The sequence below is a fragment of the Argiope bruennichi genome, chromosome 4 (genome assembly GCF_947563725.1).
Source record: "Argiope bruennichi chromosome 4, qqArgBrue1.1, whole genome shotgun sequence".
Lineage (NCBI taxonomy): Eukaryota > Metazoa > Arthropoda > Arachnida > Araneae > Araneidae > Argiope > Argiope bruennichi.
In genome coordinates, this window is record NC_079154.1 from 58,201,353 (window position 1) to 58,272,275 (window position 70,923).

A 70,923-nucleotide genomic window follows, 5' to 3' on the forward strand; every position below is an offset into this window, starting at 1 on the left:
ATTTTTCTAAGAGAGGACAACGCGGACTTCTATCTTTTTGTCTTCCCTTTCTTCTTCCTTAATCAAAATTATAATCGTATCCTTTTGGCCGTCAAACGATATCCCTTATTTCGATAACGAATGTTTTATCTCAGTTAACATTTAAAGCCTCAGGGGTGTTTTTTAATTCTCTCCTTTCTGATTTTGCTATAAACGACTACTTTAGAGGAATTATTTTCGGTTCTTATTTCTGGAACTTTTAAAGCTACATTTAGAATTAGCAATTGCGCTATTTAATGTAGAAATGATATTGCCAATATAGACTTCACTTGTCAATATAGACTTATCATAATATTTTCACTTTCACCTAGATCATAAATAGATAAAATTCGGTACAAAGATTTAACGTCCATAATGTCAAATTTTGAACCAAATTCAACTTCGGGTTGGCTGCCTAAATTTTCAGAAACATGTAAACACGATAATTCCAACAGTTTGAATTTTCCATGATACATCTAAGTTTTTAAAGAAATTTCGCCGATACTTCTACGTTTAAAAAAAAAAAAAAAAAAAAAAAAAAAAAAAAAAAAAAAAAACGTGGAATTTCCAATGTTTCTCCTATCCTCAAAATGATGTTGTTTTAATTTATTTTCCGCATTTATTGCACACTATGTTCATAACTGTATTTGAAAAAATTGTTTTCCTCTTTTTCACTTAGAATACCTCATAATTTAACAGAAAGATATCAAGGAAAAAAAATTAATTATAGCAAAATATTTAATTAAAATAAATTCTTTTAAAATTATATTAATGTGTCGATATTTTACATTCACATTAAAATAATTTAGAATATTAATGCTCAAAATTTATGCTTTCATAATCGTAGTGCGATCGATTTGAATTTCGAAAAAATAGATTCTTATTTCATATATATATACATAAAGAGAGAGACAGAGAATGGTTCTATTATATAATATCTTTTTAAATAAAAGCGACGCATTAAACTTCAAAATTATAACAATAACAGAAGCTGGGTCTTAGTTAGGGTGCTTTTTCCCATAGATAGCAAAGACAAAACCATTTTCACTAATTATGTCAATATGTTAATTTAGCCATTATTATTTAACCTAAACTGTTTTGGTTTAACGCCAAACCCAGATTCAATTGCGAATCTTTCTTGAGATGATAAGTGAAGGAATTACATGTCATCAAATTATTATTGCAATAGTAAAAATAATGCAGGAAAATTGAGTAAAGTACATTACTTTAGAAAGTAAAGTAAGGCAAAGAATAAACTGGTTAGTAGACACAGAAGAGCTAACACAATTTGAATCAACAATTTAGTTTAGATCACAAGAGTTGTTCTTCAGAACTGTAGGAAATTCTGAAAAAGCACTAACGTGGCTACATATCCGAAATGCCAATCCCTCGGAAGTAGAAATATTCCCCAACCTGGTGCATATGCAGAAATGTGGATAACCTCTGTTTCGACAATCAATGATTGATTTTCATCAAATGACAATGTTTCATTCTACTTAGGAAAAAATACTAGCGAATTGTCATTTTCGACAGCAATTAATGATTTATCAAAAAATTCCAGTTTTAAAATTAATTCCATCCCTCTCCTTCAAGTTACGGAATTCCTTGACGATTCCCGGATTTCCTGTTCAGCTGACAACCCTGTACATATATATATATATTAAATTTTATAACATCTACCGGAAGTATGTTATCTTTAAATATATTATCTGCAGTCCTAAACAATGACTACATCTGTATGTCTAAGGAAACAGTCATACCGACACCAGTAAAAGATTTAACAGTATGTACTAGTGGAGGGCAAATCCATAATTACAACCAATTATGTTTCACAGCACAGTTGTTACACCTTCTAAACGCATTTTAATGAAGGATTTTTAAAGTTATTTGGGTAGAAACCGATTGGATTTAATTGAGATTCTGTAGCATAAATAGACTTTATAATAGGCAACTTTTCAAAGTTTGGACATTTTGATATCAATTTTAACAAGAGATCTCTGTTACAACATGGAAGAGATGAAGTTAGTATTTTTCAAGAAATGATTTCTGAATCCACACAGACAAAAAGAAATTTTGTAAAGCATTTCAAAATAATATAATTTCATAAAAATAAGACATATTCTTGATTTCGCCTTTAAAAAAATGAATCTATTCACACCAAAAGGTAACAATTATAATACTTAAAAATTTATTTATGTCCGGAGTATTCGAATAAATTTCAAGATACACCAGAATAAAGTAATAATGTTATTGATGACATATATTATAATTTAAATCAACAAAAACTCTCTTTAAAACTTTTTTTTTAAATGTAAACATTCACAACCATGACTCGATGGAATGCGATATGCAGGCATACCATGGACACCTAATGTAATATAACTGCTGAAGGTGTTCTAAAGCTTCTCATGTAAGCTAAAACTAAGAGGAAACCAATTTAAATGGATAAAAGCAATTTATTAAAAAGAAACATACTAAATTACAGAAAAAATTAGTTTTATTTGAATACATTTAAAAGTTTGTAAAGTATAAATTACAGTTGAGAAAAAAACAAGTTCACTAAAATTCATCACATCGAATACATAAGAAAAGGGCACAATACATTTATATATATATATATTGCATACACATATATAAATTTTAGCAGAATAAATGCAGTTATGAAAATAAAATTATTCTTCCATACTAATACAATTACAGGTTTATAAAACTTCTTGATCCTGAGAAATATATATCATGCAATAAAAAAATTATTTTTTTATATTTAATGGGAAACAATATTGAATCAGAATACATAAAATCAAATTATTATTCATATACATTACATGATGTAAATTTTATAGATATAACATACAAAACAATCAATTGAGAATGATCAACATGAAATGATATATATGAACAAGAACACTTGTAGAGATTTAAATTAAATTTCAATTAAAATGGAAGACCTCAGAAACATCTTCATCATGGGTCTTAGAAGAAAGAAATCATAAGATCACATTCAAAGTAAGTCAATTAAAAAATTTAATTTTACTTTGTAAGTTTAGTGCAAAACTGCCTTTATAAAAGGATCATTATCAATAATTAGCAAGATATTTTCATGGTACACACTGATAACTTATTTTCATACAATTCTACAATTCCAGCATCTTATTTTATTTTAAAAATTAATCTATATGATTAAAATAATGCAATAAGCATTGTTTTGTATCACAGAAAAGGCTATTCTAGACATGGAAACTTTAAAATACTTCCATACGACTCATCTATAATGTAAACTATTTAAAATGATTATAAAAGTTATAAGAAATATGTCTAGGTTGAATTAAGAAAAACGAGTTAATACATAAAATGAACTGCCAAATGCTCTTCCAATTGTATTTTAAACAGTATAAAGCTGAATATTTTAGAAGACAGATTTTTGAAAAGTTATCATTTAAATGCTACTTAAAGCATAAACTATGAAAGCTATAGGAAATATGTCCAGGTTGAGTTAAAAAGTAAAGTCGACAAAATTAATGTTAATATTCAATCACGTTAAGAATAATGTTTTTATTTCATAAAATATGTTTAATATTTTTATTTTATAAAATATTCAAAAAGCAAATTAATAAAAAGGGGATTACTTTTTATTTCAGTGATAAAATTGGTCACAATCTAATAAGAACTAACTTATAAAATAGAATTCAAAAATCAAAGAATAGCCTTACATAAAACTGTATGCAGATTTGGATAATGTAATAAAACAAACCACAGCAGTGGACTTCCTATTTCCCGTAGAGTATATCAATGACATTACAGGAAGGAACAATATGAGGAAAGTAGGGAATCATTTTTAAACATTGTATTTCATTTAAAATTCATCAAACTATTTACATACTTTAGATTATTAGTGCTTTCTTACTGAAATCAATTGTAAATTTAACAATAAATTTAGTGTTAAATAAAAGAATCACAATTTTTTTATTATTAAACTAAATGTTAAAAATATCTTGCCAGAATAATTTGGGTTGCAAATTTAATAGCATATTATAAATTTTTGTTTAATTTGAATTTCAAATTAAAGAACATTTTATTTATAACAAATTTGTACACGCAAGTTGTGTACTACTTAAAAAAATAAAAAGTGACACCACAGGAACACTTGATGGTAGAAAATAAAAAATCATGTATAAAATGTAAAAAATTTAGTGCCAACTAATTTCCAGAACTAATAAAGGCATATTAAACAAAAAACTTTACAGCAATCACAATTATAAATGATTTTGTCATTTCACTCAGAAGTGGACTGTTCAGAGATCCTGTTTTCAGGTATAAACAGAAGATTCTGACATTTCACAGTAGTTCAACTTGCACTCCCAAAAATTACACCCACCATAGTGCTAACTGTAAGCCAAATGCTTGAATAGTCAATTTAGGAGATTCATTGACAAAAAATAAATCTCTTGTGTAATATACACACACAAATTTCTTATTTCATAACAAAATAAATGCTCAGTAGCTTGAAAGTGGTAGAAAATATCAACTGAAGCAAAAAACACTTCTCTGTACGGTTTACAGCAATCCAGTTTGCTCTTGAGGATTCCATCCTGAGAAAAATATCACGAGTAACCTCATGACAGTAGATGATGTAAGCATCCTTAGACTCGATTATCACAGTAGAATGAAGCTTTTATGTTATGTTGTAGACAATTCGTGTGTTGGTAGATGTCCAGTGTAGAACTGTATCCACAGAAATCTTTCTAAGTGCAGCAATGTGAGCTGCAACATGTATGGCCATACCAGGATGGGAAGAATTAGTACCTTTGGGAACCTACGCAAAAGAAATATTAATTAAAAAATAAATAGAGTATTAAAAATTGACTCATAGCAAATCAAAACATTTTGTAAAAGTTATAATAGTTAACCTTCTAGTTATAAATAAATTTGTACCTTAATCCAATAGTTCTTAGATCATTTTAAAGTTGAATAATTTCATGTTATTAAGAAATGAAAATGTTTTTTGAGCTACATTTTTGCTGGGATAAAACTTAAAATTTCTAATGCAAAAACTGCCTAAAAAAATATTAATATAAATTTGCTCATAGCAAATAAATTTAAGGTTTTTAGTTTTGGAGCAAAACATTTTGAAAGACACTGTACACTAAAATGAAATATTCAGCAGTCAGAAATACTGTTTAAAGTATATATTTTAAAGCTATATATTTAGATATATATATGACATTATGTGGAAGGGGAAAAAAAAAAAAAAAAAAACACTTACCACTGAAGGTACAAAATAAGGTGCATCTGTTTCTAGTAACAGACGTTCTAAAGGCAACTGCCGAACAACTTCATGAGTTGGAGTAGCAGAAGGGAATGTCACCAAGTTTGTGATTCCAATGAAAACATTAGGAAATTCTTGTATCCACTTTTGAGCCCTTTTCCAGCTACCAGTGAAGCAATGCAAGTGGAAAATCGTGTCTCTAGGTAGTATCTAAAAGAAAAAAAATATATGCATATAAAAATGTGATTCAATATGCCAATGATGCATGAACTACATATAGGAAATATTTTTATAATCATTTAATAAAGACTCACAGTCCTAAAAAAAATTAAATCCCAAATGCCATTCAGGCATTGAGACAAAAATGCCAAAATAAAGTTTCAATGTATCTTACAAGATCAAGATACCAATTAAAACATATTTGGTGAAATAATCATTATATTGATAATTAGTAAATAATGAGTTAAATAAAGGTTAAGATTACCTATACATGATGAGAGTTATTTATAACATTTTTACTTACTTCATGCATAATTTTAATAGTATCAGCATCAGCATCCCGACAATGGATTACCAGCCGCAGTTTCCTTTCTTGGGCAATTCTTAATTGCCTTCTAAATGCATGATGTTGTTCTAACTTTGAACACTGATTTCTAAAGAAGGAAAGACAAAAATTACTTATTAATCTTAAAATTCAATTAAACAAACTATAAACAAAACAGATTAACTCTCTCTCTTATTTTATAGGGAGATTTCAGATAAATAAAATTTAAAGGCCTGCTGAATCAAGCCGTAACCCTAGATCAGTCACAAAAATTTAGTAGTAAAATAAGACAAAATATCTACCAAACACAGATGCAGTTTCTTAACAAACTCTGCAACAAATTTTCTTTCGGTGGAAACGAATTAAAAAATTTCTGTAAGCATAATGACAAGAAAATCTAAAGATCTTATATTAGAAATGAAGACAGAGAGGATCTTTAATAGCATGAAGTAATTAAATGCAACTTTATTATCACCAAAATAAAAATCAGTAATGAAGTATGAATATTAATACAGAAAACAAAGGTCTCATATTATTAAATGGTATTCAGATACACTTTTATACGTCTGGCAGAACTAATGAACTTATTTCTTGAACCATTTGTATCATTAATTATAATCAATTTTTAATTATCCATAGAATAGCTATAATAGTCATCATAGCAGCAATTGGTTCTCTCTGCTATGAATGAACAGTGAAATTTTGATATGGAATGTGATGAATTTGTAAAAAAATAAAAAGTGATTTAAACCTCTAACTTACCCCTTTGAATAATCCAATCCAATTTCGCCTAAGGCTTTAACTTTTGGATGGTTCAGAGCATTTAACAAATCTTCTTCTGTTTTGCCATCATAAAATTTTGCTGATTTTGGGTGACAACCAAAAGCTCCCCAAACATTATCTTGCTCAAGATGTTTTTGCCACATTTGTTTCTGTAAAGAAGAAATGTATGTTTAATGTAACCTTTATATAAACACAGTTTTTATTTTAGTTTGAAAGGGAAGAAGGATCCATTAGTATTTTTTCAAACAAGAATATGGTTGTCTAAACAATCTGACATGAAAACAAGAAAAACATTTTTGAATTAAATCATAAATATCCTTTGTAAAAATCATACATGCATACTAATTAGCCTTAAATCTATTAAAATTTAAGAAAAGATTTGAAAATGGACAACGTACATCTCAGTCACCAATAAAAGAATTGTTTTTAAAGAAAAAATTTCCTTTTTCATTAAATCTGAATAGAACTGAAGTACAAACTTATCTAACAATTTTTGAAAAATGTTGAATACTAAAAAAAGCGTTCAAAAGATAACAATCTTTTCAACCTTGTTTCAGATTGTTTTTAAGACAATTTTTTAGATGTATATTAAGATATTTAAAAAGTTAAGCTGATAAAAAAATAAAAATAAACTTTCAATAAAATCCTTACCTTAGCAAATGTCAATGGCTTGCAGAAGACTGCTATACAACCCTTATAGCTTTGCGGATAACTATCTTTATGCTGAGCCATATAATCAGCATATGTACCTTGAAACTTCTCACGAGCCAACAATAAATCAATATGACAATGAGAATCAAAGAAGCCTGTTGTGGATTTCAGAACCATCAAAGAAGCAACATCATAGCTTGCCAACTTAGCTACATTATTTTTATTCTTGTCCATATGATTATTATGAAATGTCTCACAACAGTCTACATTACTACTTCCAGATTTTGAATTTTTTGGCCCTGTTTCTTTTTCTTGATATGACTTCTCATACAAATATTGCTTTGTATTTTTATCAATAACTCCAGTACTTTGATCAGTTTTGAATCCAGATTGTAATTTGCCACGGAATAAAGAATTCTCCCCAGAAGATTTTTCATTCTTTGAAAAATTTCTTCCAAGCATTAATTCTAATTTTATTCCATCTTGTTGATGCATGATAGACCTAGAGAAAAGAAAGAAAAAAAATTATAATTAGACAAATGTCAATGAATGGAAATAATGACTTCCGTACATCACTCGTAATATTTTAACACACAAAATAGAGGGAAAAGCTAATTGTAAAGCCTTTTATTTTTTTAAAAAAGTCAACTCAAATAATGTAAATAAAATAATAATAGAAATAATCATAATAATTTGAATTTATATAAATTACAAAGAAGAAAAATTATTACTGGTTTGATTGATTTCATATTAAAAATTTAAAAAAAACGTTAATATATGCATTTAATTCAACTGTCCCATTTTTATTTATGCAGTAGAGAAAACATGTTGCAACAATAATGTTAAAACAGAAATTTATGAATAGATATATACATTTCATTACGATTAAGATAATATTTAAACATGTAAATATTTACCTATCATGTTTTTCGAATTTACATTTTTCATTAGTAAGAGGAGCATCTTTCAAAGAACTATTTGCAGATGAAAGTGAATTTCTAGATGACAATGGTGAAATATTGAAAGCTCCAAGATCTGATGGATTATACATTGCAACTGGAGATATTTCCCCTGAAAAAGTAAAAACACTTTTAAATTCAAAATAAGCAGCAGACAACAAGTAGTAATTAAAATAAACCACAATAAATATTTTTTTTAAAAAAGAGCTATGTTCGCATAACCGCAAGAAAAATAATATGAAGGAAAGCTGGGAGCACACACAAATATTTTAATAATAAACATGACCATTACTGAAAAAAGAAATCTATAAATTCAGAAAATTTGAGATTAAAGTTTATATTAAAACCACACTATATCATTGACTGAAATAACCTTCAACTATCTAAATTTATATATGCAATAGATATCTTATAAATACAATTTTTCAACTATATGATTTCGAATACCTAAAGGCAAATCTTTCAGAATATGTAAAGATAACAAGTACTACAAATGTACCGAAAACTGCTCTGCATAGAAAAATATAAGGAATCTATATGATTTCACAATAAATTTCAGAAATAAGCATTTATGTACTGCCAAGAGAAAAAAAAAAGTCACTTATTATTAACTCTTAATGGTAAACACTGTATTTGAAAATAGATCCATAAAATCAGAAATTTCAATTTTGTTAACCAAACATCCTTGCATTGAACCAATTTTGTAGAAAAACATCAAAATTTAAAACTAAGAAAAACAAATATCTTACCAGATGAATCGGTCATGTTTGGAGGAGAAAGGCTAAGACTGGAGGAATATTGATCAGGAAAATCAGACTTTAGTTGCTGCAATGCCATTAGACGGTTCTTTATAATCCAAGCATCAGTGTCATCACTAGGAACCATATTTAAAGTTTCTTGAATTGAAGCCATGTGAGTATTCCTTACCCAGAAATGCAGATCAGATAAAGAGGTTTCAGTAACATGATTGGTTGGTAAATTATACTCATTGTTGTTCTTCATTAGGCAAGGATTTTGAAAATTTGTAGCCATTGCGTCTGCAGGATTGGGAATATGCATACTAGGTAGATGAGATAATGATGCAGCTTGATTTTGAACTGTGTTCAAACTTTCCCGATCAAATGCACTTTTTGTTAAAAATGGGATGGCTTCACTATCAGGACTGGGTGACGAACTACTCTCATTCATATCTATCAGGAGAGGATTTTCACAACTTGCAGCCATAACTTCAGTGGATTTCGGCTTGTGTGTATTAGGTCTATAAGCAGATGCAGTTTTATTCTCAGTTATCTTACATTTTCCCTTGCATGCTACAGGATCTGTAAATTAAAGACTTATTAATATACAAATTTGATCGATAGTATTACTTAAGTATTGTGAAAAAATTACTAAAATAATAACACTACAATAATTAAACATAAATTAATTTGACTTTTTCTACATACTGTACAATTTTATTTCAAGCCCTGACTTTCACAAATCATCTGTTGAAAGAAATTTATACGGATTTGAAAGAATTCGATTTAATCTAAATTTTCTAAATCTGTTAAGTGAACAAGTTCAAATTCTCATCCCATTTTTCTTACAATATATAAAATTTGCACAAAATGCAGAAATGTGTTTAATACTAATTAACACAAATGAAAAAACACATTCTAAGAACAATTCCATTAAATACTGCAAAAGAAAATATATAAAAAGGATTCCAGATTATTTTTCTTAACATACAGGGGAAAAAAAATCAAAAATACAATTTTAATATTTTTCTTGTTTATACATAGATACAAAATTTTTTTTCGCTTCATGACTACTTATAGAAGAAATCATGAAATTATAATTCATATTCATTATAAATTCATTCACTTTACAAATGACATCATTTAAATCGTGCAAATTTAGAAATTATGTGTCAATAAAATTTTTCTTTTCTATTCAATTTACATAACATTAAAAAAAAAAAAAAACACCTTTAAAAAAAAAAAAAATCTGAACTTCCTCTTGCATCTCAGTTTTTTCTTCATCACAAAAGTAGTGGGAATTCTTTCCATATGTCCATAGAATTAATGAACAATAAAATAAATCTTAATATGTTATAGATGTTTCAATGATAGTATTACATTTAGTTGAAAATTTATTAGCAAATGCTGCACTCGTTAAATGAAATAGTCTTGAATTTTGCTAGCCAAACAATTATCATATATGTTTAATCTTAATAATATCCATTGCACATATTAATTTTAATAATAACTCTTCTGGCTAAGTATTTTAACAATCCAATTGATCACAGATCGAAACAATAAATAGAAACAAATACAGCAGTAGATTGAAATGAATCATGCATTAAATTTAAAATAGCAAAAATTCTAAAAACTTTTAATCAATCACAGAACTAATAAAATTTGACAAAATTTATATAAGTTTCTCATTATCATCTTGATACAGATGCTTTTGTGAAATACGTTTGCTTTTTGTCCAATAGTCTATTTCATAGAAAGGTATGAGATAGATGCACCCTCCCCCCCCATTATTATTATTATTATTATCAGAGACGAATCATATCAATCAAGAGTATGCCAACTTAATTAGCTAGGAATCGATGGCTATGTTTCTTTGATTAAATCTACATATATATATATATACATTTTTTTAAGCATCATCTAAACATATCATGATTAGATTTTATTAAGGATGACAATTGGAATTTTTCAGAAATGATAACTGCCAGAATTATGAGGGATTTAAAGAGGGCAAAGTCCTAAATTTGATATGATATTTTCCCCTTTCACGGTTTTGAAAAGGATTGACTCATGTTTTTAAATCTATCCTATATCAAAAATTGTATCGTAGATATCATTTTACAACAAGTTTAAGAATACAAAACCTAACTCAATATAAAAAAAGAATAGTAAACAAATAATGAAGATTTACCAGAAAAAAAGAATGTTTTAAAATCTTACCATTTTGGGACAAAGACGAAGAGCGAAGTGCAGATTGGAGGGCTAGAAGACAAATATACAAGTCAAAATTAGTTTTAAAATTTAGATAAAGCACATTTAAATAAAATTTTAATACATAATATAACAAGACAACTCAAGCAGATAAAATCTTAACTGTATAATAGATTAGATTAAAAAAATTGTAATTGAAAATATGTCAAAAAATTTGATCATTTTAAGGACAAACAAATCACAACAATATTGCAGAATGCCTAAAGGTTTATGAAAAGAGTAAAATAATTCATCTTAATGGATTTTCATTTTTTTTTTTTTAATCTTTCAAAAATTGAGAACTTCAAAATAATTTTAAAGACAGTAGGTAAAAATTTGAAATAAATAAGATAAAAGAAAAATTAATCATCATAAAAATATTATACCCATGCCTCGACATAATATTTCACTTTGAAAAGTAAAAACTAACCTTTTTGAAACTAGCACAGTTAAACATAATAGAATAGAAAACTTCCCTGAATGATCAGCATCAAATAACATATGTTTTTTTATTTTACTAAAAATTCAATACACAATAATTCTAATCTACTAATAAATTTTAATCTAATAATAAAATAAATTTTATAAATCTGATAATAAATTTTAATGTTACAAGACATAAAAAAATAATAATCCAATATTTCATTTCCATTATCACATTAAAAAAACTTCAATTCTATTTATAAAGAGTTTATAAATTATTAAATTCCTACTTTGCAAAAAAAAAAAAAAAGCAATTGCTACACAGAAAGCAAGCAATTCAAGTCTTCCTTTTTTTAATTTGCGTTAATGTCGTAAGTACAACACTAAATTGGAATTTGATCAAAATACCAACACTTCATAAACAACAAAAAATGAAATAAATAAGATTATTTATTAATGCTTATTCATTAATCTACTATGGCAGTATTTTAATAAAATGATTTATTATTTACCTTTGTTGAAAATCCTCCGTTGTCCGACTGATTCAAGTGCCTGCTTCATTTTTATTGCAATCCAGACGAAAGCGATTTCAAAACAAGCGGGTGAGAAAATACTAACACAAGAATAAAACAACCAACACTATGTGAAAACAGCGTAAGAGTGTGCCAAGCGTCTTCCAAGCGTGGTAAGTCATTGCTTTTCTCTCGCCAAATTGGCTCAGGAATCAACCAATAAGCTTTGACAGAAGAATTTCCAGTCACCACTAATTGATGAATATTCAGAGAGGGTTGCAAAAGACAGCCGCCAGGTTACCATGTTAGGCTGTTTATTACATTAACGTTTCGTTAGAAATATATCAAATTAAAAAAAAAAAGCTAATATTTTGAATTTAAACAAAAATAATTTGCAAATTGACAGTAAATCCGCTATGATTTTAAATGTTTTATTATAAACTTGAAATTTAATACAAACAAAATGTGTTCATATTTTGAAGAAATTAAAACACAATTTGCTATTTTAATATACAGCAGGTTAAACTTCTTGTTTGTATATTATTAAATTCTTTACATAAATTTCAAATTATATCCTTCGAAGAATTCACATTCTTTGCTTCCCTATCAAACAAAATTCTAGAAAAATTGATGTTCAAAGATTTTCCATTGATTTTTTTGAAGTCCAAATATTTTCGAAAAATTTTCTTGTAACTATTAGGGTTATAGGAAGGGGGAAAGAACAGTGGCATGTTTTCTAACATATACATTCTAATAATTTAAATAAAAGTATTGAAAATTTCCACACAACTTATCTTAAAGTCATTTTAAACAGCTGCCAAGTTTCTAATTGGAAGTTTTAATTACCCAACATGTGCCAGTCCTAAAATCTTCATTTAATATTAAAAACTTAAATGTAAAAAGCGACTTAAAAATAAGACTGAATTTGTTTAAATTTGGGGTATATTGAATAACAAAGGTATAGAGAATTGTTTTTCTATAACCAAGTAACAACTCTAACAATGCATATCATCAAAGGAATCATTGTCATAAAAATAATCAGCATACTATGAAATTAACAATGATACATTCATTTATGATACAAGCATTAAAATTGTGTTGTCTAATAAATTAGTGTTGTTAGCCATAAAACTGTGCGTGTGTAAATTCGTTTAATCCACGTGTTCTTGGATTCGTGGCCACGTGTTCTAAGCAAAACCAATTATTTATATTTCTGTTTTAATTGAAAAAAATGTTTTATTCGTGTATTTATTTTTAGATTCTATTTCAAACAATTTCTCTAATTATGCATAATTCACTAAGTTTTCCGAAATGAATTTTTTTTGTTTTGTTTCTATATTTAAAAAAATCCATCCTTGCCTATTCTTTCCAATCTATGAAGAGCAATAAAAAACACTATTTAAAATTAACTTCATATTTTAGAATACTTTTATTCATGTTCAGTCAAGTGAATATCTTGTAATAAGTGTAGTTTTGAATAAGCATCATGTAAAAGAAATTAATTTCAGCTGAATTATGATAAAAATTGCACATACTTATATAGAAATTTACCAAAATGCCAAATAGGTAAATCAAATTCTTCTTGTTTACTTAGAAGTTTGTTATATCAAGTTTGGACACAATAAAGTTTCCCAAAATTTCGCTATTTAAATTTTTAAAAATTATATTAGCAGAGCATATAAATAATTGAAAGTTGTGTCTAATACAAGACCAGAAAATTGAGCCAAAACGTTTTATTTTTCTGGCTTAGTGCAAAAATATTTTTAAATGTTATAAAAAGAATTCTAATTACAGTTTTAATAATATAGTATTTTGAATAAGTGATTTCATTTGCATTTTCATAATTACTGAATTTCATCATTTTTCTCCCCGATATTACTTAATAGAGATTACGAATACGTATCTGATAATTTAATGAATGGACAACTAGTTCTGTTAAATTGATTACGTTTTAAAATTTCTTAAATTAATAGTTTGTGGTTGTTTTTATTGTTGATTTGATTCAATCCATGCTTTAATAAATTCATTCAAAGATGCATTTGTATCCAATCAGACTATAAGTAACAGTATTTTGTTCAAGCATGCTTTTCCACCATCAACTAAGAAACTACAAGAATCTGTTAATTATTAAATAGGAACCAAAATATTAACTACTTTAAGTAGTAATATTTAAATGTAATTATCAATTTATGCATTTGTGGAAATTTAAACACTATGTCCAGGTTTTCAAAAAAAATAATAATAATAATAATACCAATTTTGTTATAGCCATTTAATTTTTCAAAAATTTCTTTCCTGGTATAGGATTGTCAAACTGCTTGTTATTTTGATAATGAAAATGTGGTAAAAACAGTTGCAAGATTTTATTCAAAACTAAGTTTTATTTTTCAAGTTTTTGAACACTTATAAATTTTTGATGATATTAAGGGAAAAAAATATTTTTTTGAATTGGATTTTATTTTTACAGTATGACAAGTGAAAAAAAAAAAATTACTATGATTTGAAGAGATTGTCTGAGATTTGAAACTATACAGCATAGCTGGTAACTACAATTTCAAAAATAATACAATCTCAATCAATAATAATAATAATAAATTTTTTTCCAAGAAATTTCTTTTGTTATCCATCTACGTTTTTTATAAGATTTAATAAATCACATCAAACAGTTTATACTTAACTCCTCTATTACTTACTATTTAGAGAAACAATAGATAATGGAATAATCTATGAACTTCTATTTTATTTTCCTTGGAAATAGTGAGAGTTAGCTACGAGAAATTTCCCATCTAAATTATGTCACATATGGAAGATTAAAGAATATTTTAAGGAAAGACATGCCCACACTTTATTACAAAGAATGGATCCACTGAATGTTTACTATGAGTATTTATATAATTTAATACTTTTAAAACTTAAAGTGAATCAATTCCTAACAAATATATATAGGATCAGTTTTCCTTAAATTTTTTAGGATTAAGTCTCGTTATCTAATAATAATAATGGATGATTATACTGTCTATAAGTCCAAGACACGATTTATTTATTTAATATTTTTCAAAAAGGTTTGATGACAAATGTGCGAGGATATAACATAATTAAAATTTAATACTGGTACATTTCTATTCAATAGAGAGGTCAGCTGACCGGGAATCCTCAGAAAATTCCGAGAGGTTGGAAAAAAAATCAGGGACATTTATTATAAACCTGGAAATTTTTTGATAAATTTTATTAAACATAATTCGCTGTTATTTCTTCTTAGGCAGAATGAAACACAGATTTTCGCAACTAATGAAAATCAAATTTTTACTGATAGTCTAAAATAGACTATGGAGGAGAAAGATTAACTACCATATCTAATTTATTGGGTACATGTTTAAATATATAAGATTTTCGCCTAAAGTTTTTGTTGGCTTGTTTTCGGAACGTCAACTTATCGACGTAATTAGCGAAAAGGGTTTTGCGCACTATGGAAAAAGACAGCCTAACTAAAAGCCAAGATCCTGTTACTGTTATGATTTTAAGTTTTAATGGGTCTCTTATATTTAAAATAATACATATGGAACCCCTTTCTTTCTTTGAACGTCAAATCGATCTCACCATGTGTTACAAGAGAGAAAATATGAATTTTGGGTATTAATATTCAAAATATTGACGCATTTTGGGTTGTAAAATATTGACGCATTATTATAATTCCAAAATAATGTATTTTAATCAAATAAGTATTTTACATTAATTACTTTTTCCTCTCTTTTCGGGGACCTTTTTGTTGAATTAGGAAATATAGGACGTTATTGCTATTAATTTCATAAACAAATTTTGTGTGTATTTTTAAACATTATTTATAGGGATTCACTAAATTCTTCATATGGATGTCATTGCTCATATTTTCTTTTCACATTTTCTTTAAAATTTTATGTTTATCTAAAATTCCCCATACATTCAACAATTTACTTTATAAATTAAAAATAATAAAAAACACGAGATATTCATTTGTTTTAATACATGATATGTACAAATATCTCTTGTTATTTATCCAAAAAATTTTTGATCAAGAAAGAAGCGTTTTTCTTATATGGTTTGATGTATATGATACTGTTTGACACAAAAACTTATAAAATTCATCCATACTATCGTTTTTTTAAATTTATACTTCTAAAAACTTGTTCATTTTATGCAATAAAAAAAAAAAGATATATTTTTCGAGCTAAACATTGATCTAGTGAGCGAGCGATTTATTATTATTATTACAGTTATTGTACAAAATATCACCCAATTTTTGTTCTGATTGTTATGTTGACAAACAGTATCAATAAGGGAGACCCCACTAGAAGAAAACAAAACATTTCATTTTTAAGCACTCCCCATTGTGTATAAATTTTTGGACTGCATTTTTCGTGAGTAAATATAACAAACATTTCTGAGATATGACTGGCTGTCTAAAAGCTCGGTTAGATGGGCATATTCCAATAATTGGCTACTTTTGGTTAATATATTTGCAAAAAAAAAGGGGGAGGCGGGTTTTACATAATTGAAGCTTATCCGAAATTCAATAAATGAAAATTATCATTTTTTTCTGAGAATTAAATTTTATTTTAAATTCATTTTAGTTAAAAGAGTAGAACATTTTTTCAAATGCAGTTAAGAACATACTGTACAAAAATTAGAGAATAAAATAAAACGACATCATTTTGTTGATATTAGAAGTATCCCCAATAATGTCAGGAAAATTTAAACAGCAGCAATGCTGGCCACCCTGAGTCCTTGAATATAACTAATGAGTCCTTGAATATAACAGAAATTATATGATTATATAATTTATAGCAAATGTGGCTTAGAATTATTACAATAAAAACATACACACTTTAAATAGGATAAAAATAAGCACAGTAATAACTTTGCAATATTGTAATTTTATGAAACACTGGAAGAGAATCATTACTTCTGAATAAACCCCCAGAATGAAGAATTCTGAAATACTTCATTGATGCTTTTACTAGTAACTTGTGTGATGCAGTATTGTTATATAAACTTTAGAATGATATTCGTAAACCATTTTTTTCTGCTTCAAGTAACACTAGAAGTCTAATTTTGAAAAATTGAATTCCTTTCAAAGTTTATCTTTAGGAAGCTATTGTACTTAAAAGGCTTTCTTATTTCTGGATTTTAAAAATTTTTCATTCAGGGTCCTGTCTTTATCACTTTTCATTCAAGTTTTATTTCAGATATGTGCAATCTGATCACATTAACGCAGCCATTAGAAAATATCAAAAAAAAACCTTGCATGTGTTGCACGTGGAGCAGTCAGATAAACAGACCTGATTAATCATTTATGTTCAAATTAATATGGATTTTTTCGGTAATATCACTAAATGAATAAATGGGTTATATATATATGTATTCACTCTACTTTCAAAACAGCACTTCAGATTTTTTTTTTTTTTTTTTGCTTCTTAAACAATTTTCATATGCTTCTATAGTTCTTGGAACAGTTTTAAATGTTTTGTATGTCGCTGTTGATCAAACAGATATGGCCAACTATAAGTTTCTGAAAGCGAGACTCTTTACAAACAACTGACTAAAACATTTTCAAAAAAAAACAAAAAAAAAAACATATATTTTAAAAATACATATAATTCTTTTTTCAAGGGAAGGATTCTTTGAAATAGCACTCTAAAAAATAGTAAAATGAAAATTGCTGAACTACAACATATTACAAAAGTAATCATGGAAACATATTTAATATTAAAATGGTTTGATGGAAATCACATTATTTTCATAGGTCAATTTTTACTGTAACATATAATAGAATTTAGAATAGTCTCATGTTATTTCAATTAAGATATACATTTATTCAATGAATTTCTGAATTTGTAGCTTCAAAAGAGATTAATCAACAATCAAATATCTAATACGAAAGCTGTGAAATAATTTTTAGTTCATTGGAAGATTTTATCTATCCACTGAAATATTTCACTAACTATGTTTGTGTAGGAAGTAGGAACAAATATTTTTTTTTTATAATCTTAAAAGAGAAATTGACTATTGAAAAATGTCAGAAGTGATTAATTATCTTTAATTTGTTTTCAAAAAGATGTCAATGCTACAGGGTTCTTAGTAAACCTGTATATTTTCTTAATAATTTAGACTAAATAAGAAAAAGTAAACAAGTACATCCAATCATTAAGAACAACAACATTATGAAAATACAAAAAAAAGTCCCTTTATTCAAAAAAAGTTCTCTTATAAATTAAGTTCTATAAAATACTGTGAAACTAAAGGATATAGAGAAAATGCAAAACAAAGCAAAATGACATTTGAGGAAAAAAATAAACTTGAGTAATGTTAAATTAATCCTGAGTTCAAAATTAATCATGAGTTAAACAATGCAATATATATACTTAAAAGCTATAAAGAAAAATTTTCTTTCAGCTAAGGAAAAATAAAAATAAAAAATCTAGCAGGAAGTTTCTAATTGCATGAATGTCATATGAAAAAAGTGAAATAACATATTTCTTCTTCACCTTCATTTGAAAATTGTAATTTTTAACTCTTACTCGCTCTAAATTTAAAATTGGCAGTTTTATGACAGAAAATATGGCAGTTGAATTCACCCACATTAATAAAAAAAATAATAATAAATTTATAATACAGCCTTTGAGGTGCATTGAGACATCATTACAGCTATATGTGTGCCAAATTGCATGATCATAAATGTGATTGATTTGTCTAAGTAATACAGACACATACATTTTCTTTTATAAGTATAGATATATTGCAAAATAATAATAAGAAGAATTTTACAGACATGATAGACACTAGAGGAAAAAATTTTACACATAGAGTTATGGAATAGTAATTTATTTACAATTACATAAACTCAATTCTGAGTTGAGCAATGCTATCAAAATATATTTCGAGAACTTAAACACTTTTTACTAATACAGAATCCTTATATTCATTTCTAAATAATTATATATTTAATCCTTTAACATTAATTAAATAAATAATTTCTACCAAAATAAATCAATATACATTTAAATAACACATATTATGAAAAACATATATATTTTCATATGAATATGAATATAAACAAATTACAAAATAAACTTAAACTTAATAAATAAAAGAAAAATAAATCTTGAATACACGAAGAAAGGAGTGTGAAAAAAATTATCAGCTTGTGTCACACTACGATGCTCGCAAAATACTTTGCAAGAATAGAAATATACACTTTTTATAAATATAGAATTCTTGTATTCAATCCTAAATACAGAATAACTATCATTTAAGTTTAATCACAAAAGCAGCAGAAAAATATGAAATTCCATTAGATGAACAATTATTCTTTTTTAAAATTTAAATAAAAATAATTATTATTAAACTTTTATAAAAATAAAACTCTTACAATTTATAGTCTAACAATAAGAAGAGATGGTTAAAACAACAAATTACAAAAAAGAAACAAAGAAAAAAGTACAGAATAACTTATGTTTCATACTTGAAATATATAAAAATTTTAAATTCAAATCAAATTATAAATCAATATCAAATCAAATCAAAATCAAATATATTATTCATCCATTCCATTTGAAAGAATAATTTATCTCTTATAAAACACACGACACGAGATTATAATATTTGAGAACGAGTGATTCTGTCCAAATCATGTATGAGAAGGCTATCATTTGTAATAGAATTGCTGGAAAAATTAAGCATCAGTTAAATTAATTTCATCATAAATTCATTTAAAATTCTTAGTAAAATTATGATGCATTTAACTGTAATGCTTCACCTTCTTGAGCATTAAAAAAATTATAAATCTACCAAAACAAAATAAAGATTAAATGAAAATGCAAATGTAGTGAATTTTCTTTCTTTCTTTTTTGACATTGCTGTTATGTTTTAAAATTTGTTTGTGATAATAAAAAGTAAATTTTAAAGCATTATTAAAAACAAAAGTATATAATACAACAGTTAAGAATTCGAATTCCATGTTTGTAGTTGAACCTTTCAATATACAAAACTGCTGCTAATTATATTTGCTATTGATTACATCTTGAAATTTTAGGCACACACACAATTAAATCTGCCTTTAAAAATATCTTTATTGGCAATATGTATAAAGTTAACAGATATAAAAATTTAAATGTGAAAATTTATAAGATTTCAAAAGGATACAGTAGGAAGTAGTGTCTTTATTAAAAGTTAGTTTTACTTTGAAACAGATTACTTATACCATTGAAAATAGATAAAACAGTAATTTCTTCATGCTCATTCTGAAAGGAAGGCTTTTAAATATTTCCACACTTCATATAGTCTAAGAAAAATAAAAGATTTTTCTCATATAAAATTGAAAATTAATTGCTATTCTATCATGTGGAAACCATTGTTAATTATAAAAAGAAACTGAAACAGAAATGTGTTGTCTAAAAAGCATATAAAATATGGATTAAATATCAGCACATCACTAAAGTATTTCCGGGTTATTCAATTAAGATAATTATTTTCTTTCATTAAAAAGACATATATGAAAATATTTCACTCTAGCTTGTTTTTCAAGAAAAAAACTTATTAGCTAAACTTTACAGGAAAAAATTTATAAATTTCAATGTGTATAAAATTTGATCAGGCCTATGAAATTTTTCCAATATATTTCCTTTATAATCCAGAGCAAAGTTTCAGATTTGTAAAATAAAACAAACAGTGGACAATGACTCATTAAACAATTGATGCAAACTATTTAATGGTATCTAATTAAATATAATAGAAAAGAGAATATTCTTTATATGAAATTAGGAAATGTTTTCTTTAAAAAATAATAACATTGAAATTGAATTAAATATTAAAGATTTCTCAAAAATATATAAATTTAATATAAGCCACAATTTTATAAATTTCCGTAATTGAGGAAATTCCCGAAAAGAAGTAAGCCATTACCTGCTAAGGTAAAAATGTACGCGTCATAATAGTTCACAATTATAAAATCGGTATCGTTAGTTCTAAAACAGTAACCTATACAAAATAAATTATCACAGCGAAGATTTGTATATAAATTGACATTGTTCGAAATTGCGGCCACATAAAATGTTGTTTATTCACGTGCTTTTCTATTTCTTCATCTAGAAAATTAATGCAAACAAAAAACAAATGAAATGGGTACTGCATACCAGAGAACACTAAGAGAATATTCGAAAGAAAATATATATATATATATATATATTTCTTAGAAGCACAACAAGATTAAATCCATTTAAATTTTTGTATTTATCTGAATTAAACCGAGAAATTAAGAATTAAAAATAAATATTGTCATGGTTATGTTATATTATGGCTAAATATCGTCCATGCAGAAGAAAAGGATTAAAAATTCCGCTACATCATAACAAAATGGAGTTGAGTCATCAGATGGATACATTGTAAGAAATCGGCTGCCTTCACCACTAATCATCTTTTAGATAAATTGATAAACTTGATTCATAATGATTTGTTTTAAAGGATATTTTGAGACGGGTCTTCTTATTCCAAATCATTTAATTTTATTGTGAAAAAATATTTCAGAATTAAATTATCTCTAAACTTGCAATCCACACTAATACTGCAATATTTGACCGGTTATTTAAGAGTTAATTCAACGAACCTTCCTAGATTTTCATTGTTTATGCTGCAGGTGCTACATTAAATTACGAGTCCATTAAATTATTTCTATGTCATCTGCTAAAAGACTATTAAAATATTGATAACATAGCGAGAAGTCCAAAAGCGGTAATATGAGATTTGAAATGATAAAATATAAATAAATATTTTATTTATGTTTTTACGAGGAAAATCATTTACGAGGGAAATGAATGTATTGAAGCAAGTATTATATGTTGAAAGAACGTCTAAATAAGGCAAGTATTATATGTTGTAATACGGATTGCAACACTATTCAACCCAATATACATATAAGTGAAATGCGGTGGAATAATTACCGACAGGCAGAAATTAATGATTCTATTGACTGTTATTTTTGAAATACATTATGCTAATGAGTTACTTATATTTATGATTTGAAACTGAGAAAAGTATTAAACAAAGCTGTATGCGTATAAATTAAATTTTAATCCTTACAACTACAAATGAAAGAAAAAGGACATTTTTTTAAGCTTATTAAAGGAGACTATACTTTTATTTATTTGATTTTAGGAGACTATATTAATTATTTGTTAAAGGAGACTGTAAATTTATTTATTTATAAGTTTTTGTTTTACAAACCACATAAAAGGTTTCAGGAGAAACACAAACAGTTGTAATCAAGAGATACACAAATGCAAAATTAAGAAGTTACTAAACATTAATTTCAAACTGATTAGGATAAAATGTCAAAGTGCTTGTTTCCTTTCACTTTTCGTAAAAATTAAAAATCAGCGCATTTTTAAAATAACACTGAATAAATAAATAAAAGAATCGAATCAATTCCAAAAGAAGAAGAATCATTATTTTTTTCGAAGAAACTGATACTTACAATGCTATTTTGAATGGAATAAGATCCGCCTTTTGTAGAAATTATATGTGCTAAATACGCAGATCATTTTTCTAAGAGAGGACAACGCGGACTTCTATCTTTTTGTCTTCCCTTTCTTCTTCCTTAATCAAAATTATAATCGTATCCTTTTGGCCGTCAAACGATATCCCTTATTTCGATAACGAATGTTTTATCTCAGTTAACATTTAAAGCCTCAGGGGTGTTTTTTAATTCTCTCCTTTCTGATTTTGCTATAAACGACTACTTTAGAGGAATTATTTTCGGTTCTTATTTCTGGAACTTTTAAAGCTACATTTAGAATTAGCAATTGCGCTATTTAATGTAGAAATGATATTGCCAATATAGACTTCACTTGTCAATATAGACTTATCATAATATTTTCACTTTCACCTAGATCATAAATAGATAAAATTCGGTACAAAGATTTAACGTCCATAATGTCAAATTTTGAACCAAATTCAACTTCGGGTTGGCTGCCTAAATTTTCAGAAACATGTAAACACGATAATTCCAACAGTTTGAATTTTCCATGATACATCTAAGTTTTTAAAGAAATTTCGCCGATACTTCTACGTTTAAAAAAAAAAAAAAAAAAAAAAAAAAAAAAAACGTGGAATTTCCAATGTTTCTCCTATCCTCAAAATGATGTTGTTTTAATTTATTTTCCGCATTTATTGCACACTATGTTCATAACTGTATTTGAAAAAATTGTTTTCCTCTTTTTCACTTAGAATACCTCATAATTTAACAGAAAGATATCAAGGAAAAAAAATTAATTATAGCAAAATATTTAATTAAAATAAATTCTTTTAAAATTATATTAATGTGTCGATATTTTACATTCACATTAAAATAATTTAGAATATTAATGCTCAAAATTTATGCTTTCATAATCGTAGTGCGATCGATTTGAATTTCGAAAAAATAGATTCTTATTTCATATATATATACATAAAGAGAGAGACAGAGAATGGTTCTATTATATAATATCTTTTTAAATAAAAGCGACGCATTAAACTTCAAAATTATAACAATAACAGAAGCTGGGTCTTAGTTAGGGTGCTTTTTCCCATAGATAGCAAAGACAAAACCATTTTCACTAATTATGTCAATATGTTAATTTAGCCATTATTATTTAACCTAAACTGTTTTGGTTTAACGCCAAACCCAGATTCAATTGCGAATCTTTCTTGAGATGATAAGTGAAGGAATTACATGTCATCAAATTATTATTGCAATAGTAAAAATAATGCAGGAAAATTGAGTAAAGTACATTACTTTAGAAAGTAAAGTAAGGCAAAGAATAAACTGGTTAGTAGACACAGAAGAGCTAACACAATTTGAATCAACAATTTAGTTTAGATCACAAGAGTTGTTCTTCAGAACTGTAGGAAATTCTGAAAAAGCACTAACGTGGCTACATATCCGAAATGCCAATCCCTCGGAAGTAGAAATATTCCCCAACCTGGTTAATATGCAGAAATGTGGATAACCTCTGTTTCGACAATCAATGATTGATTTTCATCAAATGACAATGTTTCATTCTACTTAGGAAAAAATACTAGCGAATTGTCATTTTCGACAGCAATTAATGATTTATCAAAAAATTCCAGTTTTAAAATTAATTCCATCCCTCTCCTTCAAGTTACGGAATTCCTTGACGATTCCCGGATTTCCTGTTCAGCTGACAACCCTGTACATATATATATATATTAAATTTTATAACATCTACCGGAAGTATGTTATCTTTAAATATATTATCTGCAGTCCTAAACAATGACTACATCTGTATGTCTAAGGAAACAGTCATACCGACACCAGTAAAAGATTTAACAGTATGTACTAGTGGAGGGCAAATCCATAATTACAACCAATTATGTTTCACAGCACAGTTGTTACACCTTCTAAACGCATTTTAATGAAGGATTTTTAAAGTTATTTGGGTAGAAACCGATTGGATTTAATTGAGATTCTGTAGCATAAATAGACTTTATAATAGGCAACTTTTCAAAGTTTGGACATTTTGATATCAATTTTAACAAGAGATCTCTGTTACAACATGGAAGAGATGAAGTTAGTATTTTTCAAGAAATGATTTCTGAATCCACACAGACAAAAAGAAATTTTGTAAAGCATTTCAAAATAATATAATTTCATAAAAATAAGACATATTCTTGATTTCGCCTTTAAAAAAAGGAATCTATTCACACCAAAAGGTAACAATTATAATACTTAAAAATTTATTTATGTCCGGAGTATTCGAATAAATTTCAAGATACACCAGAATAAAGTAATAATGTTATTGATGACATATATTATAATTTAAATCAACAAAAACTCTCTTTAAAACTTTTTTTTTAAATGTAAACATTCACAACCATGACTCGATGGAATGCGATATGCAGGCATACCATGGACACCTAATGTAATATAACTGCTGAAGGTGTTCTAAAGCTTCTCATGTAAGCTAAAACTAAGAGGAAACCAATTTAAATGGATAAAAGCAATTTATTAAAAAGAAACATACTAAATTACAGAAAAAATTAGTTTTATTTGAATACATTTAAAAGTTTGTAAAGTATAAATTACAGTTGAGAAAAAAACAAGTTCACTAAAATTCATCACATCGAATACATAAGAAAAGGGCACAATACATTTATATATATATTGCATACACATATATAAATTTTAGCAGAATAAATGCAGTTATGAAAATAAAATTATTCTTCCATACTAATACAATTACAGGTTTATAAAACTTCTTGATCCTGAGAAATATATATCATGCAATAAAAAAATTATTTTTTTATATTTAATGGGAAACAATATTGAATCAGAATACATAAAATCAAATTATTATTCATATACATTACATGATGTAAATTTTATAGATATAACATACAAAACAATCAATTGAGAATGATCAACATGAAATGATATATATGAACAAGAACACTTGTAGAGATTTAAATTAAATTTCAATTAAAATGGAAGACCTCAGAAACATCTTCATCATGGGTCTTAGAAGAAAGAAATCATAAGATCACATTCAAAGTAAGTCAATTAAAAAATTTAATTTTACTTTGTAAGTTTAGTGCAAAACTGCCTTTATAAAAGGATCATTATCAATAATTAGCAAGATATTTTCATGGTACACACTGATAACTTATTTTCATACAATTCTACAATTCCAGCATCTTATTTTATTTTAAAAATTAATCTATATGATTAAAATAATGCAATAAGCATTGTTTTGTATCACAGAAAAGGCTATTCTAGACATGGAAACTTTAAAATACTTCCATACGACTCATCTATAATGTAAACTATTTAAAATCATTATAAAAGTTATAAGAAATATGTCTAGGTTGAATTAAGAAAAACGAGTTAATACATAAAATGAACTGCCAAATGCTCTTCCAATTGTATTTTAAACAGTATAAAGCTGAATATTTTAGAAGACAGATTTTTGAAAAGTTATCATTTAAATGCTACTTAAAGCATAAACTATGAAAGCTATAGGAAATATGTCCAGGTTGAGTTAAAAAGTAAAGTCGACAAAATTAATGTTAATATTCAATCACGTTAAGAATAATGTTTTTATTTCATAAAATATGTTTAATATTTTTATTTTATAAAATATTCAAAAAGCAAATTAATAAAAAGGGGATTACTTTTTATTTCAGTGATAAAATTGGTCACAATCTAATAAGAACTAACTTATAAAATAGAATTCAAAAATCAAAGAATAGCCTTACATAAAACTGTATGCAGATTTGGATAATGTAATAAAACAAACCACAGCAGTGGACTTCCTATTTCCCGTAGAGTATATCAATGACATTACAGGAAGGAACAATATGAGGAAAGTAGGGAATCATTTTTAAACATTGTATTTCATTTAAAATTCATCAAACTATTTACATACTTTAGATTATTAGTGCTTTCTTACTGAAATCAATTGTAAATTTAACAATAAATTTAGTGTTAAATAAAAGAATCACAATTTTTTTATTATTAAACTAAATGTTAAAAATATCTTGCCAGAATAATTTGGGTTGCAAATTTAATAGCATATTATAAATTTTTGTTTAATTTGAATTTCAAATTAAAGAACATTTTATTTATAACAAATTTGTACACGCAAGTTGTGTACTACTTAAAAAAATAAAAAGTGACACCACAGGAACACTTGATGGTAGAAAATAAAAAATCATGTATAAAATGTAAAAAATTTAGTGCCAACTAATTTCCAGAACTAATAAAGGCATATTAAACAAAAAACTTTACAGCAATCACAATTATAAATGATTTTGTCATTTCACTCAGAAGTGGACTGTTCAGAGATCCTGTTTTCAGGTATAAACAGAAGATTCTGACATTTCACAGTAGTTCAACTTGCACTCCCAAAAATTACACCCACCATAGTGCTAACTGTAAGCCAAATGCTTGAATAGTCAATTTAGGAGATTCATTGACAAAAAATAAATCTCTTGTGTAATATACACACACAAATTTCTTATTTCATAACAAAATAAATGCTCAGTAGCTTGAAAGTGGTAGAAAATATCAACTGAAGCAAAAAACACTTCTCTGTACGGTTTACAGCAATCCAGTTTGCTCTTGAGGATTCCATCCTGAGAAAAATATCACGAGTAGCCTCATGACAGTAGATGATGTAAGCATCCTTAGACTCGATTATCACAGTAGAATGAAGCTTTTATGTTATGTTGTAGACAATTCGTGTGTTGGTAGATGTCCAGTGTAGAACTGTATCCACAGAAATCTTTCTAAGTGCAGCAATGTGAGCTGCAACATGTATGGCCATACCAGGATGGGAAGAATTAGTACCTTTGGGAACCTACGCAAAAGAAATATTAATTAAAAAATAAATAGAGTATTAAAAATTGACTCATAGCAAATCAAAACATTTTGTAAAAGTTATAATAGTTAACCTTCTAGTTATAAATAAATTTGTACCTTAATCCAATAGTTCTTAGATCATTTTAAAGTTGAATAATTTCATGTTATTAAGAAATGAAAATGTTTTTTGAGCTACATTTTTGCTGGGATAAAACTTAAAATTTCTAATGCAAAAACTGCCTAAAAAAATATTAATATAAATTTGCTCATAGCAAATAAATTTAAGGTTTTTAGTTTTGGAGCAAAACATTTTGAAAGACACTGTACACTAAAATGAAATATTCAGCAGTCAGAAATACTGTTTAAAGTATATATTTTAAAGCTATATATTTAGATATATATATGACATTATGTGGAAGGGAAAAAAAAAAAAAAAAACACTTACCACTGAAGGTACAAAATAAGGTGCATCTGTTTCTAGTAACAGACGTTCTAAAGGCAACTGCCGAACAACTTCATGAGTTGGAGTAGCAGAAGGGAATGTCACCAAGTTTGTGATTCCAATGAAAACATTAGGAAATTCTTGTATCCACTTTTGAGCCCTTTTCCAGCTACCAGTGAAGCAATGCAAGTGGAAAATCGTGTCTCTAGGTAGTATCTAAAAGAAAAAAAATATATGCATATAAAAATGTGATTCAATATGCCAATGATGCATGAACTACATTTAGGAAATATTTTTATAATCATTTAATAAAGACTCACAGTCCTAAAAAAAATTAAATCCCAAATGCCATTCAGGCATTGAGACAAAAATGCCAAAATAAAGTTTCAATGTATCTTACAAGATCAAGATACCAATTAAAACATATTTGGTGAAATAATCATTATATTGATAATTAGTAAATAATGAGTTAAATAAAGGTTAAGATTACCTATACATGATGAGAGTTATTTATAACATTTTTACTTACTTCATGCATAATTTTAATAGTATCAGCATCAGCATCCCGACAATGGATTACCAGCCGCAGTTTCCTTTCTTGGGCAATTCTTAATTGCCTTCTAAATGCATGATGTTGTTCTAACTTTGAACACTGATTTCTAAAGAAGGAAAGACAAAAATTACTTATTAATCTTAAAATTCAATTAAACAAACTATAAACAAAACAGATTAACTCTCTCTCTTATTTTATAGGGAGATTTCAGATAAATAAAATTTAAAGGCCTGCTGAATCAAGCCGTAACCCTAGATCAGTCACAAAAATTTAGTAGTAAAATAAGACAAAATATCTACCAAACACAGATGCAGTTTCTTAACAAACTCTGCAACAAATTTTCTTTCGGTGGAAACGAATTAAAAAATTTCTGTAAGCATAATGACAAGAAAATCTAAAGATCTTATATTAGAAATGAAGACAGAGAGGATCTTTAATAGCATGAAGTAATTAAATGCAACTTTATTATCACCAAAATAAAAATCAGTAATGAAGTATGAATATTAATACAGAAAACAAAGGTCTCATATTATTAAATGGTATTCAGATACACTTTTATACGTCTGGCAGAACTAATGAACTTATTTCTTGAACCATTTGTATCATTAATTATAATCAATTTTTAATTATCCATAGAATAGCTATAATAGTCATCATAGCAGCAATTGGTTCTCTCTGCTATGAATGAACAGTGAAATTTTGATATGGAATGTGATGAATTTGTAAAAAAATAAAAAGTGATTTAAACCTCTAACTTACCCCTTTGAATAATCCAATCCAATTTCGCCTAAGGCTTTAACTTTTGGATGGTTCAGAGCATTCAACAAATCTTCTTCTGTTTTGCCATCATAAAATTTTGCTGATTTTGGGTGACAACCAAAAGCTCCCCAAACATTATCTTGCTCAAGATGTTTTTGCCACATTTGTTTCTGTAAAGAAGAAATGTATGTTTAATGTAACCTTTATATAAACACAGTTTTTATTTTAGTTTGAAAGGGAAGAAGGATCCATTAGTATTTTTTCAAACAAGAATATGGTTGTCTAAACAATCTGACATGAAAACAAGAAAAACATTTTTGAATTAAATCATAAATATCCTTTGTAAAAATCATACATGCATACTAATTAGCCTTAAATCTATTAAAATTTAAGAAAAGATTTGAAAATGGACAACGTACATCTCAGTCACCAATAAAAGAATTGTTTTTAAAGAAAAAATTTCCTTTTTCATTAAATCTGAAAAGAACTGAAGTACAAACTTATATAACAATTTTTGAAAAATGTTGAGTACTAAAAAAAGCGTTCAAAAGATAACAATCTTTTCAACCTTGTTTCAGATTGTTTTTAAGACAATTTTTTAGATGTATATTAAGATATTTAAAAAGTTAAGCTGATAAAAAAATAAAAATAAACTTTCAATAAAATCCTTACCTTAGCAAATGTCAATGGCTTGCAGAAGACTGCTATACAACCCTTATAGCTTTGCGGATAACTATCTTTATGCTGAGCCATATAATCAGCATATGTACCTTGAAACTTCTCACGAGCCAACAATAAATCAATATGACAATGAGAATCAAAGAAGCCTGTTGTGGATTTCAGAACCATCAAAGAAGCAACATCATAGCTTGCCAACTTAGCTACATTATTTTTATTCTTGTCCATATGATTATTATGAAATGTCTCACAACAGTCTACATTACTACTTCCAGATTTTGAATTTTTTGGCCCTGTTTCTTTTTCTTGATATGACTTCTCATACAAATATTGCTTTGTATTTTTATCAATAACTCCAGTACTTTGATCAGTTTTGAATCCAGATTGTAATTTGCCACGGAATAAAGAATTCTCCCCAGAAGATTTTTCATTCTTTGAAAAATTTCTTCCAAGCATTAATTCTAATTTTATTCCATCTTGTTGATGCATGATAGACCTAGAGAAAAGAAAAAAAAATTATAATTAGACAAATGTCAATGAATGGAAATAATGACTTCCGTACATCACTCGTAATATTTTAACACACAAAATAGAGGGAAAAGCTAATTGTAAAGCCTTTTATTTTTTTAAAAAAGTCAACTCAAATAATGTAAATAAAATAATAATAGAAATAATCATAATAATTTGAATTTATATAAATTACAAAGAAGAAAAATTATTACTGGTTTGATTGATTTCATATTAAAAATTTAAAAAAAAAGTTAAAATATGCATTTAATTCAACTGTCCCATTTTTATTTATGCAGTAGAGAAAACATGTTGCAACAATAATGTTAAAACAGAAATTTATGAATAGATATATACATTTCATTACGATTAAGATAATATTTAAACATGTAAATATTTACCTATCATGTTTTTCGAATTTACATTTTTCATTAGTAAGAGGAGCATCTTTCAAAGAACTATTTGCAGATGAAAGTGAATTTCTAGATGACAATGGTGAAATATTGAAAGCTCCAAGATCTGATGGATTATACATTGCAACTGGAGATATTTCCCCTGAAAAAGTAAAAACACTTTTAAATTCAAAATAAGCAGCAGACAACAAGTAGTAATTAAAATAAACCACAATAAATATTTTTTTAAAAAAGAGCTATGTTCGCATAACCGCAAGAAAAATAATATGAAGGAAAGCTGGGAGCACACACAAATATTTTAATAATAAACATGACCATTACTGAAAAAAGAAATCTATAAATTCAGAAAATTTGAGATTAAAGTTTATATTAAAACCACACTATATCATTGACTGAAATAACCTTCAACTATCTAAATTTATATATGCAATAGATATCTTATAAATACAATTTTTCAACTATATGATTTCGAATACCTAAAGGCAAATCTTTCAGAATATGTAAAGATAACAAGTACTACAAATGTACCGAAAACTGCTCTGCATAGAAAAATATAAGGAATCTATATGATTTCACAATAAATTTCAGAAATAAGCATTTATGTACTGCCAAGAGAAAAAAAAAAGTCACTTATTATTAACTCTTAATGGTAAACACTGTATTTGAAAATAGATCCATAAAATCAGAAATTTCAATTTTGTTAACCAAACATCCTTTCATTGAACCAATTTTGTAGAAAAACATCAAAATTTAAAACTAAGAAAAACAAATATCTTACCAGATGAATCGGTCATGCTTGGAGGAGAAAGGCTAAGACTGGAGGAATATTGATCAGGAAAATCAGACTTTAGTTGCTGCAATGCCATTAGACGGTTCTTTATAATCCAAGCATCAGTGTCATCACTAGGAACCATATTTAAAGTTTCTTGAATTGAAGCCATGTGAGTATTCCTTACCCAGAAATGCAGATCAGATAAAGAGGTTTCAGTAACATGATTGGTTGGTAAATTATACTCATTGTTGTTCTTCATTAGGCAAGGATTTTGAAAATTTGTAGCCATTGCGTCTGCAGGATTGGGAATATGCATACTAGGTAGATGAGATAATGATGCAGCTTGATTTTGAACTGTGTTCAAACTTTCCCGATCAAATGCACTTTTTGTTAAAAATGGGATGGCTTCACTATCAGGACTGCGTGACGAACTACTCTCATTCATATCTATCAGGAGAGGATTTTCACAACTTGCAGCCATAACTTCAGTGGATTTCGGCTTGTGTGTATTAGGTCTATAAGCAGATGCAGTTTTATTCTCAGTTATCTTACATTTTCCCTTGCATGCTACAGGATCTGTAAATTAAAGACTTATTAATATACAAATTTGATCGATAGTATTACTTAAGTATTGTGAAAAAATTACTAAAATAATAACACTACAATAATTAAACATAAATTAATTTGACTTTTTCTACATACTGTACAATTTTATTTCAAGCCCTGACTTTCACAAATCATCTGTTGAAAGAAATTTATACGGATTTGAAAGAATTCGATTTAATCTAAATTTTCTAAATCTGTTAAGTGAACAAGTTCAAATTCTCATCCCATTTTTCTTACAATATATAAAATTTGCACAAAATGCAGAAATGTGTTTAATACTAATTAACACAAATGAAAAAACACATTCTAAGAACAATTCCATTAAATACTGCAAAAGAAAATATATAAAAAGGATTCCAGATTATTTTTCTTAACATACAGGGGAAAAAAAATCAAAAATACAATTTTAATATTTTTCTTGTTTATACATAGATACAAAATTTTTTTTCGCTTCATGACTACTTATAGAAGAAATCATGAAATTATAATTCATATTCATTATAAATTCATTCACTTTACAAATGACATCATTTAAATCGTGCAAATTTAGAAATTATGTGTCAATAAAATTTTTCTTTTCTATTCAATTTACATAACATTAAAAAAAAAAAAAAACACCTTTAAAAAAAAAAAAAATCTGAACTTCCTCTTGCATCTCAGTTTTTTCTTCATCACAAAAGTAGTGGGAATTCTTTCCATATGTCCATAGAATTAATGAACAATAAAATAAATCTTAATATGTTATAGATGTTTCAATGATAGTATTACATTTAGTTGAAAATTTATTAGCAAATGCTGCACTCGTTAAATGAAATAGTCTTGAATTATGCTAGCCAAACAATTATCATATATGTTTAATCTTAATAATATCCATTGCACATATTAATTTTAATAATAACTCTTCTGGCTAAGTATTTTAACAATCCAATTGATCACAGATCGAAACAATAAATAGAAACAAATACAGCAGTAGATTGAAATGAATCATGCATTAAATTTAAAATAGCAAAAATTCTAAAAACTTTTAATCAATCACAGAACTAATAAAATTTGACAAAATTTATATAAGTTTCTCATTATCATCTTGATACAGATGCTTTTGTGAAATACGTTTGCTTTTTGTCCAATAGTCTATTTCATAGAAAGGTATGAGATAGATGCACCCTCCCCCCCATTATTATTATTATTATTATCAGAGACGAATCATATCAATCAAGAGTATGCCAACTTAATTAGCTAGGAATCGATGGCTATGTTTCTTTGATTAAATCTACATATATATATATATATACATTTTTTTAAGCATCATCTAAACATATCATGATTAGATTTTATTAAGGATGACAATTGGAATTTTTCAGAAATGATAACTGCCAGAATTATGAGGGATTTAAAGAGGGCAAAGTTCTAAATTTGATATGATATTTTCCCCTTTCACGGTTTTGAAAAGGATTGACTCATGTTTTTAAATCTATCCTATATCAAAAATTGTATCGGTGATATCATTTTACAACAAGTTTAAGAATACAAAACCTAACTCAATATAAAAAAAGAATAGTAAACAAATAATGAAGATTTACCAGAAAAAAAGAATGTTTTAAAATCTTACCATTTTGGGACAAAGACGAAGAGCGAAGTGCAGATTGGAGGGCTAGAAGACAAATATACAAGTCAAAATTAGTTTTAAAATTTAGATAAAGCACATTTAAATAAAATTTTAATACATAATATAACAAGACAACTCAAGCAGATAAAATCTTAACTGTATAATAGATTAGATTAAAAAAATTGTAATTGAAAATATGTCAAAAAATTTGATCATTTTAAGGACAAACAAATCACAACAATATTGCAGAATGCCTAAAGGTTTATGAAAAGAGTAAAATAATTCATCTTAATGGATTTTCATTTTTTTTTTTTTTAATCTTTCAAAAATTGAGAACTTCAAAATAATTTTAAAGACAGTAGGTAAAAATTTGAAATAAATAAGATAAAAGAAAAATTAATCATCATAAAAATATTATACCCATGCCTCGACATAATATTTCACTTTGAAAAGTAAAAACTAACCTTTTTGAAACTAGCACAGTTAAACATAATAGAATAGAAAACTTCCCTGAATGATCAGCATCAAATAACATATGTTTTTTATTTTACTAAAAATTCAATACACAATAATTCTAATCTACTAATAAATTTTAATCTAATAATAAAATAAATTTTATAAATCTGATAATAAATTTTAATGTTACAAGACATAAAAAAATAATAATCCAATATTTCATTTCCATTATCACATTAAAAAAACTTCAATTCTATTTATAAAGAGTTTATAAATTATTAAATTCCTACTTTGCAAAAAAAAAAAAAAAAGCAATTGCTACACAGAAAGCAAGCAATTCAAGTCTTCCTTTTTTTAATTTGCGTTAATGTCGTAAGTACAACACTAAATTGGAATTTGATCAAAATACCAACACTTCATAAACAACAAAAAATGAAATAAATAAGATTATTTATTAATGCTTATTCATTAATCTACTATGGCAGTATTTTAATAAAATGATTTATTATTTACCTTTGTTGAAAATCCTCCGTTGTCCGACTGATTCAAGTGCCTGCTTCATTTTTATTGCAATCCAGACGAAAGCGATTTCAAAACAAGCGGGTGAGAAAATACTAACACAAGAATAAAACAACCAACACTATGTGAAAACAGCGTAAGAGTGTGCCAAGCGTCTTCCAAGCGTGGTAAGTCATTGCTTTTCTCTCGCCAAATTGGCTCAGGAATCAACCAATAAGCTTTGACAGAAGAATTTCCAGTCACCACTAATTGATGAATATTCAGAGAGGGTTGCAAAAGACAGCCGCCAGGTTACCATGTTAGGCTGTTTATTACATTAACGTTTCGTTAGAAATATATCAAATTAAAAAAAAAAAAGCTAATATTTTGAATTTAAACAAAAATAATTTGCAAATTGACAGTAAATCCGCTATGATTTTAAATGTTTTATTATAAACTTGAAATTTAATACAAACAAAATGTGTTCATATTTTGAAGAAATTAAAACACAATTTGCTATTTTAATATACAGCAGGTTAAACTTCTTGTTTGTATATTATTAAATTCTTTACATAAATTTCAAATTATATCCTTCGAAGAATTCACATTCTTTGCTTCCCTATCAAACAAAATTCTAGAAAAATTGATGTTCAAAGATTTTCCATTGATTTTTTTGAAGTCCAAATATTTTCGAAAAATTTTCTTGTAACTATTAGGGTTATAGGAAGGGGGAAAGAACAGTGGCATGTTTTCTAACATATACATTCTAATAATTTAAATAAAAGTATTGAAAATTTCCACACAACTTATCTTAAAGTCATTTTAAACAGCTGCCAAGTTTCTAATTGGAAGTTTTAATTACCCAACATGTGCCAGTCCTAAAATCTTCATTTAATATTAAAAACTTAAATGTAAAAAGCGACTTAAAAATAAGACTGAATTTGTTTAAATTTGGGGTATATTGAATAACAAAGGTATAGAGAATTGTTTTTCTATAACCAAGTAACAACTCTAACAATGCATATCATCAAAGGAATCATTGTCATAAAAATAATCAGCATACTATGAAATTAACAATGATACATTCATTTATGATACAAGCATTAAAATTGTGTTGTCTAATAAATTAGTGTTGTTAGCCATAAAACTGTGCGTGTGTAAATTCGTTTAATCCACGTGTTCTTGGATTCGTGGCCACGTGTTCTAAGCAAAACCAATTATTTATATTTCTGCTTTAACTGAAAAAAATGTTTTATTCGTGTATTTATTTTTAGATTCTATTTCAAACAATTTCTCTAATTATGCATAATTCACTAAGTTTTCCGAAATGAATTTTTTTTGTTTTGTTTCTATATTTAAAAAAATCCATCCTTGCCTATTCTTTCCAATCTATGAAGAGCAATAAAAAACACTATTTAAAATTAACTTCATATTTTAGAATACTTTTATTCATGTTCAGTCATGTGAATATCTTGTAATAAGTGTAGTTTTGAATAAGCATCATGTAAAAGAAATTAATTTCAGCTGAATTATGATAAAAATTGCACATACTTATATAGAAATTTACCAAAATGCCAAATAGGTAAATCAAATTCTTCTTGTTTACTTAGAAGTTTGTTATATCAAGTTTGGACACAATAAAGTTTCCCAAAATTTCGCTATTTAAATTTTTAAAAATTATATTAGCAGAGTATATAAATAATTGAAAGTTGTGTCTAATACAAGACCAGAAAATTGAGCCAAAACGTTTTATTTTTCTGGCTTAGTGCAAAAATATTTTTAAATGTTATAAAAAGAATTCTAATTACAGTTTTAATAATATAGTATTTTGAATAAGTGATTTCATTTGCATTTTCATAATTACTGAATTTCATCATTTTTCTCCCCGATATTACTTAATAGAGATTACGAATACGTATCTGATAATTTAATGAATGGACAACTAGTTCTGTTAAATTGATTACGTTTTAAAATTTCTTAAATTAATAGTTTGTGGTTGTTTTTATTGTTGATTTGATTCAATCTATGCTTTAATAAATTCATTCAAAGATGCATTTGTATCCAATCAGACTATAAGTAACAGTATTTTGTTCAAGCATGCTTTTCCACCATCAACTAAGAAACTACAAGAATCTGTTAATTATTAAATAGGAACCAAAATATTAACTACTTTAAGTAGTAATATTTAAATGTAATTATCAATTTATGCATTTGTGGAAATTAAAACACTATGTCCAGGTTTTCAAAAAAAAAAATAATAATAATAATAATAATACTAATTTTGTTATAGCCATTTAATTTTTCAAAAATTTCTTTCCTGGTATAGGATTGTCAAACTGCTTGTTATTTTGATAATGAAAATGTGGTAAAAACAGTTGCAAGATTTTATTCAAAACTAAGTTTTATTTTTCAAGTTTTTGAACACTTATAAATTTTTGATGATATTAAGGGAAAAAAATATTTTTTTGAATTGGATTTTATTTTTACAGTATGACAAGTGAAAAAAAAAAAATTACTATGATTTGAAGAGATTGTCTGAGATTTGAAACTATACAGCATAGCTGGTAACTACAATTTCAAAAATAATACAATCTCAATCAATAATAATAATAATAAATTTTTTTCCAAGAAATTTCTTTTGTTATCCATCTACGTTTTTTATAAGATTTAATAAATCACATCAAACAGTTTATACTTAACTCCTCTATTACTTACTATTTAGAGAAACAATAGATAATGGAATAATCTATGAACTTCTATTTTATTTTCCTTGGAAATAGTGAGAGTTAGCTACGAGAAATTTCCCATCTAAATTATGTCACATATGGAAGATTAAAGAATATTTTAAGGAAAGACATGCCCACACTTTATTACAAAGAATGGATCCACTGAATCTTTACTATGAGTATTTATATAATTTAATACTTTTAAAACTTAAAGTGAATCAATTCCTAACAAATATATATAGGATCAGTTTTCCTTAAATTTTTTAGGATTAAGTCTCGTTATCTAATAATAATAATGGATGATTATACTGTCTATAAGTCCAAGACACGATTTATTTATTTAATATTTTTCAAAAAGGTTTGATGACAAATGTGCGAGGATATAACATAATTAAAATTTAATACTGGTACATTTCTATTCAATAGAGAGGTCAGCTGACCGGGAATCCTCAGAAAATTCCGAGAGGTTGGAAAAAAAATCAGGGACATTTATTATAAACCTGGAAATTTTTTGATAAATTTTATTAAACATAATTCGCTGTTATTTCTTCTTAGGCAGAATGAAACACAGATTTTCGCAACTAATGAAAATCAAATTTTTACTGATAGTCTAAAATAGACTATGGAGGAGAAAGATTAACTACCATATCTAATTTATTGGGTACATGTTTAAATATATAAGATTTTCGCCTAAAGTTTTTGTTGGCTTGTTTTCGGAACGTCAACTTATCGACGTAATTAGCGAAAAGGGTTTTGCGCACTATGGAAAAAGACAGCCTAACTAAAAGCCAAGATCCTGTTACTGTTATGATTTTAAGTTTTAATGGGTCTCTTATATTTAAAATAATACATATGGAACCCCTTTCTTTCTTTGAACGTCAAATCGATCTCACCATGTGTTACAAGAGAGAAAATATGAATTTTGGGTATTAATATTCAAAACTGGTTGTAAAATATTGACGCATTATTATAATTCCAAAATAATGTATTTTAATCAAATAAGTATTTTACATAATTACTTTTTCCTCTCTTTTCGGGGACCTTTTTGTTGAATTAGGAAATATAGGACGTTATTGCTATTAATTTCATAAACAAATTTTGAGTGTATTTTTAAACATTATTTATAGGGATTCACTAAATTCTTCATATGGATGTCATTGCTCATATTTTCTTTTCACATTTTCTTTAAAATTTTATGTTTATCTAAAATTCCCCATACATTCAACAATTTACTTTATAAATTAAAAATAATAAAAAACACGAGATATTCATTTGTTTTAATACATGATATGTACAAATATCTCTTGTTATTTATCCAAAAAATTTTTGATCAAGAAAGAAGCGTTTTTCTTATATGGTTTGATGTATATGATACTGTTTGACACAAAAACTTATAAAATTCATCCATACTATCGTTTTTTTAAATTTATACTTCTAAAAACTTGTTCATTTTATGCAATAAAAAAAAAAAGATATATTTTTCGAGCTAAACATTGATCTAGTGAGCGAGCGATTTATTATTATTATTACAGTTATTGTACAAAATATCACCCAATTTTTGTTCTGATTGTTATGTTGACAAACAGTATCAATAAGGGAGACCCCACTAGAAGAAAACAAAACATTTCATTTTTAAGCACTCCCCATTGTGTATAAATTTTTGGACTGCATTTTTCGTGAGTAAATATAACAAACATTTCTGAGATATGACTGGCTGTCTAAAAGCTCGGTTAGATGGGCATATTCCAATAATTGGCTACTTTTGGTTAATATATTTGCAAAAAAAAAGGGGGAGGCGGGTTTTACATAATTGAAGCTTATCCGAAATTCAATAAATGAAAATTATCATTTTTTTCTGAGAATTAAATTTTATTTTAAATTCATTTTAGTTAAAAGAGTAGAACATTTTTTCAAATGCAGTTAAGAACATACTGTACAAAAATTAGAGAATAAAATAAAACGACATCATTTTGTTGATATTAGAAGTATCCCCAATAATGTCAGGAAAATTTAAACAGCAGCAATGCTGGCCACCCTGAGTCCTTGAATATAACTAATGAGTCCTTGAATATAACAGAAATTATATGATTATATAATTTATAGCAAATGTGGCTTAGAATTATTACAATAAAAACATACACACTTTAAATAGGATAAAAATAAGCACAGTAATAACTTTGCAATATTGTAATTTTATGAAACACTGGAAGAGAATCATTACTTCTGAATAAACCCCCAGAATGAAGAATTCTGAAATACTTCATTGATGCTTTTACTAGTAACTTGTGTGATGCAGTATTGTTATATAAACTTTAGAATGATATTCGTAAACCATTTTCTTCTCCTTCAAGTAACACTAGAAGTCTAATTTTGAAAAATTGAATTCCTTTCAAAGTTTATCTTTAGGAAGCTATTGTACTTAAAAGGCTTTCTTATTTCTGGATTTTAAAAATTTTTCATTCAGGGTCCTGTCTTTATCACTTTTCATTCAAGTTTTATTTCAGATATGTGCAATCTGATCACATTAACGCAGCCATTAGAAAATATCAAAAAAAAACCTTGCATGTGTTGCACGTGGAGCAGTCAGATAAACAGAACTGATTAATCATTTATGTTCAAATTAATATGGATTTTTTCGGTAATATCACTAAATGAATAAATGGGTTATATATATATGTATTCACTCTACTTTCAAAACAGCACTTCAGATTTTTTTTTTGCTTCTTAAACAATTTTCATATGCTTCTATAGTTCTTGGAACAGTTTTAAATGTTTTGTATGTCGCTGTTGATCAAACAGATATGGCCAACTATAAGTTTCTGAAAGCGAGACTCTTTACAAACAACTGACTAAAACATTTTCAAAAAAAAAACAAAAAAAAAAACATATATTTTAAAAATACATATAATTCTTTTTTCAAGGGAAGGATTCTTTGAAATAGCACTCTAAAAAATAGTAAAATGAAAATTGCTGAACTACAACATATTACAAAAGTAATCATGGAAACATATTTAATATTAAAATGGTTTAATGGAAATCACATTATTTTCATAGGTCAATTTTTACTGTAACATATAATAGAATTTAGAATAGTCTCATGTTATTTCAATTAAGATATACATTTATTCAATGAATTTCTGAATTTGTAGCTTCAAAAGAGATTAATCAACAATCAAATATCTAATACGAAAGCTGTGAAATAATTTTTAGTTCATTGGAAGATTTTATCTATCCACTGAAATATTTCACTAACTATGTTTGTGTAGGAAGTAGGAACAAATATTTTTTTTTTTTATAATCTTAAAAGAGAAATTGACTATTGAAAAATGTCAGAAGTGATTAATTATCTTTAATTTGTTTTCAAAAAGATGTCAATGCTACAGGGTTCTTAGTAAACCTGTATATTTTCTTAATAATTTAGACTAAATAAGAAAAAGTAAACAAGTACATCCAATCATTAAGAACAACAACATTATGAAAATACAAAAAAAAGTCCCTTTATTCAAAAAAAGTTCTCTTATAAATTAAGTTCTATAAAATACTGTGAAACTAAAGGATATAGAGAAAATGCAAAACAAAGCAAAATGACATTTGAGGAAAAAAATAAACTTGAGTAATGTTAAATTAATCCTGAGTTCAAAATTAATCATGAGTTAAACAATGCAATATATATACTTAAAAGCTATAAAGAAAAATTTTCTTTCAGCTAAGGAAAAATAAAAAATCTAGCAGGAAGTTTCTAATTGCATGAATGTCATATGAAAAAAGTGAAATAACATATTTCTTCTTCACCTTCATTTGAAAATTGTAATTTTTAACTCTTACTCGCTCTAAATTTAAAATTGGCAGTTTATGACAGAAAATATGGCAGTTGAATTCACCCACATTAATAAAAAAAATAATAATAAATTTATAATACAGCCTTTGAGGTGCATTGAGACATCATTACAGCTATATGTGTGCCAAATTGCATGATCATAAATGTGATTGATTTGTCTAAGTAATACAGACACATACATTTTCTTTTATAAGTATAGATATATTGCAAAATAATAATAAGAAGAATTTTACAGACATGATAGACACTAGAGGAAAAAATTTTACACATAGAGTTATGGAATAGTAATTTATTTACAATTACATAAACTCAATTCTGAGTTGAGCAATGCTATCAAAATATATTTCGAGAACTTAAACACTTTTTACTAATACAGAATCCTTATATTCATTTCTAAATAATTATATATTTAATCCTTTAACATTAATTAAATAAATAATTTCTACCAAAATAAATCAATATACATTTAAATAACACATATTATGAAAAACATATATATTTTCATATGAATATAAACAAATTACAAAATAAACTTAAACTTAATAAATAAAAGAAAAATAAATCTTGAATACACGAAGAAAGGAGTGTGAAAAAAATTATCAGCTTGTGTCACACTACGATGCTCGCAAAATACTTTGCAAGAATAGAAATATACACTTTTTATAAATATAGAATTCTTGTATTCAATCCTAAATACAGAATAACTATCATTTAAGTTTAATCACAAAAGCAGCAGAAAAATATGAAATTCCATTAGATGAACAATTATTCTTTTTTAAAATTTAAATAAAAATAATTATTATTAAACTTTTATAAAAATAAAACTCTTACAATTTATAGTCTAACAATAAGAAGAGATGGTTAAAACAACAAATTACAAAAAAGAAACAAAGAAAAAAGTACAGAATAACTTATGTTTCATACTTGAAATATATAAAAATTTTAAATTCAAATCAAATTATAAAATCAACTTGTGCATTTGAAAGAATAATTTATCTCTTATAAAACACACGACACGAGATTATAATATTTGAGAACGAGTGATTCTGTCCAAATCATGTATGAGAAGGCTATCATTTGTAATAGAATTGCTGGAAAAATTAAGCATCAGTTAAATTAATTTCATCATAAATTCATTTAAAATTCTTAGTAAAATTATGATGCATTTAACTGTAATGCTTCACCTTCTTGAGCATTAAAAAAATTATAAATCTACCAAAACAAAATAAAGATTAAATGAAAATGCAAATGTAGTGAATTTTCTTTCTTTCTTTTTTGACATTGCTGTTATGTTTTAAAATTTGTTTGTGATAATAAAAAGTAAATTTTAAAGCATTATTAAAAACAAAAGTATATAATACAACAGTTAAGAATTCGAATTCCATGTTTGTAGTTGAACCTTTCAATATACAAAACTGCTGCTAATTATATTTGCTATTGATTACATCTTGAAATTTTAGGCACACACACAATTAAATCTGCCTTTAAAAATATCTTTATTGGCAATATGTATAAAGTTAACAGATATAAAAATTTAAATGTGAAAATTTATAAGATTTCAAAAGGATACAGTAGGAAGTAGTGCCTTTATTAAAAGTTAGTTTTACTTTGAAACAGATTACTTATACCATTGAAAATAGATAAAACAGTAATTTCTTCATGCTCATTCTGAAAGGAAGGCTTTTAAATATTTCCACACTTCATATAGTCTAAGAAAAATAAAAGATTTTTCTCATATAAAATTGAAAATTAATTGCTATTCTATCATGTGGAAACCATTGTTAATTATAAAAAGAAACTGAAACAGAAATGTGTTGTCTAAAAAGCATATAAAATATGGATTAAATATCAGCACATCACTAAAGTATTTCCGGGTTATTCAATTAAGATAATTATTTTCTTTCATTAAAAAGACATATATGAAAATATTTCACTCTAGCTTGTTTTTCAAGAAAAAAACTTATTAGCTAAACTTTACAGGAAAAAATTTATAAATTTCAATGTGTATAAAATTTGATCAGGCCTATGAAATTTTTCCAATATATTTCCTTTATAATCCAGAGCAAAGTTTCAGATTTGTAAAATAAAACAAACAGAGGACAATGACTCATTAAACAATTGATGCAAACTATTTAATGGTATCTAATTAAATATAATAGAAAAGAGAATATTCTTTATATGAAATTAGGAAATGTTTTCTTTAAAAAATAATAACATTGAAATTGAATTAAATATTAAAGATTTCTCAAAAATATATAAATTTAATATAAGCCACAATTTTATAAATTTCCGTAATTGAGGAAATTCCCGAAAAGAAGTAAGCCATTACCTGCTAAGGTAAAAATGTACGCATTATAATAGTTCACAATTATAAAATCGGTATCGTTAGTTCTAAAACAGTAACCTATACAAAATAAATTATCACAGCGAAGATTTGTATATAAATTGACATTGTTCGAAATTGCGGCCACATAAAATGTTGTTTATTCACGTGCTTTTCTATTTCTTCATCTAGAAAATTAATGCAAACAAAAAACAAATGAAATGGGTACTGCATACCAGAGAACACTAAGAGAATATTCGAAAGAAAATATATATATATATATATTTCTTAGAAGCACAACAAGATTAAATCCATTTAAATTTTTGTATTTATCTGAATTAAACCGAGAAATTAAGAATTAAAAATAAATATTGTCATGGTTATGTTATATTATGGCTAAATATCGTCCATGCAGAAGAAAAGGATTAAAAATTCCGCTACATCATAACAAAATGGAGTTGAGTTATCAGATGGATACATTGTAAGAAATCGGCTGGCTTCACCACTAATCATCTTTTAGATAAATTGATAAACTTGATTCATAATGATTTGTTCTAAAGGATATTTTGAGACGGGTCTTCTTATTCCAAATCATTTAATTTTATTGTGAAAAAATATTTCAGAATTAAATTATCTCTAAACTTGCAATCCACACTAATACTGCAATATTTGACCGGTTATTTAAGAGTTAATTCAACGAACCTTCCTAGATTTTCATTGTTTATGCTGCAGGTGCTACATTAAATTACGAGTCCATTAAATTATTTCTATGTCATCTGCTAAAAGACTTTTAAAATATTGATAACATAGCGAGAAGTCCAAAAGCGGTAATATGAGATTTGAAATGATAAAATATAAATAAATATTTTATTTATGTTTTTACGAGGAAAATCATTTACGAGGGAAATGAATGTATTGAAGCAAGTATTATATGTTGAAAGAACGTCTAAATAAGGCAAGTATTATATGTTGTAATACGGATTGCAACACTATTCAACCCAATATACATATAAGTGAAATGCGGTGGAATAATTACCGACAGGCAGAAATTAATGATTCTATTGACTGTTATTTTGAAATACATTATGCTAATGAGTTACTTATATTTATGATTTGAAACTGAGAAAAGTATTAAACAAAGCTGTATGCGTATAAATTAAATTTTAATCCTTACAAATTTTAATCCTTAAAACTACAAATGAAAGAAAAAGGACATTTTTTTAAGCTTATTAAAGGAGACTATACTTTTATTTATTTGATTTTAGGAGACTATATTAATTATTTGTTAAAGGAGACTGTAAATTTATTTATTTATAAGTTTTTGTTTTACAAACCACATAAAAGGTTTCAGGAGAAACACAAACAGTTGTAATCAAGAGATACACAAATGCAAAATTAAGAAGTTACTAAACATTAATTTCAAACTGATTAGGATAAAATGTCAAAGTGCTTGTTTCCTTTCACTTTTCGTAAAAATTAAAAATCAGCGCATTTTTAAAATAACACTGAATAAATAAATAAAAGAATCGAATCAATTCCAAAAGAAGAAGAATCATTATTTTTTTCGAAGAAACTGATACTTACAATGCTATTTTGAATGGAATAAGATCCGCCTTTTGTAGAAATTATATGTGCTAAATACGCAGATCATTTTTCTAAGAGAGGACAATGCGGACTTCTATCTTTTTGTCTTCCCTTTCTTCTTCCTTAATCAAAATTATAATCGTATCCTTTTGGCCGTCAAACTATATCCCTTATTTCGATAACGAATGTTTTATCTCAGTTAACATTTAAAGCCTCAGGGGTGTTTTTTAATTCTCTCCTTTCTGATTTTGCTATAAACGACTACTTTAGAGGAATTATTTTCGGTTCTTATTTCTGGAACTTTTAAAGCTACATTTAGAATTAGCAATTGCGCTATTTAATGTAGAAATGATATTGCCAATATAGACTTCACTTGTCAATATAGACTTATCATAATATTTTCACTTTCACCTAGATCATAAATAGATAAAATTCGGTTCAAAGATTTAACGTCCAAAATGTCAAATTTTGAGCCAAATTCAACTTCGGGTTGGCTGCCTAAATTTTCAGAAACATGTAAACACGATAATTCAAACAGTTTGAATTTTCCATGATACATCAAAGTTTTTAAAGAAATTTCGCCGATACTTCTACGTTTAAAAAAAAAAAAAAAAAAAAAACGTGGAATTTCCAATGTTTCTCCTATCCTCAAAATGATGTTGTTTTAATTTATTTTCCGCATTTATTGCACACTATGTTCATAACTGTATTTGAAAAAATTGTTTTCATCTTTTTAACTTAGAATACCTCATAATTTAACAGAAAGATATCAAGGAAAAAAAATTAATTATAGCAAAATAGTTAATTAAAATAAATTCTTTTAAAATTATATTAATTTGTCGATATTTTACATTCATATTAAAATAATTTAGAATATTAATGCTCAAAATTTATGCTTTCATAATCGTAGTGCGATCGATTTGAATTTCGAAAAAATAGATTCTTATTTCATATATATATACATAAAGAGAGAGACAGAGAATGGTTCTATTATATAATATCTTTTTAAATAAAAGCGACGCATTAAAGTTCAAAATTATAACAATAACAGAAGCTGGGTCTTAGTTAGGGTGCTTTATCCCATAGATAGCAAAGACAAAACCATTTTCACTAATTATGTCAATATGTTAATTTAGCCATTATTATTTAACCTAAACTGTTTTGGTTTAACGCCAAACCCAGATTCAATTGCGAATCTTTCTTGAGATGATAAGTGAAATAATTACATGTCATCAAATTATTATTGCAATAGTAAAAATAATGCAGGAAAATTGAGTAAAGTACATTACTTTAGAAAGTAAAGTAAGGCAAAGAATAAACTGGTTAGTAGACACAGAAGAGCTAACACAATTTGAATCAACAATTTAGTTTAGATCACAAGAGTTGTTCTTCAGAACTGTAGGAAATTCTGAAAAAGCACTAACGTGGCTACATATCCGAAATGCCAATCCCTCGGAAGTAGAAATATTCCCCAACCTGGTGCATATGCAGAAATGTGGATAACCTCTGTTTCGACAATCAATGATTGATTTTCATCAAATGACAATGTTTCATTCTACTTAGGAAAAAATACTAGCGAATTGTCATTTTCGACAGCAATTAATGATTTATCAAAAAATTCCAGTTTTAAAATTAATTCCATCCCTCTCCTTCAAGTTACGGAATTCCTTGACGATTCCCGGATTTCCTGTTCAGCTGACAACCCTGTACATATATATATATATTAAATTTTATAACATCTACCGGAAGTATGTTATCTTTAAATATATTATCTGCAGTCCTAAACAATGACTACATCTGTATGTCTAAGGAAACAGTCATACCGACACCAGTAAAAGATTTAACAGTATGTACTAGTGGAGGGCAAATCCTTAATTACAACCAATTATGTTTCACAGCACAGTTGTTACACCTTCTAAACGCATTTTAATGAAGGATTTTTAAAGTTATTTGGGTAGAAACCGATTGGATTTAATTGAGATTCTGTAGCATAAATAGACTTTATAATAGGCAACTTTTCAAAGTTTGGACATTTTGATATCAATTTTAACAAGAGATCTCTGTTACAACATGGAAGAGATGAAGTTAGTATTTTTCAAGAAATGATTTCTGAATCCACACAGACAAAAAGAAATTTTGTAAAGCATTTCAAAATAATATAATTTCATAAAAATAAGACATATTCTTGATTTCGCCTTTAAAAAAATGAATCTATTCACACCAAAAGGTAACAATTATAATACTAAAAATTTATTTATGTCCGGAGTATTCGAATAAATTTCAAGATACACCAGAATAAAGTAATAATGTTATTGATGACATATATTATAATTTAAATCAACAAAAACTCTCTTTAAAACTTTTTTTTTAAATGTAAACATTCACAACCATGACTCGATGGAATGCGATATGCAGGCATACCATGGACACCTAATGTAATATAACTGCTGAAGGTGTTCTAAAGCTTCTCATGTAAGCTAAAACTAAGAGGAAACCAATTTAAATGGATAAAAGCAATTTATTAAAAAGAAACATACTAAATTACAGAAAAAATTAGTTTTATTTGAATACATTTAAAAGTTTGTAAAATATAAATTACAGTTGAGAAAAAAACAAGTTCACTAAAATTCATCACATCGAATACATAAGAAAAGGGCACAATACATTTATATATATATTGCATACACATATATAAATTTTAGCAGAATAAATGCAGTTATGAAAATAAAATTATTCTTCCATACTAATACAATTACAGGTTTATAAAACTTCTTGATCCTGAGAAATATATATCATGCAATAAAAAAATTATTTTTTATATTTAATGGGAAACAATATTGAATCAGAATACATAAAATCAAATTAGTATTCATATACATTACATGATGTAAATTTTATAGATATAACATACAAAACAATCAATTGAGAATGATCAACATGAAATGATATATATGAACAAGAACACTTGTAGAGATTTAAATTAAATTTCAATTAAAATGGAAGACCTCAGAAACATCTTCATCATGGGTCTTAGAAGAAAGAAATCATAAGATCACATTCAAAGTAAGTCAATTAAAAAATTTAATTTTACTTTGTAAGTTTAGTGCAAAACTGCCTTTATAAAAGGATCATTATCAATAATTAGCAAGATATTTTCATGGTACACACTGATAACTTATTTTCATACAATTCTACAATTCCAGCATCTTATTTTATTTTAAAAATTAATTTATATGATTAAAATAATGCAATAAGCATTGTTTTGTATCACAGAAAAGGCTATTCTAGACATGGAAACTTTAAAATACTTCCATACGACTCATCTATAATGTAAACTATTTAAAATGATTATAAAAGTTATAAGAAATATGTCTAGGTTGAATTAAGAAAAACGAGTTAATACATAAAATGAACTGCCAAATGCTCTTCCAATTGTATTTTAAACAGTATAAAGCTGAATATTTTAGAAGACAGATTTTTGAAAAGTTATCATTTAAATGCTACTTAAAGCATAAACTATGAAAGCTATAGGAAATATGTCCAGGTTGAGTTAGAAAGTAAAGTCGACAAAATTAATGTTAATATTCAATCACTTTAAGAATAATGTTTTTATTTCATAAAATATGCTTAATATTTTTATTTTATAAAATATTCAAAAAGCAAATTAATAAAAAGGGGATTACTTTTTATTTCAGTGATAAAATTGGTCACAATCTAATAAGAACTAACTTATAAAATAGAATTCAAAAATCAAAGAATAGCCTTACATAAAACTGTATGCAGATTTGGATAATGTAATAAAACAAACCACAGCAGTGGACTTCCTATTTCCCGTAGAGTATATCAATGACATTACAGGAAGGAACAATATGAGGAAAGTAGGGAATCATTTTTAAACATTGTATTTCATTTAAAATTCATCAAACTATTTACATACTTTAGATTATTAGTGCTTTCTTACTGAAATCAATTGTAAATTTAACAATAAATTTAGTGTTAAATAAAAGAATCACAATTTTTTTATTATTAAACTAAATGTTAAAAATATCTTGCCAGAATAATTTGGGTTGCAAATTTAATAGCATATTATAAATTTTTGTTTAATTTGAATTTCAAATTAAAGAACATTTTATTTATAACAAATTTGTACACGCAAGTTGTGTACTACTTAAAAAAATAAAAAGTGACACCACAGGAACACTTGATGGTAGAAAATAAAAAATCATGTATAAAATGTAAACAATTTAGTGCCAACTAATTTCCAGAACTAATAAAGGCATATTAAACAAAAAACTTTACAGCAATCACAATTATAAATGATTTTGTCATTTCACTCAGAAGTGGACTGTTCAGAGATCCTGTTTTCAGGTATAAACAGAAGATTCTGACATTTCACAGTAGTTCAACTTGCACTCCCAAAAATTACACCCACCATAGTGCTAACTGTAAGCCAAATGCTTGAATAGTCAATTTAGGAGATTCATTGACAAAAAATAAATCTCTTGTGTAATATACACACACAAATTTCTTATTTCATAACAAAATAAATGCTCAGTAGCTTGAAAGTGGTAGAAAATATCAACTGAAGCAAAAAACACTTCTCTGTACGGTTTACAGCAATCCAGTTTGCTCTTGAGGATTCCATCCTGAGAAAAATATCACGAGTAACCTCATGACAGTAGATGATGTAAGCATCCTTAGACTCGATTATCACAGTAGAATGAAGCTTTTATGTTATGTTGTAGACAATTCGTGTGTTGGTAGATGTCCAGTGTAGAACTGTATCCACAGAAATCTTTCTAAGTGCAGCAATGTGAGCTGCAACATGTATGGCCATACCAGGATGGGAAGAATTAGTACCTTTGGGAACCTACGCAAAAGAAATATTAATTAAAAAATAAATAGAGTATTAAAAATGGACTCATAGCAAATCAAAACATTTTGTAAAAGTTATAATAATTAACCTTCTAGTTATAAATAAATTTGTACCTTAATCCAATAGTTCTTAGATCATTTTAAAGTTGAATAATTTCATGTTATTAAGAAATGAAAATGTTTTTTGAGCTACATTTTTGCTGGGATAAAACTTAAAATTTCTAATGCAAAAACTGCCTAAAAAAATATTAATATAAATTTGCTCATAGCAAATAAATTTAAGGTTTTTAGTTTTGGAGCAAAACATTTTGAAAGACACTGTACACTAAAATGAAATATTCAGCAGTCAGAAATACTGTTTAAAGTATATATTTTAAAGCTATATATTTAGATATATATATGACATTATGTGGAAGGGAAAAAAAAAAAAAAAAAAAAAACACTTACCACTGAAGGTACAAAATAAGGTGCATCTGTTTCTAGTAACAGACGTTCTAAAGGCAACTGCCGAACAACTTCATGAGTTGGAGTAGCAGAAGGGAATGTCACCAAGTTTGTGATTCCAATGAAAACATTAGGAAATTCTTGTATCCACTTTTGAGCCCTTTTCCAGCTACCAGTGAAGCAATGCAAGTGGAAAATCGTGTCTCTAGGTAGTATCTAAAAGAAAAAAAATATATGCATATAAAAATGTGATTCAATATGCCAATGATGCATGAACTACATATAGGAAATATTTTTATAATCATTTAATAAAGACTCACAGTCCTAAAAAAAATTAAATCCCAAATGCCATTCAGGCATTAAGACAAAAATGCCAAAATAAAGTTTCAATGCATCTTACAAGATCAAGATACCAATTAAAACATATTTGGTGAAATAATCATTATATTGATAATTAGTAAATAATGAGTTAAATAAAGGTTAAGATTACCTATACATGATGAGAGTTATTTATAACATTTTTACTTACTTCATGCATAATTTTAATAGTATCAGCATCAGCATCCCGACAATGGATTACCAGCCGCAGTTTCCTTTCTTGGGCAATTCTTAATTGCCTTCTAAATGCATGATGTTGTTCTAACTTTGAACACTGATTTCTAAAGAAGGAAAGACAAAAATTACTTATTAATCTTAAAATTCAATTAAACAAACTATAAACAAAACAGATTAACTCTCTCTCTTATTTTATAGGGAGATTTCAGATAAATAAAATTTAAAGGCCTGCTGAATCAAGCCGTAACCCTAGATCAGTCACAAAAATTTAGTAGTAAAATAAGACAAAATATCTACCAAACACAGATGCAGTTTCTTAACAAACTCTGCAACAAATTTTCTTTCGGTGGAAACGAATTAAAAAATTTCTGTAAGCATAATGACAAGAAAATCTAAAGATCTTATATTAGAAATGAAGACAGAGAGGATCTTTAATAGCATGAAGTAATTAAATGCAACTTTATTATCACCAAAATAAAAATCAGTAATGAAGTATGAGTATTAATACAGAAAACAAAGGTCTCATATTATTAAATGGTATTCAGATACACTTTTATACGTCTGGCAGAACTAATGAACTTATTTCTTGAACCATTTGTATCATTAATTATAATCAATTTTTAATTATCCATAGAATAGCTATAATAGTCATCATAGCAGCAATTGGTTCTCTCTGCTATGAATGAACAGTGAAATTTTGATATGGAATGTGATGAATTTGTAAAAAAATAAAAAGTGATTTAAACCTCTAACTTACCCCTTTGAATAATCCAATCCAATTTCGCCTAAGGCTTTAACTTTTGGATGGTTCAGAGCATTTAACAAATCTTCTTCTGTTTTGCCATCATAAAATTTTGCTGATTTTGGGTGACAACCAAAAGCTCCCCAAACATTATCTTGCTCAAGATGTTTTTGCCACATTTGTTTCTGTAAAGAAGAAATGTATGTTTAATGTAACCTTTATATAAACACAGTTTTTATTTTAGTTTGAAAGGGAAGAAGGATCCATTAGTATTTTTTCAAACAAGAATATGGTTGTCTAAACAATCTGACATGAAAACAAGAAAAACATTTTTGAATTAAATCATAAATATCCTTTGTAAAAATCATACATGCATACTAATTAGCCTTAAATCTATTAAAATTTAAGAAAAGATTTGAAAATGGACAACGTACATCTCAGTCGACAATAAAAGAATTGTTTTTAAAGAAAAAATTTTCTTTTTCATTAAATCTGAATAGAACTGAAGTACAAACTTATCTAACAATTTTTGAAAAATGTTGAGTACTAAAAAAAGCGTTCAAAAGATAACAATCTTTTCAACCTTGTTTCAGATTGTTTTTAAGACAATTTTTTAGATGTATATTAAGATATTTAAAAAGTTAAGCTGATAAAAAAATAAAAATAAACTTTCAATAAAATCCTTACCTTAGCAAATGTCAATGGCTTGCAGAAGACTGCTATACAACCCTTATAGCTTTGCGGATAACTATCTTTATGCTGAGCCATATAATCAGCATATGTACCTTGAAACTTCTCACGAGCCAACAATAAATCAATATGACAATGAGAATCAAAGAAGCCTGTTGTGGATTTCAGAACCATCAAAGAAGCAACATCATAGCTTGCCAACTTAGCTACATTATTTTTATTCTTGTCCATATGATTATTATGAAATGTCTCACAACAGTCTACATTACTACTTCCAGATTTTGAATTTTTTGGCCCTGTTTCTTTTTCTTGATATGACTTCTCATACAAATATTGCTTTGTATTTTTATCAATAACTCCAGTACTTTGATCAGTTTTGAATCCAGATTGTAATTTGCCACGGAATAAAGAATTCTCCCCAGAAGATTTTTCATTCTTTGAAAAATTTCTTCCAAGCATTAATTCTAATTTTATTCCATCTTGTTGATGCATGATAGACCTAGAGAAAAGAAAAAAAAAAATTATAATTAGACAAATGTCAATGAATGGAAATAATGACTTCCGTACATCACTCGTAATATTTTAACACACAAAATAGAGGGAAAAGCTAATTGTAAAGCCTTTTATTTTTTTAAAAAAGTCAACTCAAATAATGTAAATAAAATAATAATAGAAATAATCATAATAATTTGAATTTATATAAATTACAAAGAAGAAAAATTATTACTGGTTTGATTGATTTCATATTAAAAATTTAAAAAAAAAGTTAAAATATGCATTTAATTCAACTGTCCCATTTTTATTTATGCAGTAGAGAAAACATGTTGCAACAATAATGTTAAAACAGAAATTTATGAATAGATATATACATTTCATTACGATTAAGATAATATTTAAACATGTAAATATTTACCTATCATGTTTTTCGAATTTACATTTTTCATTAGTAAGAGGAGCATCTTTCAAAGAACTATTTGCCGATGAAAGTGAATTTCTAGATGACAATGGTGAAATATTGAAAGCTCCAAGATCTGATGGATTATACATTGCAACTGGAGATATTTCCCCTGAAAAAGTAAAAACACTTTTAAATTCAAAATAAGCAGCAGACAACAAGTAGTAATTAAAATAAACCACAATAAATATTTTTTTAAAAAAGAGCTATATTCGCATAACCGCAAGAAAAATAATATGAAGGAAAGCTGGGAGCACACACAAATATTTTAATAATAAACATGACCATTACTGAAAAAAGAAATCTATAAATTCAGAAAATTTGAGATTAAAGTTTATATTAAAACCACACTATATCATTGACTGAAATAACCTTCAACTATCTAAATTTATATATGCAATAGATATCTTATAAATACAATTTTTCAACTATATGATTTCGAATACCTAAAGGCAAATCTTTCAGAATATGTAAAGATAACAAGTACTACAAATGTACCGAAAACTGCTCTGCATAGAAAAATATAAGGAATCTATATGATTTCACAATAAATTTCAGAAATAAGCATTTATGTACTGCCAAGAGAAAAAAAAAAAGTCACTTATTATTAACTCTTAATGGTAAACACTGTATTTGAAAATAGATCCATAAAATCAGAAATTTCAATTTTGTTAACCAAACATCCTTTCATTGAACCAATTTTGTAGAAAAACATCAAAATTTAAAACTAAGAAAAACAAATATCTTACCAGATGAATCGGTCATGTTTGGAGGAGAAAGGCTAAGACTGGAGGAATATTGATCAGGAAAATCAGACTTTAGTTGCTGCAATGCCATTAGACGGTTCTTTATAATCCAAGCATCAGTGTCATCACTAGGAACCATATTTAAAGTTTCTTGAATTGAAGCCATGTGAGTATTCCTTACCCAGAAATGCAGATCAGATAAAGAGGTTTCAGTAACATGATTGGTTGGTAAATTATACTCATTGTTGTTCTTCATTAGGCAAGGATTTTGAAAATTTGTAGCCATTGCGTCTGCAGGATTGGGAATATGCATACTAGGTAGATGAGATAATGATGCAGCTTGATTTTGAACTGTGTTCAAACTTTCCCGATCAAATGCACTTTTTGTTAAAAATGGGATGGCTTCACTATCAGGACTGGGTGACGAACTACTCTCATTCATATCTATCAGGAGAGGATTTTCACAACTTGCAGCCATAACTTCAGTGGATTTCGGCTTGTGTGTATTAGGTCTATAAGCAGATGCAGTTTTATTCTCAGTTATCTTACATTTTCCCTTGCATGCTACAGGATCTGTAAATTAAAGACTTATTAATATACAAATTTGATCGATAGTATTACTTAAGTATTCTGAAAAAATTACTAAAATAATAACACTACAATAATTAAACATAAATTAATTTGACTTTTTCTACATACTGTACAATTTTATTTCAAGCCCTGACTTTCACAAATCATCTGTTGAAAGAAATTTATACGGATTTGAAAGAATTCGATTTAATCTAAATTTTCTAAATCTGTTAAGTGAACAAGTTCAAATTCTCATCCCATTTTTCTTACAATATATAAAATTTGCACAAAATGCAGAAATGTGTTTAATACTAATTAACACCAATGAAAAAACACATTCTAAGAACAATTCCATTAAATACTGCAAAAGAAAATATATAAAAAGGATTCCAGATTATTTTTCTTAACATACAGGGGAAAAAAAAATCAAAAATACAATTTTAATATTTTTCTTGTTTATACATAGATACAAAATTTTTTTTCGCTTCATGACTACTTATAGAAGAAATCATGAAATTATAATTCATATTCATTATAAATTCATTCACTTTACAAATGACATCATTTAAATCGTGCAAATTTAGAAATTATGTGTCAATAAAATTTTTCTTTTCTATTCAATTTACATAACATTAAAAAAAAAAAAAAAAACTTTAAAAGAAAAAAAATCTGAACTTCCTCTTGCATCTCAGTTTCTTATTCATCACAAAAGTAGTGGGAATTCTTTCCATATGTCCATAGAATTCATGAACAATAAAATAAATCTTAATATGTTATAGATGTTTCAATGATAGTATTACATTTAGTTGAAAATTTATTAGCAAATGCTGCACTCGTTAAATGAAATAGTCTTGAATTTTGCTAGCCAAACAATTATCATATATGTTTAATCTTAATAATATCCATTGCACATATTAATTTTAATAATAACTCTTCTGGCTAAGTATTTTAACAATCCAATTGATCACAGATCGAAACAATAAATAGAAACAAATACAGCAGTAGATTGAAATGAATCATGCATTAAATTTAAAATAGCAAAAATTCTAAAAACTTTTAATCAATCACAGAACTAATAAAATTTGACAAAATTTATATAAGTTTCTCATTATCATCTTGATACAGATGCTTTTGTGAAATACGTTTGCTTTTTGTCCAATAGTCTATTTCATAGAAAGGTATGAGATAGATGCACCCTCCCCCCCATTATTATTATTATTATTATCAGAGACGAATCATATCAATCAAGAGTATGCCAACTTAATTAGCTAGGAATCGATGGCTATGTTTCTTTGATTAAATCTACATATATATATATATACATTTTTTTAAGCATCATCTAAACATATCATGATTAGATTTTATTAAGGATGACAATTGGAATTTTTCAGAAATGATAACTGCCAGAATTATGAGGGATTTAAAGAGGGCAAAGTCCTAAATTTGATATGATATTTTCCCCTTTCACGGTTTTGAAAAGGATTGACTCATGTTTTTAAATCTATCCTATATCAAAAATTGTATCGGTGATATCATTTTACAACAAGTTTAAGAATACAAAACCTAACTCAATATAAAAAAAGAATAGTAAACAAATAATGAAGATTTACCAGAAAAAAAGAATGTTTTAAAATCTTACCATTTTGGGAAAAAGACGAAGAGCGAAGTGCAGATTGGAGGGCTAGAAGACAAATATACAAGTCAAAATTAGTTTTAAAATTTAGATAAAGCACATTTAAATAAAATTTTAATACATAATATAACAAGACAACTCAAGCAGATAAAATCTTAACTGTATAATAGATTAGATTAAAAAAATTGTAATTGAAAATATGTCAAAAAATTTGATCATTTTAAGGACAAACAAATCACAACAATATTGCAGAATGCCTAAAGGTTTATGAAAAGAGTAAAATAATTCATCTTAATGGATTTTCATTTTTTTTTTAATCTTTCAAAAATTGAGAACTTCAAAATAATTTTAAAGACAGTAGGTAAAAATTTGAAATAAATAAGATAAAAGAAAAATTAATCATCATAAAAATATTATACCCATGCCTCGACATAATATTTCACTTTGAAAAGTAAAAACTAACCTTTTTGAAACTAGCACAGTTAAACATAATAGAATAGAAAACTTCCCTGAATGATCAGCATCAAATAACATATGTTTTTTATTTTACTAAAAATTCAATACACAATAATTCTAATCTACTAATAAATTTTAATCTAATAATAAAATAAATTTTATAAATCTGATAATAAATTTTAATGTTACAAGACATAAAAAAATAATAATCGAATATTTCATTTCCATTATCACATTAAAAAAACTTCAATTCTATTTATAAAGAGTTTATAAATTATTAAATTCCTACTTTGCAAAAAAAAAAAAAAAAAAAAAAAAAAAAGCAATTGCTACACAGAAAGCAAGCAATTCAAGTCTTCCTTTTTTTAATTTGCGTTAATGTCGTAAGTACAACACTAAATTGGAATTTGATCAAAATACCAACACTTCATAAACAACAAAAAATGAAATAAATAAGATTATTTATTAATGCTTATTCATTAATCTACTATGGCAGTATTTTAATAAAATGATTTATTATTTACCTTTGTTGAAAATCCTCCGTTGTCCGACTGATTCAAGTGCCTGCTTCATTTTTATTGCAATCCAGACGAAAGCGATTTCAAAACAAGCGGGTGAGAAAATACTAACACAAGAATAAAACAACCAACACTATGTGAAAACAGCGTAAGAGTGTGCCAAGCGTCTTCCAAGCGTGGTAAGTCATTGCTTTTCTCTCGCCAAATTGGCTCAGGAATCAACCAATAAGCTTTGACAGAAGAATTTCCAGTCACCACTAATTGATGAATATTCAGAGAGGGTTGCAAAAGACAGCCGCCAGGTTACCATGTTAGGCTGTTTATTACATTAACGTTTCGTTAGAAATATATCAAATTAAAAAAAAAAAAGCTAATATTTTGAATTTAAACAAAAATAATTTGCAAATTGACAGTAAATCCGCTATGATTTTAAATGTTTTATTATAAACTTGAAATTTAATACAAACAAAATGTGTTCATATTTTGAAGAAATTAAAACACAATTTGCTATTTTAATATACAGCAGGTTAAACTTCTTGTTTGTATATTATTAAATTCTTTACATAAATTTCAAATTATATCCTTCGAAGAATTCACATTCTTTGCTTCCCTATCAAACAAAATTCTAGAAAAATTGATGTTCAAAGATTTTCCATTGATTTTTTTGAAGTCCAAATATTTTCGAAAAATTTTCTTGTAACTATTAGGGTTATAGGAAGGGGGAAAGAACAGTGGCATGTTTTCTAACATATACATTCTAATAATTTAAATAAAAGTATTGAAAATTTCCACACAACTTATCTTAAAGTCATTTTAAACAGCTGCCAAGTTTCTAATTGGAAGTTTTAATTACCCAACATGTGCCAGTCCTAAAATCTTCATTTAATATTAAAAACTTAAATGTAAAAAGCGACTTAAAAATAAGACTGAATTTGTTTAAATTTGGGGTATATTGAATAACAAAGGTATAGAGAATTGTTTTTCTATAACCAAGTAACAACTCTAACAATGCATATCATCAAAGGAATCATTGTCATAAAAATAATCAGCATACTATGAAATTAACAATGATACATTCATTTATGATACAAGCATTAAAATTGTGTTGTCTAATAAATTAGTGTTGTTAGCCATAAAACTGTGCGTGTGTAAATTCGTTTAATCCACGTGTTCTTGGATTCGTGGCCACGTGTTCTAAGCAAAACCAATTATTTATATTTCTGTTTTAACTGAAAAAAATGTTTTATTCGTGTATTTATTTTTAGATTCTATTTCAAACAATTTCTCTAATTATGCATAATTCACTAAGTTTTCCGAAATGAATTTTTTTTGTTTTGTTTCTATATTTAAAAAAATCCATCCTTGCCTATTCTTTCCAATCTATGAAGAGCAATAAAAAACACTATTTAAAATTAACTTCATATTTTAGAATACTTTTATTCATGTTCAGTCATGTGAATATCTTGTAATAAGTGTAGTTTTGAATAAGCATCATGTAAAAGAAATTAATTTCAGCTGAATTATGATAAAAATTGCACATACTTATATAGAAATTTACCAAAATGCCAAATAGGTAAATCAAATTCTTCTTGTTTACTTAGAAGTTTGTTATATCAAGTTTGGACACAATAAAGTTTCCTAAAATTTCTCTATTTAAATTTTTAAAAATTATATTAGCAGAGCATATAAATAATTGAAAGTTGTGTCTAATACAAGACCAGAAAATTGAGCCAAAACGTTTTATTTTTCTGGCTTAGTGCAAAAATATTTTTAAATGTTATAAAAAGAATTCTAATTACAGTTTTAATAATATAGTATTTTGAATAAGTGATTTCATTTGCATTTTCATAATTACTGAATTTCATCATTTTTCTCCCCGATATTACTTAATAGAGATTACGAATACGTATCTGATAATTTAATGAATGGACAACTAGTTCTGTTAAATTGATTACGTTTTAAAATTTCTTAAATTAATAGTTTGTGGTTGTTTTTATTGTTGATTTGATTCAATCTATGCTTTAATAAATTCATTCAAAGATGCATTTGTATCCAATCAGACTATAAGTAACAGTATTTTGTTCAAGCATGCTTTCCACCATCAACTAAGAAACTACAAGAATCTGTTAATTATTAAATAGGAACCAAAATATTAACTACTTTAAGTAGTAATATTTAAATGTAATTATCAATTTATGCATTTGTGGAAATTTAAACACTATGTCCAGGTTTTCAAAAAAAAAAAATAATAATAATAATAATAATAATAATACTAATTTTGTTATAGCCATTTAATTTTTCAAAAATTTCTTTCCTGGTATAGGATTGTCAAACTACTTGTTATTTTGATAATGAAAATGTGGTAAAAACAGTTGCAAGATTTTATTCAAAACTAAGTTTTATTTTTCAAGTTTTTGAACACTTATAAATTTTTGATGATATTAAGGGGAAAAAATATTTTTTTGAATTGGATTTTATTTTTACAGTATGACAAGTGAAAAAAAAAATTACTATGATTTGAAGAGATTGTCTGAGATTTGAAACTATACAGCATAGCTGGTAACTACAATTTCAAAAATAATACAATCTCAATCAATAATAATAATAATAAATTTTTTTCCAAGAAATTTCTTTTGTTATCCATCTACGTTTTTTATAAGATTTAATAAATCACATCAAACAGTTTATACTTAACTCCTCTATTACTTACTATTTAGAGAAACAATAGATAATGGAATAATCTATGAACTTCTATTTTATTTTCCTTGGAAATAGTGAGAGTTAGCTACGAGAAATTTCCCATCTAAATTATGTCACATATGGAAGATTAAAGAATATTTTAAGGAAAGACATGCCCACACTTTATTACAAAGAATGGATCCACTGAATGTTTACTATGAGTATTTATATAATTTAATACTTTTAAAACTTAAAGTGAATCAATTCCTAACAAATATATATAGGATCAGTTTTCCTTAAATTTTTTAGGATTAAGTCTCGTTATCTAATAATAATAATGGATGATTATACTGTCTATAAGTCCAAGACACGATTTATTTATTTAATATTTTTCAAAAAGGTTTGATGACAAATGTGCGAGGATATTACATAATTAAAATTTAATACTGGTACATTTCTATTCAATAGAGAGGTCAGCTGACCGGGAATCCTCAGAAAATTCCGAGAGGTTGGAAAAAAAATCAGGGACATTTATTATAAACCTGGAAATTTTTTGATAAATTTTATTAAATATAATTCGCTGTTATTTCTTCTTAGGCAGAATGAAACACAGATTTTCGCAACTAATGAAAATCAAATTTTTACTGATAGTCTAAAATAGACTATGGAGGAGAAAGATTAACTACCATATCTAATTTATTGGGTACATGTTTAAATATATAAGATTTTCGCCTAAAGTTTTTGTTGGCTTGTTTTCGGAACGTCAACTTATCGACGTAATTAGCGAAAAGGGTTTTGCGCACTATGGAAAAAGACAGCCTAACTAAAAGCCAAGATCCTGTTACTGTTATGATTTTAAGTTTTAATGGGTCTCTTATATTTAAAATAATACATATGGAACCCCTTTCTTTCTTTGAACGTCAAATCGATCTCACCATGTGTTACAAGAGAGAAAATATGAATTTTGGGTATTAATATTCAAAACTGGTTGTAAAATATTGACGCATTATTATAATTCCAAAATAATGTATTTTAATCAAATAAGTATTTTACATTAATTACTTTTTCCTCTCTTTTCGGGGACCTTTTTGTTGAATTAGGAAATATAGGACGTTATTGCTATTAATTTCATAAACAAATTTTGTGTGTATTTTTAAACATTATTTATAGGGATTCACTAAATTCTTCATATGGATGTCATTGCTCATATTTTCTTTTCACATTTTCTTTAAAATTTTATGTTTATCTAAAATTCCCCATACATTCAACAATTTACTTTATAAATTAAAAATAATAAAAAACACGAGATATTCATTTGTTTTAATACATGATATGTACAAATATCTCTTGTTATTTATCCAAAAAATTTTTGATCAAGAAAGAAGCGTTTTTCTTATATGGTTTGATGTATATGATACTGTTTGACACAAAAACTTATAAAATTCATCCATACTATCGTTTTTTTAAATTTATACTTCTAAAAACTTGTTCATTTTATGCAATAAAAAAAAAAAGATATATTTTTCGAGCTAAACATTGATCTAGTGAGCGAGCGATTTATTATTATTATTACAGTTATTGTACAAAATATCACCCAATTTTTGTTCTGATTGTTATGTTGACAAACAGTATCAATAAGGGAGACCCCACTGAAAGAAAACAAAACATTTCATTTTTAAGCACTCCCCATTGTGTATAAATTTTTGGAATGCATTTTCGTGAGTAAATATAACAAACATTTCTGAGATATGACTGGCTGTCTAAAAGCTCGGTTAGATGGGCATATTCCAATAATTGGCTACTTTTGGTTAATATATTTGCAAAAAAAAAGGGGGAGGCGGGTTTTACATAATTGAAGCTTATCCGAAATTCAATAAATGAAAATTATCATTTTTTTCTGAGAATTAAATTTTATTTTAAATTCATTTTAGATAAAAGAGTAGAACATTTTTTCAAATGCAGTTAAGAACATACTGTACAAAAATTAGAGAATAAAATAAAACGACATCATTTTGTTGATATTAGAAGTATCCCCAATAATGTCAGGAAAATTTAAACAGCAGCAATGCTGGCCACCCTGAGTCCTTGAATATAACTAATGAGTCCTTGAATATAACAGAAATTATATGATTATATAATTTATAGCAAATGTGGCTTAGAATTATTACAATAAAAACATACACACTTTAAATAGGATAAAAATAAGCACAGTAATAACTTTGCAATATTGTAATTTTATGAAACACTGGAAGAGAATCATTACTTCTGAATAAACCCCCAGAATGAAGAATTCTGAAATACTTCATTGATGCTTTTACTAGTAACTTGTGTGATGCAGTATTGTTATATAAACTTTAGAATGATATTCGTAAACCATTTTTTTCTCCTTCAAGTAACACTAGAAGTCTAATTTTGAAAAATTGAATTCCTTTCAAAGTTTATCTTTAGGAAGCTATTGTACTTAAAAGGCTTTCTTATTTCTGGATTTTAAAAATTTTTCATTCAGGGTCCTGTCTTTATCACTTTTCATTCAAGTTTTATTTCAGATATGTGCAATCTGATCACATTAACGCAGCCATTAGAAAATATCAAAAAAAAACCTTGCATGTGTTGCACGTGGAGCAGTCAGATAAACAGAACTGATTAATCATTTATGTTCAAATTAATATGGATTTTTTCGGTAATATCACTAAATGAATAAATGGGTTATATATATATGTATTCACTCTACTTTCAAAACAGCACTTCAGATTTTTTTTTTTTTTTTTTTGCTTCTTAAACAATTTTCATATGCTTCTATAGTTCTTGGAACAGTTTTAAATGTTTTGTATGTCGCTGTTGATCAAACAGATATGGCCAACTATAAGTTTCTGAAAGCGAGACTCTTTACAAACAACTGACTAAAACATTTTCAAAAAAAAAAACAAAAAAAAACAAAAACATATATTTTAAAAATACATATAATTCTTTTTTCAAGGGAAGGATTCTTTGAAATAGCACTCTAAAAAATAGTAAAATGAAAATTGCTGAACTACAACATATTACAAAAGTAATCATGGAAACATATTTAATATTAAAATGGTTTGATGGAAATCACATTATTTTCATAGGTCAATTTTTACTGTAACATATAATAGAATTTAGAATAGTCTCATGTTATTTCAATTAAGATATACATTTATTCAATGAATTTCTGAATTTGTAGCTTCAAAAGAGATTAATCAACAATCAAATATCTAATACGAAAGCTGTGAAATAATTTTTAGTTCATTGGAAGATTTTATCTATCCACTGAAATATTTCACTAACTATGTTTGTGTAGGAAGTAGGAACAAATATTTTTTTTTTTATAATCTTAAAAGAGAAATTGACTATTGAAAAATGTCAGAAGTGATTAATTATCTTTAATTTGTTTTCAAAAAGATGTCAATGCTACAGGGTTCTTAGTAAACCTGTATATTTTCTTAATAATTTAGACTAAATAAGAAAAAGTAAACAAGTACATCCAATCATTAAGAACAACAACATTATGAAAATACAAAAAAAAGTCCCTTTATTCAAAAAAAGTTCTCTTATAAATTAAGTTCTATAAAATACTGTGAAACTAAAGGATATAGAGAAAATGCAAAACAAAGCAAAATGACATTTGAGGAAAAAAATAAACTTGAGTAATGTTAAATTAATCCTGAGTTCAAAATTAATCATGAGTTAAACAATGCAATATATATACTTAAAAGCTATAAAGAAAAATTTTCTTTCAGCTAAGGAAAAATAAAAAATCTAGCAGGAAGTTTCTAATTGCATGAATGTCATATGAAAAAAGTGAAATAACATATTTCTTCTTCACCTTCATTTGAAAATTGTAATTTTTAACTCTTACTCGCTCTAAATTTAAAATTGGCAGTTTATGACAGAAAATATGGCAGTTGAATTCACCCACATTAATAAAAAAAATAATAATAAATTTATAATACAGCCTTTGAGGTGCATTGAGACATCATTACAGCTATATGTGTGCCAAATTGCATGATCATAAATGTGATTGATTTGTCTAAGTAATACAGACACATACATTTTCTTTTATAAGTATAGATATATTGCAAAATAATAATAAGAAGAATTTTACAGACATGATAGACACTAGAGGAAAAAATTTTACACATAGAGTTATGGAATAGTAATTTATTTACAATTACATAAACTCAATTCTGAGTTGAGCAATGCTATCAAAATATATTTCGAGAACTTAAACACTTTTTACTAATACAGAATCCTTATATTCATTTCTAAATAATTATATATTTAATCCTTTAACATTAATTAAATAAATAATTTCTACCAAAATAAATCAATATACATTTAAATAACACATATTATGAAAAACATATATATTTTCATATGAATATGAATATAAACAAATTACAAAATAAACTTAAACTTAATAAATAAAAGAAAAATAAATCTTGAATACACGAAGAAAGGAGTGTGAAAAAAATTATCAGCTTGTGTCACACTACGATGCTCGCAAAATACTTTGCAAGAATAGAAATATACACTTTTTATAAATATAGAATTCTTGTATTCAATCCTAAATACAGAATAACTATCATTTAAGTTTAATCACAAAAGCAGCAGAAAAATATGAAATTCCATTAGATGAACAATTATTCTTTTTTAAAATTTAAATAAAAATAATTATTATTAAACTTTTATAAAAATAAAACTCTTACAATTTATAGTCTAACAATAAGAAGAGATGGTTAAAACAACAAATTACAAAAAAGAAACAAAGAAAAAAGTACAGAATAACTTATGTTTCATACTTGAAATATATAAAAATTTTAAATTCAAATCAAATTATAAAATCAACTTGTGCATTTGAAAGAATAATTTATCTCTTATAAAACACACGACATGAGATTATAATATTTGAGAACGAGTGATTCTGTCCAAATCATGTATGAGAAGGCTATCATTTGTAATAGAATTGCTGGAAAAATTAAGCATCAGTTAAATTAATTTCATCATAAATTCATTTAAAATTCTTAGTAAAATTATGATGCATTTAACTGTAATGCTTCACCTTCTTGAGCATTAAAAAAATTATAAATCTACCAAAACAAAATAAAGATTAAATGAAAATGCAAATGTAGTGAATTTTCTTTCTTTCTTTTTTGACATTGCTGTTATGTTTTAAAATTTGTTTGTGATAATAAAAAGTAAATTTTAAAGCATTATTAAAAACAAAAGTATATAATACAACAGTTAAGAATTCGAATTCCATGTTTGTAGTTGAACCTTTCAATATACAAAACTGCTGCTAATTATATTTGCTATTGATTACATCTTGAAATTTTAGGCACACACACAATTAAATCTGCCTTTAAAAATATCTTTATTGGCAATATGTATAAAGTTAACAGATATAAAAATTTAAATGTGAAAATTTATAAGATTTCAAAAGGATACAGTAGGAAGTAGTGCCTTTATTAAAAGTTAGTTTTACTTTGAAACAGATTACTTATACCATTGAAAATAGATAAAACAGTAATTTCTTCATGCTCATTCTGAAAGGAAGGCTTTTAAATATTTCCACACTTCATATAGTCTAAGAAAAATAAAAGATTTTTCTCATATAAAATTGAAAATTAATTGCTATTCTATCATGTGGAAACCATTGTTAATTATAAAAAGAAACTGAAACAGAAATGTGTTGTCTAAAAAGCATATAAAATATGGATTAAATATCAGCACATCACTAAAGTATTTCCGGGTTATTCAATTAAGATAATTATTTTCTTTCATTAAAAAGACATATATGAAAATATTTCACTCTAGCTTGTTTTTCAAGAAAAAAACTTATTAGCTAAACTTTACAGGAAAAAATTTATAAATTTCAATGTGTATAAAATTTGATCAGGCCTATGAAATTTTTCCAATATATTTCCTTTATAATCCAGAGCAAAGTTTCAGATTTGTAAAATAAAACAAACAGAGGACAATGACTCATTAAACAATTGATGCAAACTATTTAATGGTATCTAATTAAATATAATAGAAAAGAGAATATTCTTTATATGAAATTAGGAAATGTTTTCTTTAAAAAATAATAACATTGAAATTGAATTAAATATTAAAGATTTCTCAAAAATATATAAATTTAATATAAGCCACAATTTTATAAATTTCCGTAATTGAGGAAATTCCCGAAAAGAAGTAAGCCATTACCTGCTAAGGTAAAAATGTACGCGTTATAATAGTTCACAATTATAAAATCGGTATCGTTAGTTCTAAAACAGTAACCTATACAAAATAAATTATCACAGCGAAGATTTGTATATAAATTGACATTGTTCGAAATTGCGGCCACATAAAATGTTGTTTATTCACGTGCTTTTCTATTTCTTCATCTAGAAAATTAATGCAAACAAAAAACAAATGAAATGGGTACTGCATACCAGAGAACACTAAGAGAATATTCGAAAGAAAATATATATATATATATATATTTCTTAGAAGCACAACAAGATTAAATCCATTTAAATTTTTGTATTTATCTGAATTAAACCGAGAAATTAAGAATTAAAAATAAATATTGTCATGGTTATGTTATATTATGGCTAAATATCGTTCATGCAGAAGAAAAGGATTAAAAATTCCGCTACATCATAACAAAATGGAGTTGAGTTATCAGATGGATACATTGTAAGAAATCGGCTGGCTTCACCACTAATCATCTTTTAGATAAATTGATAAACTTGATTCATAATGATTTGTTCTAAAGGATATTTTGAGACGGGTCTTCTTATTCCAAATCATTTAATTTTATTGTGAAAAAATATTTCAGAATTAAATTATCTCTAAACTTGCAATCCACACTAATACTGCAATATTTGACCGGTTATTTAAGAGTTAATTCAACGAACCTTCCTAGATTTTCATTGTTTATGCTGCAGGTGCTACATTAAATTACGAGTCCATTAAATTATTTCTATGTCATCTGCTAAAAGACTTTTAAAATATTGATAACATAGCGAGAAGTCCAAAAGCGGTAATATGAGATTTGAAATGATAAAATATAAATAAATATTTTATTTATGTTTTTACGAGGAAAATCATTTACGAGGGAAATGAATGTATTGAAGCAAGTATTATATGTTGAAAGAACGTCTAAATAAGGCAAGTATTATATGTTGTAATACGGATTGCAACACTATTCAACCCAATATACATATAAGTGAAATGCGGTGGAATAATTACCGACAGGCAGAAATTAATGATTCTATTGACTGTTATTTTTGAAATACATTATGCTAATGAGTTACTTATATTTATGATTTGAAACTGAGAAAAGTATTAAACAAAGCTGTATGCGTATAAATTAAATTTTAATCCTTACAACTACAAATGAAAGAAAAAGGACATTTTTTTAAGCTTATTAAAGGAGACTATACTTTTATTTATTTGATTTTAGGAGACTATATTAATTATTTGTTAAAGGAGACTGTAAATTTATTTATTTATAAGTTTTTGTTTTACAAACCACATAAAAGGTTTCAGGAGAAACACAAACAGTTGTAATCAAGAGATACACAAATGCAAAATTAAGAAGTTACTAAACATTAATTTCAAACTGATTAGGATAAAATGTCAAAGTGCTTGTTTCCTTTCACTTTTCGTAAAAATTAAAAATCAGCGCATTTTTAAAATAACACTGAATAAATAAATAAAAGAATCGAATCAATTCCAAAAGAAGAAGAATCATTATTTTTTTCGAAGAAACTGATACTTACAATGCTATTTTGAATGGAATAAGATCCGCCTTTTGTAGAAATTATATGTGCTAAATACGCAGATCATTTTTCTAAGAGAGGACAACGCGGACTTCTATCTTTTTGTCTTCCCTTTCTTCTTCCTTAATCAAAATTATAATCGTATCCTTTTGGCCGTCAAACGATATCCCTTATTTCGATAACGAATGTTTTATCTCAGTTAACATTTAAAGCCTCAGGGGTGTTTTTTAATTCTCTCCTTTCTGATTTTGCTATAAACGACTACTTTAGAGGAATTATTTTCGGTTCTTATTTCTGGAACTTTTAAAGCTACATTTAGAATTAGCAATTGCGCTATTTAATGTAGAAATGATATTGCCAATATAGACTTCACTTGTCAATATAGACTTATCATAATATTTTCACTTTCACCTAGATCATAAATAGATAAAATTCGGTACAATGATTTAACGTCCATAATGTCAAATTTTGAGCCAAATTCAACTTCGGGTTGGTTGCCTAATTTTTCAGAAACATGTAAACACGATAATTCAAACAGTTTGAATTTTCCATGATACATCTAAGTTTTTAAAGAAATTTCGCCGATACTTGTACGTTTAAAAAAAAAAAAAAAAAAACCGTGGAATTTCCAATGTTTCTCCTATCCTCAAAATGATGTTGTTTTAATTTATTTTCCGCATTTATTGCACACTATGTTCATAACTGTATTTGAAAAAATTGTTTTCATCTTTTTAACTTAGAATACCTCATAATTTAACAGAAAGATATCAAGGAAAAAAAATTAATTATAGCAAAATAGTTAATTAAAATAAATTCTTTTAAAATTATATTAATTTGTCGATATTTTACATTCATATTAAAATAATTTAGAATATTAATGCTCAAAATTTATGCTTTCATAATCGTAGTGCGATCGATTTGAATTTCGAAAAAATAGATTCTTATTTCATATATATATACATAAAGAGAGAGACAGAGAATGGTTCTATTATATAATATCTTTTTAAATAAAAGCGACGCATTAAAGTTCAAAATTATAACAATAACAGAAGCTGGGTCTTAGTTAGGGTGCTTTATCCCATAGATAGCAAAGACAAAACCATTTTCACTAATTATGTCAATATGTTAATTTAGCCATTATTATTTAACCTAAACTGTTTTGGTTTAAGGCCAAACCCAGATTCAATTGCGAATCTTTCTTGAGATGATAAGTGAAGGAATTACATGTCATCAAATTATTATTGCAATAGTAAAAATAATGCAGGAAAATTGAGTAAAGTACATTACTTTAGAAAGTAAAGTAAGGCAAAGAATAAACTGGTTAGTAGACACAGAAGAGCTAACACAATTTGAATCAACAATTTAGTTTAGATCACAAGAGTTGTTCTTCAGAACTGTAGGAAATTCTGAAAAAGCACTAACGTGGCTACATATCCGAAATGCCAATCCCTCGGAAGTAGAAATATTCCCCAACCTGGTGCATATGCAGAAATGTGGATAACCTCTGTTTCGACAATCAATGATTGATTTTCATCAAATGACAATGTTTCATTCTACTTAGGAAAAAATACTAGCGAATTGTCATTTTCGACAGCAATTAATGATTTATCAAAAAATTCCAGTTTTAAAATTAATTCCATCCCTCTCCTTCAAGTTACGGAATTCCTTGACGATTCCCGGATTTCCTGTTCAGCTGACAACCCTGTACATATATATATATATTAAATTTTATAACATCTACCGGAAGTATGTTATCTTTAAATATATTATCTGCAGTCCTAAACAATGACTACATCTGTATGTCTAAGGAAACAGTCATACCGACACCAGTAAAAGATTTAACAGTATGTACTAGTGGAGGGCAAATCCTTAATTACAACCAATTATGTTTCACAGCACAGTTGTTACACCTTCTAAACGCATTTTAATGAAGGATTTTTAAAGTTATTTGGGTAGAAACCGATTGGATTTAATTGAGATTCTGTAGCATAAATAGACTTTATAATAGGCAACTTTTCAAAGTTTGGACATTTTGATATCAATTTTAATAAGAGATCTCTGTTACAACATGGAAGAGATGAAGTTAGTATTTTTCAAGAAATGATTTCTGAATCCACACAGACAAAAAGAAATTTTGTAAAGCATTTCAAAATAATATAATTTCATAAAAATAAGACATATTCTTGATTTCGCCTTTAAAAAAATGAATCTATTCACACCAAAAGGTAACAATTATAATACTTAAAAATTTATTTATGTCCGGAGTATTCGAATAAATTTCAAGATACACCAGAATAAAGTAATAATGTTATTGATGACATATATTATAATTTAAATCGACAAAAACTCTCTTTAAAACTTTTTTTTAAAATGTAAACATTCACAACCATGACTCGATGGAATGCGATATGCAGGCATACCATGGACACCTAATGGAATATAACTGCTGAAGGTGTTCTAAAGCTTCTCATGAAAGCTAAAACTAAGAGGAAACCAATTTAAATGGATAAAAGCAATTTATTAAAAAGAAACATACTAAATTACAGAAAAAATTAGTTTTATTTGAATACATTTAAAAGTTTGTAAAGTATAAATTACAGTTGAGAAAAAAACAAGTTCACTAAAATTCATCACATCGAATACATAAGAAAAGGGCACAATACATTTATATATATATTGCATACACATATATAAATTTTAGCAGAATAAATGCAGTTATGAAAATAAAATTATTCTTCCATACTAATACAATTACAGGTTTATAAAACTTCTTGATCCTGAGAAATATATATCATGCAATAAAAAAATTATTTTTTTATATTTAATGGGAAACAATATTGAATCAGAATACATAAAATCAAATTATTATTCATATACATTACATGATGTAAATTTTATAGATATAACATACAAAACAATCAATTGAGAATGATCAACATGAAATGATATATATGAACAAGAACACTTGTAGAGAT

At 26.3% G+C, this 70,923-nt stretch overlaps 3 protein-coding genes across 3 annotated transcripts; all 3 read right to left on the minus strand.

The window, feature by feature from the left end:
- Positions 1–2,767: 2,767 nt before the first annotated feature.
- LOC129967049 (uncharacterized) lies at positions 2,768–14,331 on the minus strand. The gene is made up of 9 exons (XM_056081690.1): positions 12,144–14,331; positions 11,179–11,220; positions 8,971–9,540; positions 8,180–8,333; positions 7,263–7,764; positions 6,591–6,760; positions 5,808–5,937; positions 5,282–5,494; positions 2,768–4,831 (listed from the first exon to the last, which is right to left on the minus strand). Exons 1-9 carry the CDS (start codon positions 12,190–12,192, stop codon positions 4,691–4,693), a joined length of 1,971 nt encoding a protein of 656 aa, XP_055937665.1. The 5' UTR covers positions 12,193–14,331; the 3' UTR covers positions 2,768–4,690.
- A 13,005-nt stretch (positions 14,332–27,336) lies between these two features.
- LOC129965379 (uncharacterized) lies at positions 27,337–36,011 on the minus strand. The gene is made up of 9 exons (XM_056079213.1): positions 34,837–36,011; positions 33,871–33,912; positions 31,662–32,231; positions 30,872–31,025; positions 29,958–30,459; positions 29,286–29,455; positions 28,503–28,632; positions 27,977–28,189; positions 27,337–27,529 (listed from the first exon to the last, which is right to left on the minus strand). The coding sequence occupies exons 1-9, from the start codon at positions 34,883–34,885 to the stop codon at positions 27,389–27,391; spliced, it is 1,971 nt and encodes a 656-aa protein (XP_055935188.1). The 5' UTR covers positions 34,886–36,011; the 3' UTR covers positions 27,337–27,388.
- Positions 36,012–48,972: 12,961 nt separating this feature from the next.
- Positions 48,973–59,078, minus strand: LOC129965374 (uncharacterized). Its single transcript, XM_056079207.1, has 9 exons — positions 57,483–59,078; positions 56,509–56,550; positions 54,303–54,872; positions 53,512–53,665; positions 52,596–53,097; positions 51,924–52,093; positions 51,141–51,270; positions 50,615–50,827; positions 48,973–50,162 (listed from the first exon to the last, which is right to left on the minus strand). Exons 1-9 carry the CDS (start codon positions 57,529–57,531, stop codon positions 50,022–50,024), a joined length of 1,971 nt encoding a protein of 656 aa, XP_055935182.1. The 5' UTR covers positions 57,532–59,078; the 3' UTR covers positions 48,973–50,021.
- Between the last annotated feature and the right edge of the window lie 11,845 nt (positions 59,079–70,923).

Coding starts and splice junctions, on each gene's coding strand:
- LOC129965379 (XM_056079213.1), bottom strand. CDS start 34,885: ATGAAGCAGGCACTTGAATCAGTCGGACAACGGAGGATTTTCAACAAA. Junction 33,913..34,836: donor ACGGAGGATTTTCAACAAAG/GTAAATAATAAA, acceptor TTTGTCTTCTAG/CCCTCCAATCTGCACTTCGC. Junction 32,232..33,870: donor TTCGTCTTTGTCCCAAAATG/GTAAGATTTTAA, acceptor TTTAATTTACAG/ATCCTGTAGCATGCAAGGGA.
- LOC129965374 (XM_056079207.1), bottom strand. CDS start 57,531: ATGAAGCAGGCACTTGAATCAGTCGGACAACGGAGGATTTTCAACAAA. Junction 53,666..54,302: donor AAACATGACCGATTCATCTG/GTAAGATATTTG, acceptor TTACTTTTTCAG/GGGAAATATCTCCAGTTGCA. Junction 53,098..53,511: donor AAATTCGAAAAACATGATAG/GTAAATATTTAC, acceptor TCTTTTCTCTAG/GTCTATCATGCATCAACAAG.
- LOC129967049 (XM_056081690.1), bottom strand. CDS start 12,192: ATGAAGCAGGCACTTGAATCAGTCGGACAACGGAGGATTTTCAACAAA. Junction 11,221..12,143: donor ACGGAGGATTTTCAACAAAG/GTAAATAATAAA, acceptor TTTGTCTTCTAG/CCCTCCAATCTGCACTTCGC. Junction 4,832..5,281: donor CTTATTTTGTACCTTCAGTG/GTAAGTGTTTTT, acceptor TCTTTTGCGTAG/GTTCCCAAAGGTACTAATTC.